The 60328-nt window shown below is 37.8% G+C and overlaps 4 protein-coding genes, 1 long non-coding RNA gene and 1 pseudogene across 5 annotated transcripts; 2 read left to right on the forward strand and 4 right to left on the reverse strand.

Annotated features, from left to right (window-relative positions):
- Positions 1 to 2725: 2725 nt before the first annotated feature.
- On the reverse strand, positions 2726 to 4168 carry LOC121755368. The gene is made up of 2 exons (XR_006040708.1): positions 3812 to 4168; positions 2726 to 3705 (listed from the first exon to the last, which is right to left on the reverse strand). It is a non-coding gene; the product is annotated as an uncharacterized LOC121755368 (long non-coding RNA).
- A 12957-nt stretch (positions 4169 to 17125) lies between these two features.
- LOC121755310 (putative F-box protein At3g16210) lies at positions 17126 to 18982 on the forward strand. Its single transcript, XM_042150620.1, has 2 exons — positions 17126 to 17280; positions 17627 to 18982. The coding sequence occupies exon 2, from the start codon at positions 17684 to 17686 to the stop codon at positions 18866 to 18868; it is 1185 nt and encodes a 394-aa protein (XP_042006554.1). The 5' UTR covers positions 17126 to 17280; positions 17627 to 17683; the 3' UTR covers positions 18869 to 18982.
- An 11381-nt stretch (positions 18983 to 30363) lies between these two features.
- LOC121754747 lies at positions 30364 to 31498 on the forward strand (annotated as a pseudogene).
- A 247-nt stretch (positions 31499 to 31745) lies between these two features.
- On the reverse strand, positions 31746 to 34640 carry LOC121755326 (NADPH-dependent pterin aldehyde reductase-like). The gene is made up of 5 exons (XM_042150645.1): positions 34308 to 34640; positions 34130 to 34199; positions 32891 to 33084; positions 32306 to 32478; positions 31746 to 32089 (listed from the first exon to the last, which is right to left on the reverse strand). Exons 1-5 carry the CDS (start codon positions 34575 to 34577, stop codon positions 32020 to 32022), a joined length of 777 nt encoding a protein of 258 aa, XP_042006579.1. The 5' UTR covers positions 34578 to 34640; the 3' UTR covers positions 31746 to 32019.
- A 753-nt stretch (positions 34641 to 35393) lies between these two features.
- Positions 35394 to 43107, reverse strand: LOC121755287 (zinc finger CCCH domain-containing protein 5-like). The gene is made up of 9 exons (XM_042150585.1): positions 42693 to 43107; positions 42067 to 42216; positions 41848 to 41970; positions 41528 to 41686; positions 39509 to 39601; positions 38986 to 39102; positions 37929 to 38003; positions 37666 to 37853; positions 35394 to 36838 (listed from the first exon to the last, which is right to left on the reverse strand). The coding sequence occupies exons 1-9, from the start codon at positions 43059 to 43061 to the stop codon at positions 36229 to 36231; spliced, it is 1884 nt and encodes a 627-aa protein (XP_042006519.1). The 5' UTR covers positions 43062 to 43107; the 3' UTR covers positions 35394 to 36228.
- Positions 43108 to 46628: 3521 nt separating this feature from the next.
- Positions 46629 to 50164, reverse strand: LOC121755305. The gene is made up of 15 exons (XM_042150616.1): positions 49900 to 50164; positions 49360 to 49479; positions 49211 to 49270; positions 49020 to 49088; positions 48819 to 48920; positions 48652 to 48735; positions 48455 to 48573; positions 48170 to 48388; positions 47964 to 48035; positions 47782 to 47848; positions 47650 to 47703; positions 47462 to 47554; positions 47272 to 47307; positions 47107 to 47145; positions 46629 to 47020 (listed from the first exon to the last, which is right to left on the reverse strand). Exons 1-15 carry the CDS (start codon positions 49915 to 49917, stop codon positions 46919 to 46921), a joined length of 1254 nt encoding a protein of 417 aa, XP_042006550.1. The 5' UTR covers positions 49918 to 50164; the 3' UTR covers positions 46629 to 46918.
- Positions 50165 to 60328: the final 10164 nt, after the last annotated feature.

Below are 60328 nucleotides of genomic sequence, written 5' to 3' on the forward strand. Positions count from 1 at the left end.
AAAGGTACTGAAATATGAAAATATAAAGTACACTAGTTTTGTACCAATTGTTGAATTGATGTCTCTTTTTGAGTTAGAGAAATGATACCTCTTTTCGAGTAGTCATTGAATCATGTTGCTAAGATGGGGAAATCAAAATTTCCAAGAACTTAGAATACTTAGTTATGCGTTCCTTCTAGAACACAATATGAGCTCGAACTTAGAAGTACAGTATGAACATTTCTCGCTTTCCCGAGCGACGAAAAGAAAAGGACTCGATAAGAAAGAACTTAGCTCTACAATAATAAGTAAATAGAAATGGCGTGTTACGAGGATGAGCATTCTGACGAACCGAGAGTACCAAGGAGTCATAATTCCCACATATGGTCATCTGACATGATCGTAAGGTCAAAGTAGCTTGTGACCAAAGTTTCCCATAACTCGTTTACCATCCTTTATAAAGGGTTAAACAACGGAGTATCACCATCTTAGTTAACCAGGAAGATTCACCAGCAACGCTTACTTGGATTCTCATGAATTTCATTTTCTCGCATCCTCCCCCTGATCAGAATACTTTTGTTGAATTAAGACCTTAAATGACTTCTTTTGCAAGGTAATGTGCCATTATTTTCCCTCTTCTATGTCAAGGTTGTGAATCACTTTCAGTTTTGAGCTTGCTCCCTCATGTTTTCTGATAACCTCCAGTGACTACGGTCCTTCTTTACTCATTCTGTATAAAAGCAATACTCTTGCCACTAAACTCCTATACTAGGAGCTGCTTTATTTATAGCCTTCAGAATGAACATGTTTCCCTAAACTATTGTCTCTTCTATGATAATATATTCTTCAAAGATCATTAGTAGACCTTTAGTGTTTTTAAATGTTCTTGCTGGCACTCATTAATTTATAAAGGATAGTCATCTCTTCTTAATTCCACTATAATTATTCCATCATGCTGTGAAATCTCCAGCAACTCCAGGTCTAAAGCAATTTGCTCTCTCCTTGAACTAGTTTGTTCTGATTGTCTTCTCTACTGGTTAATTTCCGTGATTTGGTTATAAACTTTGTGAATTCGTTAACGTGACATAGTATCACGATGTTGTTGACCAAAAGAGGTAGTTCCCTGTTATTCTTCTTTCTCTCAAATCCACTTGAGCCCAATCATTTTCAGTCTTACTATATTGTAGCAGCCATCTGGTGAGACCTTAAACCTTTTAATCTGACCCTTTGTGTTTTCAGACATACTTATTGACAAGCTCTTTGTTTTACATAAGTACTCTCATCTTCTGAATTCAAATATGACTGTTGTCTCTTGATTTGAGCTTTTCTGCAAGCTCCATGTTAAAGCTGGCACATTGCTTCTCCCTTGACTAGTTTCCTCTTGTTGCCATCTATATTAGTTAGTTACCCTGAATTGCTTATAAACTCTAAAAATTTTGTTGATATGATCTTCTATCACAGTGTTGTCGAGTAAATTGCAATTGTTTGTTTTTCCTATTATTTTCAAATCCATTTGTAACCAACCATCTCAGGTCTTCCTGTTATCATCTGGGGATACTTGACACTTTTCTACTTCACTGTTCATTTTGATTATATTATTGGCAACCTATTGTTGACATTTACATTATATTCATCATACCCTCACTTTCGCAATTTATTCCATCTGCCAAGCTCTTCCCACAATAAAATTCCCAAGCTCTACGGGTATAGCTCAAGCCCTTTGAAATTGTATTTTTTTTTCTTCTGGAAGTGAGCATAATGAGTCCAATTGAGCGTGGTCTTCGCATTTCATAAAAACCTTTGTTGCAAGCAACTGGTGAGAGTTTGTGGTGAACCAAATACTCACCTAATAGAAATAATTATAATCGTTTTATTTTCATGGCTACCTTGGAGCCTACACAAAGCAAGAATGATTTGAATATTTCTCTTGGAATCTCAAATTCAGTTCCTATCAAAGTTAAAACGGTTAGATCAACTCTATATGTCCTCGCGTGAGACCCTCATGGGAGGCAAGACATTGACCACTGCAGAAAACGCAAAAAAAAAAAAAAAAAACAAAAAAAAAAAAACAAAATCCTACGCCGACGAACGTCGAACCGAATTGAAATTTAACATCGGAGATGTCTTTTTGAAAGTATCCCCTTCCAAAGGAATAACCAGATTTGGACTCAATGGTAAGCTGAAACCACGATTTATTGGACCCTATGAAATTCTGGAAGAAGTGGGCCTAGTAGCATATCGCATGGCATTACCTTCCCAACTTTGGAAACGTACACAACGTCTTCCACGTCTCCCAACTTCGAAGGTATGTTTTCGACCCAAAACATGTGATTCGCCACGAAGAAATCGTTCTAGAACCTGACCTGAGTTACGAAGAAAAGTCGGTAGAAATACTAGATCGAAAGGTGCAGCAGGTTCGGAACAAGTCGATTACTACAGTGAAGGTTTTGTGGAAAAACCACAGACAGGAAGAAGCAACATGAGAGCTCGAAGCGAAAATGAAGGAGAAATATCCCGAGCTTTTTGTTTAAATACTTCCTAAATTTCGGGACGAAATTTCTTTTAAGGGGGGTAGAATGTAACAACCCGAACTTTCGTACCTTATTATTATTATTAGCCTAAGATAAATAATAAGTGATCGTTGTAGTATTCGAAATCTGCCATTCTCATCTATAATAATTGATCTTGGAATTATAAATAATCGTTGCTTCAATCTCGAACGGATATTTCAAGTAAAAAAAAAAAATAACACCAAATAAAAGTTATAATGTACGACATATCTCCGAAGTCCGCTAAAGTACTATTATACAAATTTATCAAATCCTTATCTATTACAATTGGAGAAAAGTTCACGCAACCCGTTCAACGGCCGTGCTCGCACTCCAAGAAAGTCCGGTACATCATCAGGGAAGACTATGGATGTTATTTGTTTTTCTACACCAAAGCCACGAACTTGAACCGATTATACCTGCACCAAATGAACAAGTGAACAAATACTCAAATAATTAATTTAATAAACAAATAAAAAAATATATATATAATTAAAAAAAAAAAAAGAGAGAGAGCAGATCCTTGAGGATCGATTTTTTTCAGTGAGCATTAAATGCTGCATTTAATTAGAGATAGGAATGTTAGCAAAAACTTGATGCCCACGCCACTTTCACAGCAGATATCACAATCTTTATCCTATGACAAAAGATAATATTTAGAAGAGGAATGTCAAGCCACTTGCTTTCCCTCACACCGAAATACCGTCACTTTTACCTACTTCACCTCCCCTACCAAAATTTACTATCTCCAAAAGGCAGCAAGAATTCTTCCACCATAGCAAGGAAAAGGGCGTCCACAACACAAAGCAAAGCCCAAAAACAACAAGTCATTTTCTTCTTCACCCCACATAGGTGAGTACCATCAACACCCCACTTTCTTTCCACCTATTACCACATATTTCATATAGGCAAAACATGTCTATGCCAAAATACAAACTTAATATCCAGAGTCTACATAACACCAATTTAGCATTTGATATATAGACAATTTAGAGCCTCAATAATAGTTGTTATAGCATTCCAAGAACATAAAAAAATGAAGATTATCAAAGAATAATAGGAACTTAGCTTAAAAGGACAGAGGAGTCTGCCGGATTCCGACAGCAAGCTCGGCACTCCGTCGCCGACAATCGACAACCAACGCTCCCAAAGTCAGTGATTTCATTGCTTTAAAAATCTGAAAAATTGAACTAACAAAGTTTAATATCAAAAAAAATGAATTCTTTGAGGTTTAAACAAAAGAAAAGAGATGAGAGAGACGAACAAATTTCTGACCACCCTACCTATCGGGAATCGACGTCGGCGGCTGGGGAAGGTCTCGGCTGTGGCGGCGGCCGGCGGTGCGAGGTACGGAGGAGGCCGAAGCTGCCGCCTGTGCATGCACAGTGGCGGCAGCGGCGGCAGCAGACCCTGGAGAGAAAGAAGGGGAGAGGGAGAGGAGGAGTCGGCGACGGCGGTGGATCCGCGGCGCCGGTGGCGGCAGATCGGCAGTGGGGACGGCGACGTGAGGCTGGAGAGAGAGAGAGAGAGAAGAGGGAGAGAGAAGGGAGGAGGAAGGAGAACCACTGCCGGAGGTGGCGGTGGTGCGACGGCGGCGCCGGAGGGAGGCTGGCGGCGGCGACGTGTGAGAGGAAAGGAAGAGGCGGTGCATTTTGTGAAATGAGGGAGAAGATGATGACTTAGTGATATGTAGGGTTAGTTTTTTTTTCCATTGGGCTAGAGTTTTTAGGAATTGGGCTGCATGTTATTGGGCTAAGAAGATGAGGGAATTAGAAAATAATAATTCGAGCCCAATTCCTTCAAATTAATTTGAGGCTTCAATGCATAGTGTTTTGTGAGGCCCATTTCGAAATTTAATTATTTTTGGGCCTAAGAATAAAATGGTTAAGTAAGCTAAAATAAATTGTTATGATCCAAGTTGCTATAGTTTTTGTAGAATAATTAGTAAGGTATAGAACACTAATTTTAGTTTGGACCGATAATTAAATAAATCTTTGAGTTGATAATTAAATTAATTGTAGGGAATTATTTAATTAATTCTCGGAATAAATCGATGTACAAATAATTTACCCCATGTTTCGTAATAAATGTAATTGCGAGGGGAAATACTTGCGATAATTTAATTGTGCACTTTTATAATTTTTGGATTTTAATTCGATATCGTGGAGGAAAATACGAGGAGCCAACGGAGGAATTATGGGCGTAAGCGGCCGACCGGCATCGCCCCGCGACGCCCCGGGCGACCGCTAAGGAAAGGGAAAGAAAAAGGGAGACAACGTTCTCAAGCCACAGAAATAATTAAGTTTAATAAAGAAGTACTATTAATTAAATTTCCCAATTTAATTAATAGGCAAGTTTCTAAAATTTTCTAACGGTGAACAAATGATAAAAGAAATAAAGTAGGGGGCATGCATTCCTATAAGTATGTGAATTTCTCGAGTCTTATTAGTACGTTGTTTGTTTTCAAAAGGCTATCTCCGTGAGTTAAGGGTGGAGTCAGGAAAATTCAAATTAAGGGAACTAAACGATCAAGGTGAACTTTCTTATCCTACATACTAATGTGGATAAAAATGCAAATTATTTTGAGGTGATGTGTTATGAAAACTCGAACCTATGTTCGTTGCTGTTTCAAGTGATGTTGTCTTGCCATAAATGTTTTGTGTATGATGCCTATCTGTTGGCTACGGCCAAGTGAATTATGAATGATGATATAAGACGAATTCGGGTCCCAGTGAGGGTGGTGTCCCCGCTCGGACTAGTGTACACAAGCTCCCTCTGACATGTTGGTCAGAGCAGGTGACCGAGGAAGGTGGCCACCTTCCCGGCACAAGCTACCTCTGTCATGTTGGGCAGAGCAGGTGACCGAGGAAGGTGGCCACCTTCCCGGCACATGAATGCAAGGTGACCGTGGGAGAACACCATCTCCACGGCACAATGTGATCAGATATGGCAAAGAATGCAAAGAACTTAGACTGCGCAGTCGAATAAAGATTTTTAGTAAGCTCAGGTCTTTTAAATAAAACCCCTGGGTGTTACTGTGATGATGGCTTGACAATATTTTCAAAAGTATATTTGTATTCTCGGCAATGTGTTCACTGAGTACTTTTTGTACTCAGCCCTGCATATATTTCTAAATGTGCAGGTTGAGCAGCGAAGTGGTGGAGGAAGTGCTATTGAGACGAGACATTTAATTCAGTCAGATTTTGACTCTCGGAGGTTCATGTCTTCATACATGAAACCGCGTTCATTTGCTTCCGTTGTGCATCTTAAAAGACTCAAGTCTATTTTGTTCAAAACTCTGATTTTATTTCGAGCTATTCCCATTTGTTTCGAGCTATGGTCGGTTTGTGTTGTTTTCCCCTTTCTTCCCCGCTTCTTTAATCCTCCCCTAGTCGCGATCAACCGTGTTTTCTATCCTTAGAAAATGCGGTCGTGACAGGTGAGACCCTTGAGCATGTCCTTGCGGAAGAGCATGGATGTGGGTGTTGTGCTCTTAAGAAATGATAGAGAGTAAAAAATTAATAAATATGAGTCTGAACCCACATCCATGCTCTTTGGCAAGAGCATGGATGTGGGTGTTGTGCTCTTAAGAAATGATAGAGAGTAAAAAATTAATAAATATGAGTCTGAACCCACATCCATGCTCTTTGGCAAGAGCATGGATGAGGATGCTCTTATTATATATAACGCCTCTATTTGTACCACCCTAATTAAATTTAGTTTCTTTTATATACTATTTATTTTTAAATAAGAAAAAAATTTAATTACTTTTGTTTAGGTAAAAATTAATTACTTAAGCTCATCATAATTGTATTACGTGAAAGTCATATACTATAAAATTTTGTTATATTACATAAACGCAAATTAGAATTTTTACTTGTGTATTTTATTTCTTTTTTCCTTTTAATTTCCTTTATTATTCTTTTTATCGTCATTCTACTTTTATAATTCTGGTTCAATTATTTCATTTTCTTATTTAATTTTTTATTTTCAAAATATCTCATTCTCCTGTGTTTTTTTCCCTTGAATTACTACCATCGCTTTCCAATAACTACCATCTTTTCCACTTAACGCAATTGACAATGGCAACTTTTTTGTTATTGTTCACTAGTCATTTGCCCTCTAGTCTACCACTCAATATACGTTAATGAATCTTTATTTGCTCTTAGTATTAAAAAATAAAAAGAAAAAAAAACAAGTGAATGATATGAAGAACAACGACAAAAAGGTCATTTTGTCATACACTATTATTTCATCCAAACTTATGTAAGAGTTGTTATTAATTACTACCTTTCTTAAGTTGCTAACCAAATTGGAAAATCATATTTTTCTAATAAATAAATAGCCCATTACTATATAATTTAATATCACTTTCATCCCTTGATCGCGACATCAGCAAGTATCCATAATTTTAACATACTCAAAATAATTCATTACAATGATTTTTTCACTGTATGTCACAAATTATTGTTAAGTCAATCATATCTCATATTCCTATTTCATACTAACGATAAAAAACAATTAAAATTCTAGATCTTCACAAGCACAAGTAAAACATTGTAGTGCATGCTCAGATGCCAATACATCGAATTTCAGAGCATTCACGGCCCAACGGACTAACACTAGGACTTCTCAAAGATACCTTATGCCACGTCACTAGGACTTCCCACCCACTGCAACATCACTATGACATTCCACTACAAAATAGTGGACAAGCACTAGGACATCCCAGCGGACAAGTACAATAATAAAAATTCACAAATAAACAGTTACAAAATTAAAATTTCGACACGAATACGGGCAGAGAAAGTGCAATAATAATTTTATTAAATAAAAAAATTAAAATAATACAATGCAACAAAAAAAAAACAACAATTTAAACAAAGTTTAGTATGCCTTAAATCTTTATAGTTTGTCGCTAGCCAAACAGGGTCTCGCTATGATATGTTTATGTTTTAGGCATTCATTTTCGACGATCGTTGTGCATGATATGAAATGCAAATGAAATGAAATGCAACGAGCCGAATATATAGAGTTAAAATTTTTAAAAAAATAAAAATAAAAAAATGCTCTCGTCCGTCGGGTGCCCGCAATAGCGGACGAGCGGCAAACCCGACGGACAAGGGGTCGTCCGCCCAGCTCATCCGCGACGCGGTCGCCGGTCGCAATAGTGGACGAGCACGACGGACGAGCGGCTCGGCGGTCGCTCGTCCGCCGGCTCGTCCACTATTGTGGATGCTCTAAGCAAATTGGTTTCGAAGCAGTTTTACAGGAGTGGGACCCACCAATAACCATTTGTTTTTATTTGCCTCATAATTTGACTTACAATTAAAATTCCTTATTGTGTTTAATTTTAATGGTGTTTCTCAATTGTATATGTTCATTCCTCACTCTTAATTGCTATATTTCCATTTTCTTCAATTGCAATATAAATAGATGTATTTTGATACGATCAGAGTTTTTTTAAGCAATATAGAACTGATAATTTTCAGCACGATATAAAATATACGTATAAAATTAATAAATTTGAGTCAAATCTTATTATACTTTATATTCGTGTTTAGTTAATTCATTGACAACGTGATAATTTCGGGTTGTATTGAGTTAAAATTCATAATATCCATTTGTAATTAATATAGGAGTATCATTTAAATATACATATAAAATTAATAAATTTGAGTCAAATCTTATTATACTTTATATTCGTGTTTAGTTAATTCATTGACAACGTGATAATTTCGGGTTGTATTGAGTTAAAATTCATAATATCCATTTGTATATTGAATATCATTTTAATCAAGTTTATTTTTCTTGTTTTTAATATAGATTAGGTTATCATTTTCCACTTTTTACCGGTCGTCTTCATTCTATTATTTGTTTTTACCTCTAATTGTAAATGGCTAGTCAAAATCAATATAGCTCAATAATCAAAAACCAGCAACTTATTCTCTGAGATTTAATACTACCACTTAATCGTAGCCTTAGTAAGGAAAGAAGCATAGATTTAGTACCAAACATATATGAACTTTGACTTGATTATACAAACTTAATTTCAACTATTAAAATATCAAAATACATGAACTAAAATATGCTTTTTAGTGTCGGTGTTTGGACACGTAAAAATGAAGAAATTGATGTAGTGGGATAACAAAAAGGATTTGTATGCAGAGTGTAAATTGGAGTTGGTAACATCAGAGTGTCCATTGTAAGGCGGACACGCCCAATAGCTCCGCCCCAATTTTTTTCCATAGCCCCAATTTTATTGTCCATAGCTTCAAAATTTTGTGTCCGCCACTATAGTGGATACCTCTAATAGCCTCCAAATTCTATAATCAACTTTCATTTTATAATGTTTCAAGTAATTATGAACAAATTTATCGGGCTATACGTAATTAGAAGAACACGACTATACGAAGTAGAATTAAAATTAAAATTAAAATTAAAATTAAAATTAAAATTAAAATTAAAATTAAAATTAAAATTAAAATTATAAAGTAATTTGTGGATAATCCCACGAGAGTAATCATCCATTAGACGCTGGTGCGCACCGACGTGGTCTCGTGGGATTATCCGCCGATGAGTAATGGCATGCGGGATCGCATTTTCCGCCTCCTCCGCCAAACGGGCCGCTTCCTCCTGGGCGGCCTGGTGTTGCACCTGTTGAATCAGAGCATTTCAGCTGTCTCTCCACAAATTGTTCATTTCCGACCTCAAATTGTAGTGAGAGAAATTTTTATAGATGTAGAGTTGGAATGGTGTGAAAATAATGAATTGAGTGTGGTGTATTTATAGGTGAATTGAAATGAAAAAAAATTAAAATCTGCTATAGCCGCGGCAGTCGGTGCTGCCACTATAGGCGCCGCGCCTATAGCCGCGTCCGCCCCCATTTCGCCGCGTCCTCGCCCCGGAGTCGGCTGAAGCCCATTCGCCCCCTACCGCTCCCATTTCGGTGTTCGCCCGCGCCTCTCCACTATAGCCCGCCCGCCCTCCGCCCCAACCCGCGGCTATAGCCGCGGGCACCCCATAGTGGACACCCTCATTCAATGATTAAATGGGCCCACTGATCTGTCATATAAATTGTTCATTTCCGACGTGGTCTCGTGGGATTGTCCGCCGATGAGTAATGGCATGCGGGATCGCATTTTCCGCCTCCTCCGCCAAACGGGCCGCTTCCTCCTGGGCGGCCTGGTGTTGCACCTGTTGAATCAGAGCATTCCAGCTGTCTCTCCACAAATTGTTCATTTCCGACTGAAGAGAGGATTTTTTTCACGTGTGTCGTGTGCACGTGTTCCTCCTTTCAACAAGATTTATAATTTTCCCACTAATGCAACAAATATTACGAAGTATAAGCGGCAAGAGCGGGGTCGAACCACTGAGACTAGGGACCTACTCGAGATTGTTTCTACGACACATTCAGAAAAGTGATCGGCTGCTGCCACGCAACGAGAGGGTTCAGTTTTAACTCCTAGACCTGAGAAATTAAACCTAATCTATTCTATCTACTAGATCCAGAGAACTGAATGTGCTTTAAATGTAATTGCAATCATGATTTGAAACAGAAAATTAACTCTAGTTCATTCACCAAATATCCTGGGTCAAGCAAATAAGTTTCCTGGGTCAAGCAAATAAGTTTCCTGGGTCAAGCAAATAAGTTTCCTAAAACAGCCAGACAACAGATCGTAAGAAAAGCAGCAGAACAGATTTCCCTTAATAGCTACTGACAAGAAAGCTGCAACTAACAAACTAAAGTAGATCTGATTCTAACTACCAACAAACTTCATCTTCTTCATGTAACTAAGCTAAAAACAGAGTGAAAACAGAGCATTGAACACCATGAAAACAGAGCAATCTCAGATCTAAAATTAAACATGGAATTAAAGCTTAAACTAACAGATCTAAGCTACTGGGTCTAGCAGAAAGCGGAATAAACACAGATCAACCTTGCATGCATCACCTAAACTAACAAATCTCAGAAATTGAGCACGTGAATAACTAGATCTCAACCTCTAAACTACTGGAAATCATGTAAACATCATGGATCTAAACATCTAAGCCACCAATTGCGAAAAGCATCCAAGAAACATAAGTAAAGAGCATCATCAACAATAAAATAAACACCAAAGCTTCATAAAACCAGAAATAGGTCGAGATCCAAAGGCGGAGTCGTCAATTCCTCCGATGAAACTCGAGATCCAACTACATCATCTCAAAAACGGTAAAGAAAGCAAGGATCCAACGCCGGAGTCGTCAATTCCATCGTCGAAACCATTGGACTAAGCTATGAAATCAGCAACCAAACTAAACTAAGCTAAGAGAGCAGTGGCGTTAAGCGCCTTTGAGAGTTTCCTACCTAAACTACGAGAACGGTAGCGTTAAGCGCTACCGAGAGCTCCCTACCTAAACTACCATAGCGTTAAGCGCTCCTTTTCTTCATTCATGTTGGTCCCTTTATATAGGGAGGCTTCAAGCTCGAATCCCTAGGGTATGCTCTTCATGATTTGACGTTTGTACCCTTAAAAAAGGATCTTTTAAATCTGCTCTGCTCCATTTTCCTCGCCCCGGGTAATTTGTGTGCGTTCCTGGGTCCGGCAGATTTTTCACACACCTGCTCTCCTGATAATTCTCCTTGACCTAGCGGATGTTTGATGCTTTATACTCCTTTTCTGCTCATTTTGCATCTGCTCGGTCAATTTGCAGCTTCTACTTGACCCAGCAAATATCTGCACACTTAAGCTCAAATTTGCGCATTATCTCCCCCAAAAAGCATGTAACATTACCAAAAAATAATGCATGAAACGAGCCTTATCAAACTGCTCACACTTAAACCATGCTTGTCCTCAAGCATGAAAGACAAGAAAAAGAAATAAGGCAAGTTTCAATGCATGTTCCCCTTTTAACCGACCCTAAGAAAAGAAAACCAAATTAAGACTCCTGGACCTAGGAAAACTTGGACACAGAAAACAGACACGAACACTCATACGGAAAACAACATGACAAAGAAAAACACAAAAACACATAAACGCATAAGCTGGTATTTTTCCTAGCAGCCATCCCCACAAGTTTAAGGTCAATCCAAGCATTTACAGCCTCAGATTCTTCCCCCTCCCTTCTTCTATCTAGTCAAGCTGTCAGTTCGTCAAGATAGCCTTAAATTTTACCTTCTGTTGGATTCACTTGATCACTCATTCCTCACCAGGGATGTTAAGATCGATTCACTCTTAAGTCAATGACACCACTGATGCTTCGGGTTATGAGAGTTTCTCCTTTCTACAGTCCCCTTTTCCTTTTAAATCCTGGGTCAGGTTACTATTGCTTCCTGCCCTTAGATTTCTTTTTTTTTCTTCTATTCCCCCTTTTATATATATATATTTTTCCCCGTGGACTTCGTCCAGCTTATACCTCCGAATTTTTAGTTTATTTCTCCCCTGGACTTCGTCCAGCTTATACCTCCATTTCCTGGACCTCGTCCAGCTTATACCTCCTTTTCCTGGACTTCGTCCAGCTTATACCTCCAGAAACCCTTTTTTTTTCTCCGTCAGACTCTTCTCCCTAAGCATTCAGTGGCGGTCCCCCTTTTTTTTGTTAGCTCAAAGTGTTTAGGCTTATAACTCACTCTTATAGAGGGGCTTCACAGTAAGCTTAAAATTTAGGCATTTTCTATCGTTCTTACTTCATCCAACTGACTTTGATTTATTAAGAGAAAAGGATTCACAATTTAGCATGTATTTTCTCTTCAATTACTCTCCCTAAGGGGCTTTTTGCTATTTATTTTACCAGTTAAGCAAACACAGAACCTAAAAAAAAAACATCTGCAAACTCCTAGACCTAACAGAATATGTACAAGACACTAACTGCACTAACTGCTTCCCCCTCCCACTTCATTTATGCTTGTCCCCAAGCAATCCTTATGAAGTGGAAAGCAGGCCAATTAGTGGCGACAAAACAAAACAAAAAAAAACAGAAAAACAACAAGACACGCACTTCTCACACTTAGACCAAGAATTGAGCTAAGTGTAAGAAGGCAAAAACACAACGAACAAAAGCAAAACAATCTTCTCACACTTAGGCCAAGCAATGGGCTAAGTGTAAGAAGATACGCAAGAAAAATACAAGAAACACAACATACTAGGCATACAAACTTCTCACACTTAGGCCAAACCAAGGCCTAAGTGGGAGAAGGCACAGAAACAACAACCTAGCATGCTCACTAAAGAAAACTAAAAACTAAAACAAAAATAAAATAGAAAAAAAATTACTTGGTTACTGGGGGTGGTGGATCAATTCAGACCCTGGCTCCTTTGAGAGTCAGCCTTCCTGGGGGTGCTGGGGTGCTTGCCCTCTTGGTCCTCTTGCTGGTCATGGGGGTTAGTCCTCTCTTGCTGGTACATCAACATTGATAGTTCTGGAGTTTGTAGAGCAGGTTTGGCCACCCCCTGCTGAGCAGAATCATCTGTTTCCCCTGTTTCTGACTTGCCATTCTGCTGGGTCAGGCAGTCGTCTTCCTTATTTTCTGAATTGGGAGCTTCATCCTTGGAATTCCTTGGAGGTCCCTTGTACTCTCTTCCTGACCTACGAAACTAAAACTTGAAATTCTTAAGCAAACTGGTCAAGTGGATGTAAGATCCAAATTTTTTTCATTTATAAACTTCTTTCCCAGATTTACTTAGAATTTCAAAAATATTTTTGGGATTAAATTTTTTTCTTTGTTTGGATTTTAATAAGGAATTTCAGAAAAAACATATTCACACTATGTACAAGTTTTGCTCAAGTATTCTTGGGAGTATACTGGTTCAGTCCAAAAATTTTCAAATTCCTTCCTATCTACCTGACCCAGCAGATTCCCAAAGAGTACTTAGCTAACTGACCTAGGCAATAATAAGGTGCATGCATAGTGGAATTTCTTCCACTATGCGTAACTCCGAATTATCCCTAAAAGTTATTTTTTTTTATTTTTAAAATTTTTTTTCTTTAAAACATAAAATCTTTTTGTAATTTTCTGATTTTTTAAAATGTTTTTGAATTTTTTTTTAGAAAACTATTTACAAAAATTAAAACTCAACTAAAAGTATTTACAAAATGAGCTTCTAAATTATCCAAGGATTATATATGCAACCAATAATCATAAAATTGAAAGAATAAGAAAACTCCCTGCCCCCACTGGCATTCTTTCAGCCACATGTATTAGGAGAGCTTTCCTTCTCCACTTCAGCCCTTGATTTTTTTTCAACCTTGGAGACCGCCTTGGATAAGAAGTCATGCCTAGACAAAAGAAAACGATCAAAAATAGAAAATTAAAGAAAGCCGAAAGCTATTTACAGTGTCATAGAAACAAAATCAAGTAGATAACTCCATAGTCCCCGGCAACGGCGCCATTTGAAGAGAGGATTTTTTTCACGTGTGTCGTGTGCACGTGTTCCTCCTTTCAACAAGATTTATAATTTTCCCACTAATGCAACAAATATTACGAAGTATAAGCGGCAAGAGCGGGGTCGAACCACTGAGACTAGGGACCTACTCGAGATTGTTTCTACGACACATTCAGAAAAGTGATCGGCTGCTGCCACGCAACGAGAGGGTTCAGTTTTAACTCCTAGACCTGAGAAATTAAACCTAATCTATTCTATCTACTAGATCCAGAGAACTGAATGTGCTTTAAATGTAATTGCAATCATGATTTGAAACAGAAAATTAACTCTAGTTCATTCACCAAATATCCTGGGTCAAGCAAATAAGTTTCCTGGGTCAAGCAAATAAGTTTCCTGGGTCAAGCAAATAAGTTTCCTAAAACAGCCAGACAACAGATCGTAAGAAAAGCAGCAGAACAGATTTCCCTTAATAGCTACTGACAAGAAAGCTGCAACTAACAAACTAAAGTAGATCTGATTCTAACTACCAACAAACTTCATCTTCTTCATGTAACTAAGCTAAAAACAGAGTGAAAACAGAGCATTGAACACCATGAAAACAGAGCAATCTCAGATCTAAAATTAAACATGGAATTAAAGCTTAAACTAACAGATCTAAGCTACTGGGTCTAGCAGAAAGCGGAATAAACACAGATCAACCTTGCATGCATCACCTAAACTAACAAATCTCAGAAATTGAGCACGTGAATAACTAGATCTCAACCTCTAAACTACTGGAAATCATGTAAACATCATGGATCTAAACATCTAAGCCACCAATTGCGAAAAGCATCCAAGAAACATAAGTAAAGAGCATCATCAACAATAAAATAAACACCAAAGCTTCATAAAACCAGAAATAGGTCGAGATCCAAAGGCGGAGTCGTCAATTCCTCCGATGAAACTCGAGATCCAACTACATCATCTCAAAAACGGTAAAGAAAGCAAGGATCCAACGCCGGAGTCGTCAATTCCATCGTCGAAACCATTGGACTAAGCTATGAAATCAGCAACCAAACTAAACTAAGCTAAGAGAGCAGTGGCGTTAAGCGCCTTTGAGAGTTTCCTACCTAAACTACGAGAACGGTAGCGTTAAGCGCTACCGAGAGCTCCCTACCTAAACTACCATAGCGTTAAGCGCTCCTTTTCTTCATTCATGTTGGTCCCTTTATATAGGGAGGCTTCAAGCTCGAATCCCTAGGGTATGCTCTTCATGATTTGACGTTTGTACCCTTAAAAAAGGATCTTTTAAATCTGCTCTGCTCCATTTTCCTCGCCCCGGGTAATTTGTGTGCGTTCCTGGGTCCGGCAGATTTTTCACACACCTGCTCTCCTGATAATTCTCCTTGACCTAGCGGATGTTTGATGCTTTATACTCCTTTTCTGCTCATTTTGCATCTGCTCGGTCAATTTGCAGCTTCTACTTGACCCAGCAAATATCTGCACACTTAAGCTCAAATTTGCGCATTATCTCCCCCAAAAAGCATGTAACATTACCAAAAAATAATCCATGAAACGAGCCTTATCACCGACCTCAAATTGTAGTGAGAGAAATTTTTATAGATGTAGAGTTGGAATGGTGTGAAAATAATGAATTGAGTGTGGTATATTTATAGGTGAATTGAAATGAAAAAAAAATAAAATCTGCTATAGCCGCGGCAGTCGGTGCCGCCACTATAGGCGCCGCGCCTATAGCCGCGTCCGCCCCCATTTCACCGCGTCCTCGCCCCGGAGTCGGCTGAAGCCCACCGCCCCCTACCGCTCCCATTTCGGTGTCCGCCCGGGCCTCTCCACTATAGCCCGCCCGCCCTCCGCCCCAACCCGCGGCTATAGCCGCGGGCACCCCATAGTGGACACCCTCATTCAATGATTAAATGGGCCCACTGATCTGTCATATAAATTCCAGTCTGTTGTTTGGAAAGAGATTAACTCAATGTAGGATTGGAACTGGTTGAGTGGGCCAGTTATGTATGCCGTGGGCCCACCAATGGCCTAACACAAAGGGCGACATTTACCCCTTTTTTTTGGAATAGGGAATGAATTTTGGGGAAAAAAATAAAATTAGTTATTTTCTTCACTCCAAAAAAGAAAGGAAATATATTGTGTTTATTATACTATTCTCTCCAAAATAAAAGTTTACCTTTACTTCATATAGGTTTTTAAAACATATCAAAAAATATATTTATAAAAAAATTACTAAAATTAATAAGAATTTTGATAATTTATATACTATCAATTTGATACTATTATAGTGAATGAATTAGTTTAATGTATACCTACTTATCAAATACCCCATCTGTCCATAAAAAGCTGATCTCAATGTAGATAACACAAGTTTTAATGCATAATTGATAAAGTAAGACAGAGATACAGAAAAGATGGTAAAAGTAGTGTTAGTAAATGGTGAAGTCCACGTTATAAATTGATTTATAAGGTTAATATTAGTTTAAAACTTTCTATTTTAGACTAATGTCTAATTTTAATGAAATGGAACATGAGACGATGGACATCTTAGATTTTAAAAATATGATATTACGTTGCATTGCGACCAAAGGAATGATAAGATTGAGTTCATCATTTTTTTATTTGACATAGAGGGCAATGAGGTATAATACTTAATTTCGAAATTATACAAAGAATGAAACAACGTTCATTGTTTCAAATTTTAGGTGTTTTTACACCCATAAAAAAAGAGACTATACTATGATTCGAGGTAATACTTGTGCATAATCGAACAAATCTTATTACTACTCCTTTAAATAGAAACATCACTACATAAATTCTCAGTGTTGAAAAATATACGTAGGGGTGGCAAATCGTGTGTGTTGGGTCGTGGTCGACCTGTTAACAACACGACCCAATAAGGACAAACACGAACACGGCCCGTTAAGAAAATCCCAATCCCGAACCCGAACATGACCTGTTACCTTCAAACCCGAACACGATACGAACCCATTAATGACACGAACCACCTCGGGTCAACAAGACACGATAACAACAAGTACATGACACCGAGGCCCAAAAGAAAATCTGTATATTATATACGCAACACTTGACTATTTATCGCACTCTTCAAATACGAAAATCTGCATATCGCAATGCTCTCACAATTTCAATTGCTAAATTAAACTTTTCAACACAAAACCCATTTAATGTGAAATAGTTAAATTAATCTCTTGAGCACAAAACCTATTCAATATGTACATAAACCTAAACGAACAAAGCCCATTCAATATCTACATAGCCTAAATAGAGAGAGACGCCTTACTTTCTCTCTCTCAATCGGCGCTCCACTCCCTCTCTCTCAATCGGCGCCTCGTCCTATCTCTCTCAATCGGCGGATTCCGGTGAGCTCCGGCAGTTCTATTTTTTATTTGATTTAATATGATTCAAGTATTCTAATTTCGTTTCTCAGTTGGTATTTGTAGAGATTTTGAATCTTATTTTGAAAGCCATCATCTTTCCATCAATAATTTCACACAAATCTATTTTTGATAGATTTATGAAAAAGTGCTGATTAGGGCAAACGAATCGTTTAACCTTTTATTTTGACTATGGAAAGTTAAAGATTTCATTTTTTTTATCCAATGCTTGTTTTGTATAATGGTTTACAGTATTAAAGATTTGATTTTTTTTGTTGTTAGTATATTCTAATTTGTGTAGATTTGATTGACTCAATTGCATCCCTTTCAGAATAGGATTAATCGAGCTTTTCTTCATCTGCTAATCTCGTATTGTTTTCGGGTATTAATGAAGATTTTGGAAGGGGATTCTGAGTGTGGCATAATGAATAAAAGTGCCAAAAAGAATCGTTTATCTGTAAGAAAAGAAACGAAACTGAGAGATAATTTGTTTGCAAATCTACCGGAAGAGATTACGTTAGAGATCTTACGAAGACTCACCATTAGGAGCGTTATGACATGCAAGTGTGTTTTTAAATCATGGCCCCATCTAATTGAGGGGGGTGGCTTTGGGATGTCGTATACTCCGAAACCAGACCTTTTTTTCGTGTATGGAGACATGGAAATGCGTTACGTTGTCTGCGATGAGGCCTTAAAGCCACTTTTCCGATTCGGTTCGCCTTCTCATAATCAATTTTCTACTGCTCACTATCGTGTTATGGTTGCTTCAGCTAATGGTTTGCTTTCAGTCTGGGATCAACGGGATAACATTCTATTTATATGCAATCCAATGACTCGTGAGCATGTCGAGCTCCCTCCTCTATCTAAGTACAAAAAAAATTATTCCTTTTCGGGATTTGGAGTGAGCAAAACACGTGGCCAATATAAGATTGTATATGTTGATATAGATAGCTGTTGGGTATACACTCTAGGAACAGGGTCGTGGAGAAGCATTGAAGCATTTAATCCAGGCATTTTTTCGCTGGATTTTGATACTGCTGCATTTTTTAATGGAAATCTTCACTGGTTGACATATGATTCGAAAGAAAATCGCTTTATTTGTTGCTTTGATTTGGAAACTGAGCTCTTTACCCGTTTTTACCTTCCTCGTGAGTTCAATAGCGATACATATCTCTACAAGCGGATATATATTTTTGAGGGTCGGCTATGCTTATGTGGTATTTTAGATTTGCGTCATATCGTTATTTGGATGATGAACAACTATGGAGATGATAATTCTTGGATAAAGGAATATAGCTTTGATATGCCCGCAGATTATTCAAAAATGCGCGGGCTCAAAGTCTTGGTGAATGGTGAGTTGTTGATAGCAATACCAGGTTTTTATATGTGCACAACTCATGATCGACTTTTTTTTATCGACCCCAAAAACACTGAAGCTCCGGTGGCATATAAGACATATGGTCATTTGGAACAAAATTATTCATCCAATATTGCTGCTTATACCCCAAGCTTAATTTCGCTCACCACCATGGGGTGTCATAATGTTCAGCCGTTAAATTTTTTGTACTATTAGTTAAACATATAAATAGTTTGTACTTGTGTATTTCTAGCTTAGTTATGTGATTCTTATTTGCATAATCGTAAACTTCTTTGCTATCTATAAAATTTGTCAACGTTTGTTATTTAACAAATTTCCACATATTGTTAGAATGGTTGTGATTGTAGCTAACAAAAGTTGCATTGTGTAATTTGTTAATTTTTAATTCTTCTTTAACCTGTACTCCATATATCTCACTAGAGTTGTGGTCAATAATCATCATGTGTGCAATAATCAGATAATTTCTTGGTTGCTTTGATATTGAAACTGAGCTCTTTACCAGTTTTTCAATTCTTTGTGATTACAATGGCGAAAGCCATGGCAACAATCAACTATATATTTTGGAGGGTCGGCTATATTTATGCAATATTTTAGATAGGCAGCTTGTTATTTGGAAGATGGACAACTACGGGGATGAGAATTTCTGGATAAAGGAATATGACTTCAACTTGCCCGAAGGATTTCCACATGTGTACGTGCTCGAGGTTTTGGCGAATGATGACTTGTTGTTTGAATACCTTGAATACAGAGATCTCTACGGAAGAGAACCATATCACATAGATTGCAGAGAACAAAATTTTTGTGAATAATTACGTGTGTCTTCTCTTCTTCTCCATTTTATATTAAGTTAATTATTTCTGGGTCAGACCAGCTGACCAGGGATTTGTGGAGGATTGGACTGGGCCACAATTCAAGCTTTCACTAATTAAATTAAAATTAATTTAATTCAAGCTCAAACTTATATATTATTATCATCCACTATAGATATAATATTGACTGCCCGTCCGAACCAAAATTACGAGTATTTGGGGACTTCCTATTTAATTTAATCATTTCCCGTGTTAAAGATATAAATATCTATTAATTAATACCAAGTCTGCTATCTGACTTTTATTAATTAATTTCTTTTTCTAAGAGTGAACGCTAGTTCAGAAACATTATTTATTATTTATGGAATAAATTTCAACTGGCCAGTTTTCTAAATAATAAAACATTTTTCTAAACACCTCTTGAGGATATTATCATACTGGCCTCTCCCAGTACACGATTCATTGCAATAACAATACTAGCATCACTTAGACACTAATGATCATTACTCAATCTATCAGGATTCTTGGGCAAAAAAATACCCTCACCATTTGATCATTTCGGTGCTATACCACACCGACGTCATTCATTTCCTTAGGTAAAGAAACTTTCGGACTGACGTCGCAACCTTTCACGATCGGTGGTCAAAGCCTATCTAGGTTGTGAAACAATTTATCTTCTGCAAGAACCGAAAAGTTACCTACTGTGAACACCGCTCACAACTTGTCTACTGTGTAGAAGACTTAGACTCATTTTGTTTAAACTATGTATTTAAATGGAAAACACATTTCAACATCTCATAAATACATAAGCAACCCATAAGCAAAAGACATTGTAACAAAATATTCCTTCTCAGAGAATGGTAAAAATGGATAAAAGAGTTATAGCATATACAAGCATTCGAAAGATGCTTTCAGTATACTTAACTCCAACAATTGATCTAGTAATTTTAATGAAATTTGTTATTTTAATTGTATATAATAACTCAATTAGAAATAAGAAATTATTGTAGGATAGGAGTTGATACAAGATCCTGATGCGAGTTACTTGTATAAATATGCGAGTTACTTACAAACTCGGTTGCACAATTATTACACCTAACTAATATTGCATCTAAGTTTTCGACTAACATTTAATATTGACTAAAATATAGTCATTTCCACATAACACGCTTTAAGAATTCGCATGACTTGCAAAAGCAACTCATGACTAAAACATTCTTTATCTGCAACAGTTAAAAGTCGGGTTAAGCGATGATTTTTGTGGCCTTAGATCATCTCCAAATAGCGGCGAGCGCACCGACTCGCCGATTTTTGGCGCTCGCCTAACTATTGCAGCCGGCGAGCGCCAAATCGGCGAGAAAAACGGCGAGCGCACGTCGATTCCTGAGTGCTCGCCGGTGCGCTGGATGCTATTGCAGGCTCCCGATCGGCGAGCGAAAATTTGTTTTTTTCGAAACACTATATATACGCGATTTGCACGTCATTTTCATTCGCACCACTTATTTTAACGAGTACTCTCTCTATCTTAATTTCTGTACAAGATCAATAATGAGAAATGGAGCACAACAACGAGCCTACTCCGGAGACGAGCAGGTCTTAAACTCCCACGGTACCCGTGGGAGGTGGATGAGCTCCGATGCCCGGGTACTACTACCCTTGGCAGCAGATGATGCCCGGTATGGTATCCGAGGGTGGTACGCCGGGATGGCAGGGGATGCCGGGGGGTCTGGCGATGCAGGGCAGGCAGGGGGTATCCGGGGGTGGCACCCGGGATGCAGATGACGCAGGGGTACCCTGGGATGCAGGGGACGCCGGAGGGGGGGACAACGTCTATTGCCCCAGTTTTGATTTTGGTACTGCTTCTTCGCACACCGGAGACGCAGTTCACTGGGTTTGAGACCTTCTCCGTAGAGGAGTTGAGACTAGATCTCGGGGATGCGGACACTCCCGTTCAAACGGGGGGAGTAGGGCGGGGTCGGGGCGGGCCCAAGAAGAAGAAGGGGAAGAGGGTGGTCGGCGAGTCATCGCAGCCGGCTGGTGACGACAGCCAGCCACGGAGGAAGTGGACGGACGCGGAGAACGTCGCGCTGTCCAAGGCGTGGGTGAGTGTCTGCGATGACCCCCTCGCCTCGAACAATCAGAGGATCCTCAACTTGTGGGCTAAAATAGCAGCAGCCTACAAGGCATTTTACCTGGCGGGGAGGTCACGCAGCGTGGAGGAGTGCCGGAAGGGGTGGGACAGAATCCGGTCTGGGGTCTCCCGATTTTCGGGCTTGTACACCAACGCCCTCCGAATGAAGTCCAGTGGCCAAACTGACGAGGACTGCAGGAGGATGGCGGAGAAAGAGTTCCCCTTGCCCGGACTTTACAAGGAGTTTACCTACTGGAACTGCTATCAAGTGGTAATGGACTCCGAGAAGTTTCGGGCAGGTGTCGATGCTGGCTGGCCGAAGAAGCAGCGCCTGAACTATTCCGGTGATTACGCCGACGACAGCAGCAGCGATTCCCACGACCTCCCCTAAGATGCTCAGGAGACCCCGTCCCCTCCCGCGTTTACTCGCCGCACTCGCCCGGTTGGTCAAAGGCGGGCGCAACGGGCTCGCCAGAGATCCCAGGAGGTCCAGTCGGCAGCTCGACAGCCGACCTCGTCTTCTTGGCGCGTCAACAAGCGCGGGCTCAGATGATCAAGGTCATAGATCAATGGAAGAATGCAACTGACCCCGAGGAGAAGAGTTTTTTTTACGCAGTGCTCGTGAGTATGCGCGCCGATTTGAATGCCGCCGCGGCACAGGTGGGGGGCTCAGACGTGGGCTCAGATGCCGCAGATTTGGGGGTCCCGGATAGCGGCAGCGACGGCGACGACGGCGAGGAGTGAGGCGGAGGCGGGGGGCTCGTGCGTGGAGTAGTAGTTTTTTTAAAATTAATGTAATTTTTTTTGTTAATGTATTTTTTTAATTAATGTACTTTTAAAAATTTTAATATTATTATTAAATTTTCCCGTATCTGTGTCGTAAATTTAATTTCGTATTTTGTGTGATTGTTAATTATTTATTTTTATAATTTCGTTTATTGTGACTATGCTATGGCTGAGCTATTGCTTGTCCAGTTGCTTGTCCTGATGATGTGGCAGGGGGAGTTTGTGGCTGGGCTATGGCTGAGCTATTGCTTGTCCAGTTCTTATTGTGGATGCTCTTATTGACAATTATGATTCAGCCGCCAGACTAAAGGTATCACCTAACGCATTATATACTACATTTCATAATACATCATTAAAAAATTGATAAATGGGTCTTATTTTATGGAAAAAAAGTTATTTCCAATATAACCTATCCACTTAAGTAAAGAAATTTAAACTACACTAAATATCAAAAACGTATTATTTCAAATCAATTTTAGTTAATTATGCTCAATTCTAATAAAAAAAAGTAATGGTGGATCACATTTTATATAAAAAAAAATTTCAAATAATCTTTCTTGCACTTTCTCGTTTCTACACATCTTTCAGTTTCACTAATTCTCAACATATTTTAATTACTAATCTTGTTTCTTTTCAAAAGTTATCTCCTTATAATTTTTTAGCTGCTATATCAATAATATATATATGTAAATTAATTTTTATGTATTGTATAGTAAAAAACATCAATTAGCAACATTACTCCATATATTAGTATTTTTGTATCATGAAATAAGTACAAATACATAACAGGAATATTAAAATCAAAATCAAAATATCGTAAAAAGAAAAAAAAATATTGGAAAAACTTCAAGTAACAAGAAAGAAAATAGTAGTACTAAAAAGAAAGAAAATATTTAATATTCAAAATTTTAAGGGTTCATAATTTATTTATTACAGATATAGCTTCTACATTTAATATGCTTGTATCAAATGATCATGTTTGAGTTCTAGAAAAAACTCAATATTAAGATAATAAAATTGATTGAAATGTGATCCACCATTACTTTTTTTTTATTAGAATTGAGCATAATTAACTGAAATTGATTCGAATAAATACATTTTTGATATTTAGTGAAGTTTAAATTTCTTTACTCAAGTGGAGAGGTTATATTGGAAATAACTTTTTTTCCATAAAATAAGATCCACTTGTCAATTTTTTAATAGTGTATTATGAAATATAATATACAATGCATGAGGTGATCCCTTCCGATGTTCGGTATTCCCTTCATTATTGCCTTACTTCGTTAGATAAATTTATAGTGACACAACATAACACTATTCCACGTGTCCCCCACTATATACGTATCCTCAGTTTTCCATTTTAGCATGTCTTATTAATTATTCCACTTTATTTGGTAGTGTATCTCATATTTCATTAATATGTTGTTACTCACATTTTATTATAATACTCATATATAAAAGTAGGATACACATCCCATTAACATTTTCAACTCACTTTTTTTACGATTCTTATAATCCGTGTATGGTCAAAGTGAGACACGTAATGTGGGACGGAGGGAGTATAGGATAAGTCAAAACAAAATTTATGGTAACTAAATTAATTATAAAAGTGGAGGTGAGATCGATAATAATAAGATGTACTACTCCCTTCTTTTCATAAAAAATATGGACATTTACGACTAACACAATTGATAATTTAGGAAAGATAGAAAACAAAAGTAATTATAGGGCCCACCTTATTAGATAGAAAGAAATACTAAAAATAGAAAGTACGCAAAATGGAAAAAGTCCATATTTTTATGGGAAGGTCCAAAATTTAAAAATTTTATATTTTTATAAAACTGAGGGAGTAATATAATTTTGACATTGTAAAAACATATCAAGAGATACTGTCATGAAGCAAAATTTTGGAAAAAATCAATTAATTAAGATGTAAGAATAGACAACAAATAAATCTAATAAGTGATGGCCCATAAATAGTAATAACAATTTTCTTATGTAAAAACATTGAAACAGAAAACAAAAAGGGTACTCCCGTTGTCCCACAAAAGACGTCGCACTTGTGGAATGACATAATTTTAGGAAATTTTGTTTTGTCTGTTTTTTTAACCTTAGATTATAATTCTAATAATTTTGTTTTGTCTGTTAAGTGAAGAGAAAATATATTTTTATGTAATAATATGAGAGAAATTTTCAAAAAAAAAAGAATATAATATTTTTCGTGGGACAAACTAAAAAGATTAATGAAATACTATCTTTTATAAAAAGGGGAGAGTAATTAGTTAGTTGAAGATAGTATCAACCTGAGATAGGGAGGGAATATGATGGATCATATTACCTAAAATGATAATAGATTAAACTGTAGTACGTGTTGTGTACAAATTAGTAGATAAGGCGAGAAGTAAGAATATACTAAAGCAAAAGCCCTAAGAGCATCCACAACGGTGAGCAGGACGACGTATGTCCGTCCGTGCCAGCGGCACGGAGACGGCTGCGCTCGCGCCGCTGGCATGGCGCTGCTCGATGCATCGAGCACGTCCGTGCTAGCGAGCAGGTGACGTGGCAGGCGCGGATTGGCCAACGGCTTAGCCGTTGGCAATTTTGATTTTTATTTTTTTTAAAAATCGGTTTTTAATTAAAAAACCGTCTAAAAATAAAAAAATATTTTCCCACTTCCCAAAAAAATTATATCCATTTTCTACCCACTTTTAAATTTTTTTTTTCATATTTTTCCCCCAAAAAATACACATTTTCATCTATAAATACCCCCACTTTCACACCCAAAAATTCGCACCACACTACACAATTCTCATCTACATTCTCTCATCTCCATTCTCTCATCTCCATTCTCAATCTTTCTTCCACTCCTACAACATAACAATGTCCGGCCACGACGATCACCCCTGGCTCCCACGGTTGGAACCCCGATTGGTTCGGTTCACAACCATTTCCTAGTCCAGAAACGGAATATTCGGTCCCTCCTCAAACCCAAAGTTCGGGCGTTCCGGGTGGCTACCGGCCTTACCTAATCGATGACCAAGATGCCCCTGAAGGGCAATACAGGTGGACACCCGAGCCTAGAGCGAGGTCGGCCGACCCCTCCCAAACTCCGACTCCTCCTACTCGCGGTGTCCGCACAACGTACACTCCGGCGGAGATGGAGCAATTGTTCAAGGCGTACTTGTCAATCTCCGAAGATCCGGAGGTTGACACGAACCAATCCGGCGATCACTATTGGTGGCGCATCTGTCGCCGGTACAATGAAAATCGGCCGGCAGGAACAATCGAGCTGTCGGCCGGGAGCGCCGGAGTGAGGTCGACATCATCAGTTCCGCCTTGTTAACCTACCAATCCATGAACTACAAGCCGTTCAAGTACCTCAACATTTGGCAGGAGACGCGGTCGCATCCGAAGTATAGGGGAGGCGTAACATCCTCCTCTAGCGGCTCCTCCAAACGGTCAAGGTCGGTATCCCTATCCGACACCGGCTCCGAAGACGTGGCAAGCCAACTTGCCGGAGCTAACTTGGGTGGCCCCGACACCGGCCCGAGCGGTTCCTTACGCCGACCGCAAGGAAGGAAGAAGGCGGCGGTCAACCGCGTTCGCGCCGCAACTCCATCCGGCGATGCTCCCGAACCCGCTCCCGATCCCGTTCCGTATGCGCCACCTCCACCCCCCACCAACTCGTTGTGGGGGATTTTGGTCCCAACTCAATATGGCCGATAAGTCAACTATGACCCCGTACAACTTCGATCGCATGAGGCCATGATATTGGGCCTCCAAAAACAATTGGGGGTAGTGCCGCCGGATGAATAGTCTTCTACGAGGGTATTTTTAGCCTTTAATTATGTAATTTTTAATTTTTAGGAGTTTAATTTTATAATTTTTATTTTTAGGATTTTAATTATGTAATTTTTATTTTATTTGTAATTTGTAATATTATTTCGGTTTTTTTAATGAATTTTAATATTATGGAAATGTGTTTATTTAAATTGAATAATAGAATGGTGGGACCCTTATGCTCGTCCTTGCGGAAGAGCACGGCTGTGGGTGTTGTGCTCTTGCCTAAGAGTAGGCAGAAAAAGTGAGGTCGGGCCAACAACCGTGCTCGTTGGCAAGAGCACGGTTGTGGATGCTCTAATCCGCAGACATCAGTACAACTAGACGTGGGCCCATGTTCACATATTCAACTACTTTCACGTGCACGGCAGATTAGGACTTTCAAATAACTAACTGGATTTGATTAAAAATATTACTCGCTCAGATGTTACATTTTTCTTTTTAGTTTGTCATACAAAATATGTCACGTTTTGTTTTGGGAAAGAGTTTATTCTCGTATTAATATAAACTAGTGTTATCACCCGTACCATGCACGGGACATAAAATTTTTAAACATTAAAGTTAAATTCTAAGGTAAGTAGATTAAAAAAAGATCATAAAAAAATATAATGATGTTTATAATTAAGAATATGTGTTAATTACACTAAGTATTCATAATACTATAAACAATAACAAAAAGAAAAATGTACTTCTCTAAAACCCTTCTAAATGAAATATTTCATATTCGACAAATGATGCTACACAATTTTAATTTAATATGAGTGGAGCAAAATAAAATAAAATAAACGATAAATAGAAGATGTGCGACTAAAGATCAAATAGTACGTGTTAGTTAGAATAAGATATGCAAGTAAAGGAAAATGTGCGACTACTAATTAAAGAGAAAGAAATTATATAATTAGAAAAAATAAATAGCTCAATAGTTTTAATCAAAAAATATATTATACCTAGTTATTTAAATAAAAAAATTAAGCTAATCCATGTTTCTCTCCCTTGATTTTTTTAATTGCCTCTTCTATCCTTCTTTCCATTCTCCGTGGCCGCCCGAGGCGTTGCGGGCGACGCCGGCCAGCCGCTCACGTCCATAAAATTATGTGAGTTAATTCGAGCACACATCATTTTATCCAAGCTAACCCAAATACTAATTAAAAAAAGTGGTCCAAAAGAAAAAAGAAAAAAAAAGGAAAAAAATAGAAGTAAATGAGAAGGCTATTAAAATGTCATTCTGTTATCTTCTCTCGATTAATTTAACACCCCAATTTATTAAAAGGAAAAAAAATCATCATAATTTCCATTGTTCCACCATAGTATGTTGAATTATTATCAGTATAATATCTTTTTTTCTATTTCTTCTCTGTTGGAGAACCCAATTTGAAATCTCTCAAAAATTGAAATCTAACATCTATATTGAAATCTAACAGGTATATGCATGATTTATAGACCTATTACCACCTTTCAAGTTAAATTAAATGTACTACAAAAAAATTCAACATTTTAAAGTACAACAAATTAATAGAATTCATGGTTTAGGAAGATATATAGAATTAATAGAATTTTTTAGAATAATATACAATTATAAATTTGTATATTTGCAATGTGTCTTATTAGAGCACCCCCAATGGCAGCATGGGAGATCGGACCCATCCCGTCGGGACAATCCGTCGAGACCCCATTGCGGGTGTCCCGTCCCATAGAGATACTTGGTGCGGAAGGTTCTCATCCCATCCCATCCCATCCCATCCCATAGGTTAATTTATTTTTTATTTTTTTTAATTAATAAATTTTTTTAGAATAATATACAATTATAAATTTGTATATTTACAATGTGTCTTATTAGAGCGCACCCAATGGCAGCATGGGAGCTCGGACCCATCCCGTCGGGGCAATTCGGCGAGACCCCATTGCGGGTGTCCCGTCCCATAGAGATACTTGGTGTGGAAGGTTCTCATCCCATCCCATCCCATAGGTTAATTTATTTTTTTATTTTTATAATCAAATTCATACCAAAATTATTTATAAATATCTCATTAATAATATTATTTTTTAATCATTAGTCTCACATGACATCATATTATAATTTTTCCACATCACGATATTTATTTTTAAATTATAAACTTAATATTACGCTTATGTTGTCATTTAAATGCATTATTTCTTGATATCAATTTAGATATTGTTGGAATATGTACATTTAACTTATATATACTATTAACAATTCAAACTAAAGAAATATATTATTAATAAAAATACTACACCATTATTAATTTTAATTTTATTAATTATTTAATTATTAATACTTAAAAAGAAAAATAAATTGTGAGTATCCATCTAACTGCTCTAAAGTTGGCATTAATTAACATATTAAAGTTCAAAGGTGAAGTGATATTATAAGTCATGTTTGGTGAGCGGTTTACTACCAAAAATAATTTTAGAGCTAATTAGAAATAATAAATAAATTAAAGATATGAAGTTCAAACTTTTTAAATATTTTCTTTTCCATATTATTAGTACCATCAAACCCGATTACATAGTTCATGATTTAAAACATGTTTTTTAGAATTAAGAAGACATGAGCAAACAAATACAAAAATCATATTTTTCACAAATAATAAATTCACTTTTATCAATACTAATTTCAATAATGCATGATAATATTCATAAACATAATATTTTGAGAATCATAAAAAAAGAAATAGAACTCAGTCATAAATAACAATATCTTAGCTAGTGGAATAAATCAAAATCAAGTCTATTATAACTATGTATACTACTTATAGTAATTTAAATATAAATATATTTCTATATATATATATATATATATATATATATATATATTTCTAAATATAGGATTGTGATCAAGATAGAACCATTCTTAAACGTAGAACAAATGCCAAACAGAGGTCGTTAGATCTTTTAATCCAATGGTGTTGATTTGCACAGCAACTTCCCATTACAACCAAAACTATTATTAATGGGTGAATGCAGAGAAATGAAAAAATAAAGCATGCATGGACTCTTCTTCGTTTCATTTATTCTTCCATCAACATGTGAGTTTTTTCACATGTTGAGTCCGGAATGTCGTGAAAACATAGTCTAATATGTATGATTTTAATCTTGACCGTCATTTTTTCCTCATCCAATGAATAAAATATGTAGAGTTCTAGGTTCTACACTTAAGAATGGTTCTATCTTTAACACAACCCATATATATATGTATATATATATATATATATAGGAAAATGATCAATACAAAACTTGATCTCTATACAAAATCCAGACCAAATCCTGACCATGAGATTTGACAATCCAATGGTCAATAATTAAACAAAAACACGGAGGGTCATTGTAAAGCAGTTTTATGTCATATTATAAACTTTAGGTTTGAGGTCATGTTAAGATCATTTCATGTCATCCTTACTATAATGACGTAAAAATAAGCTTACAATGACCTAAAAATGACTTTTGTATGCTTGGTTCTGCATTTTTGTATTAAAAATGGTTTTGCATGGATCAAAACCCTATATATATATATATATATATATATATATATATATATATATATATATATATATATATATATATCTTGAATGTAAATATGTATTTATAAAGTAATTTCAACACATTAAATTAAATTAAATTAATTTATTTAAATAATTTTAAAAATATCTACTATTATATACAATAACAATCCAAATGTAATTTTAAAAATGTGTTCAATTTAAAATTCTACTATATTATTAAAAGCTCATATTATTAATTACACAAAAAAGCTCAAACTAAACCCTAATAGACTAAACCCATGCCTCCACATCTACTCTCCCACCTTGAATATATATTTATAAATAATTTCAACACATTAAATTAAAGCAATTCATTTCACCATCTACCTTTTACTATAGATACAACCCATATACATATATAGTGTGAACACAAATTCTGCAATTAATAACATGCCCACAAAATGACTAAAAGGGTAAAAAATTAGGCTTCATAGTTTCCCGCCAAAAAGGGCATTTTTGACTTTTCAATAAACTGTCACTTTATATTAGTATAGATATACTATTTTCTATTTCCACCCAACACACAAAATAATATCTTCTAAAATCGCGTGTCAATCTCCACGTATGTCAATCTCGGACCGCTCATTTGTCAAACTTCAGCTGAAAAGATCTGAACTGTCTCTGGTTTTTTCTTCCAAGAGGTATTTGAGTGGAGTGATGATGCAGATGTTGAGGATATTAACTACATTCCTATTGCTGGGGAGGAAGTGAATGAGTGTCCAACTGTCTTGGATTTTCTCCCTGATAATGTAGTCATTTTGTCGCTCAACAACTGCCTTATCTGTTGTCGAACCACCTTCCCTAACTCCCACCCCATGATCTATGTCTGCAACCCTTTGAACAAGCAATGGACTAGTTTAATGTCTGCCCAAATTCTGCAGCATAGCATTAGCTTTTGACCCTTTCCAAGACTCCATGGATTTCACGCTCATTGCATTGAGGATTGAGGTGGTAGAGACACACAGAGGAGAAGTTGCTGATGAAGAAGGTTATGAAACAGAGTATTGTTTCTCCTTCCACATATACTCATCTAAAAATCGTTCGTGGAGGGAATCAAAGGAGTCTTGCAAGTGCAGCCACACGGTCACTAAAACAAGGGAGTTCTCGTGGATGGGGATATGTATTGGCTGATTGATCATGCCTATGGAGTGATCATCACAACGAGCTGTCTTGTTTGGTTTCTGCCCCTATTCCACCACGAGAGTTCCTTTACACCCCAGAAATGTGTATAGGAGAATCCCAAGGGAAGTTGAACTATGTTATGATCTCAGAATATTGGCTGCAGCTGTGGGTTCTTGAGGATCACTTTGCATCAAAGTGGGATTTGAAGTTTTGTGTTTCTTTACATGAGTTGGGGAGGGAGAACTTAACTGTGTTGTTCAATTTGGAGGAGAAAATACAAACCCAATCTTCCAGAATGGTTAATGGATGGAAGGATCCTTCGGAGGTGGATCCTTTGGCTTTCAAAGATGGAGTAATGCTTGTACGTGTTGCAACGTCTTTCTACTTATACGAGTTTGGTAAGGGGAAGATGAAGAAGCTATGCGATGTTTCGACTCTAGGCCCAAAAGCCATGTTCTCTCCAATCGTCGTGCCATATACCATGAGTTTGGCTCCCCAGTTGAGTAAGCATTATGTTGTAATGCTTTACTTGGTTTTTGAAGCTTGTGCAGAGCTATTTAAGAAGGCTAGTTGTTAATGTTATTCTATGCAAAAGCATTTTGTAGTAGAAATATTTTGTAGATGGATTATTTAGTGATTTTGTCGGTTGAATGCTTATGTTCATGGAAAGATTTTAATGGTCTTACGACCGTTTAAAAGCTGTTATGGTAATGTCACGTCAAAAAATTATATTTCCCTTCCAAATAATGTCAAATCAGCTTATGATAGTCTACGTTAGAATTGACACAGAATATTAAATAAATAACGGATAAATACCTGCTAAATTTGTAAGTAATTTTTTAATGGGTACTTTAAATTGGGACTAAACAATTACAATCCAAATCTTACATTGCACAATATGACTGTCAAAAACACAGAATTGTTTGACGACTATAATTTTATCTCTCTCCTGTCCCAAAGAAACTAAAGTGCACTCAGGTAGAAAGAAATTTTCTCAGGGCACTACTCTAGCTTACACAAATTATCTATTAGTACTTTATTTGTAGACTACTACAAAACAGGATATAGTAACCAAACAATAACAGCCATGTCCATGAATCACACGGTGAGAGGTGCGCCATTGTCAGACACCGTAAGGTGCAGAATCAGAGTAGCTGCCCTAGGTGCCCTGCCAAATCAAACACCAAACAACTTTAATATACAACACATCTCATATCCATTACAACTTGCAACCCTACTTCAGCCCCAACAAACCAATGGGGCATTTAATCAAGCCAAATTTCATATCAAATCACCATTCATAAACTTTCACCACTATCTTGTTATCAATATCACCTATGATTAGAATTGATTAACCGAGAGAGAGAGAGAGAAGAGAGAGTACCATGACTCAGGAGTTGGGTATACAGAAGCTGAAGTGCCAAAACATGATTGAAGCATATCGGTGTTAATCACACCAGGATTGAGTGCAACAACAGCAATTCCAGGAGGCAGCTCCTTTGCAACTGACCTTGTCAAACCCTCCACTGCCCACTTTGAGGCACAATAAGGAGCCACCTAGTATTTTTCATAATGTGTCACCCCATAAGTAACGTTGTCCAAACTAGGGGATGTTAGGCACTTAGGGGTTGAGATTCTGAACTTAAATATTGGTCATCTTACATTTATCTATCTGATACAGATCAACTTTTGAATTATTGACTTAATTAAGCAATGCTCACCATACATATCTTTTAAAATGCCTACCTGATCATTTGGTTTTTTAAATGATGTCCATTGGCATGGAATGGGATATAAAAAGGATTGAGCAACACATTAAAGCATACCAAAGTACCAATTATCCTTTGATTACTAATGTAGTTAGTCACTATGAGTTAACAACTGAGATAAAATAATGTAGTAGGTATACATGTTTAAATCCTCGTAATATTATATTCTGGTGAAAAACACATGTGGTAGCCTATATTACCTGTGCAGCAGCAGATCTTCCCCATCCAGATGACATGTTGACAATTATCCCATGCTTGTTCTCAATCATAATTGGAATGAAGTTGCGTAACACATTTGTGGTACCCTTGATGTTCGTATCAATGACATTGTCAAATTCATCCTCCGGAACCTCCCATATTTTATTGTTCCTATTTATCGCCCCAGCATTGTTCACTTGAAAAAATATTCATGCATTAATCCACATAATCTAGAAATACAGGAACCAAATAAAGAACTGCATGGGTTCACTTATACAAGACCAGCACTTGTGAAGAACTAAAACAACGTTGCCTTCGTTTACTTCTCACAAGAAGCAATATAGATGTATTAGGAGTACATAGACCTCAGCCATATACCTACGGGAATTTTTCCATAAAGAAACCACATGAATAACAGTATCAAGTACAGCACAAACAAATATTCTAGTCCAACTACTGTATTTCTCTGGAAACACCACTCACACAAATGACAAAAGAAAAGCAAACGAGAAAAAGAAAAGAAACCGTTCAGAGGAAACTTAAAAGCATAAATAGGTTAAGCTCTTGATGCATCTATTTTGTTGTTCACCGCTGGCGGGTACTAGAATCATTTTCATTTACCAGGGCATGACTGAACAATTAAGACAAAATGTTTTTCCTTGAAGCTATCACCATGCCTTAACTCAAGTACCAAGATTTAGAAGCCTTTACAAACAAAACTAGATTTCTTTTTACTATGTTCTAATGAAGATTATACTAAAAAGTGCTGCTAGATAGTATGTGACTATAGTCTGATATACTGTATCTAAAAGGCTTTGCAGGCATGTTCCAGCCACTAAACTGATCTATCACAGTCGAAAATTTCATTTAAGCCATCTCCAATTCGTCCTAACTGAACTCGTGTTATCTTCGAGTATGCCTACAACTTGCATATATAAATACATTCCATGAACTATTTGTATTTTGCACAATAAAGACACATTTTATAACAAAAACACGGCATTTCAATACCATTCTGCAAAATGCAATGACAATACTCAAGTCTACATTGCAACAAAGAACAGAACAATATCATGATACACAACAAAACAAAGAATCTCATAGAGAGATAACCATATTTCCACATAGGAACTACTTAAAGCATCTTCTCCAAAACCACTGCTCTTTGAGCCACAAAACAACTAATCCAAAGCAACAAAAACGAAGAATAATAATAATAAACCAGTAATGCCTAATCGTACCAATTATATCAGGAATAGCCTTCTTCTCCACTACGGCACGCGCCAACTCCTCAACACTACGATTAGACCTCTAATTAACAGCAATTACAGGAAAACAAGGAGAAGAGAAAAGTAAACGGTCACAGCAGATAAGAAAGTTAGTGAAATGAGAAGCGTGTGTGATTAATAAAGTAACTACCACGTCCACATTCATGAAAATGTGGCTGTTAGCGTTGGTGCTGCTGTCAGAGGCGGCGACGAGCTCGGATTGGAGAGCAGAGAGATTTTCAGGGGAGCGGGAGCAGCCGATTATGGTATGACCGCGCTTGGCCAATTCAAGTGCTAGGGCTTTACCAAGGCCGCGGCTGACTCCGGTGATTAGGACTGTCTTGAGATTAGTGGAAGCGGCGCCAGCAACAATGTTCATGGCGCTCGTACCTGCCGGCGTCGGAGGTCTGCCCATCGCCATCGCCTCTTCACTGTTTGCCCACTCAGGGAAACAAATTTAAACTTCACTCCACATATTAAAATCGAACTTTATTCAAATCAATTTCACTTAAATATGCTCAATTTTCATAAAATATAAACTAAAAAATTTAGTAATTATTATAAATATATTAAGTTTGTATAAAAGCAGAATTTGGTAAAATTCAGTAATTTACAAATTGTTGCCCCAAATTAAAATATGTAATGTACTATTGATTTAACTCAACGAATTGAATAAATTGAACAATAGCTCAATCAGCATATGACTTGATGTTGCATATTCGTTGGTTGTACTTGTACTAACAATTTGTGTTAAGAAATGTCAAGTTAGATGTCAATTTTTTTTCCCAAGTTATTGAAGTCGAACCTTTAATTTCTCAAGTTAAAACATCATAATATACTGGATTAGCCATCTTGGTCTCTAGTGTTTTTACCTTTTTTTATTATTCGTTAAGTTATTTTATCATGTGGTAAATTCTATGTTTGGATATAAGATTACAATAGCACAATTCTCCACAATTCTACTCTCTTTGATTTGAACGAAGAATAAGTGTTCACTCATTTCCAACAACTCTCACTGCACATCGCGCGAGAGGTTTGCTAGCAGAGGTGTAAAATACAATCTAAAATATGAGTATGTTTATAAATTATAATTTAAATCATTCATAGTATTCATTTTCGAAATAAATATCAAGAGATACAGTACAAGAGAAAGCAATTTTAAATTATTATTGTTATCATTCTTTCGATGCATATGAATGAAATGAATCACTATTGCAGCAAGTAACAAGAATTGGTGTTAAATATAATGACAGTTTTATGATCTGAGATCAATTCCGCATCGGATTAAAGACGGCATTTTTAATCCACGTACAATGCAAAGTCTCATTCCATGATTCCAATGTGACCCGATGGCCGATACCAATGCAAAAATTTGGTATCGAAATAAAAAAAAGCATGAAACCAATTTATTGTGCCTGAAATTTATAGTCTATTTATTAAATTAAAATTAGAACTAATCTTCATCATTGAGCTAACACAACTTACACAGCCTATGTCCTACTAACCTGATATACACATTCTGGTATCCAATATTGAGTTGCAACAGATATGCAGATGACTCACAATTCATAATTCAGATCGCACCAGCATTCTGTTTTTACTCTTGCTTCAACTCCATCTCTCATCCTTAATTATATAAGTATTCACCATCTCTTTCTTTCGTGATCTATGATGCCACTGTTTTCAGCTCAACTCAGTGATCACGAACCCAGAGCTCTTTGCCTTGGTTAGCTTCATCGAAGTTGGTTATCAAATTCTTTGTGCTACGCAGAATCTCCTTCATCGGGCTCCCAACGGCCTCTTTCATCATCACTTTCATTTGTAGCATGAGATCTAATCGCTTCAAGGTAGTCAATGCTTCCTCTCCTCTCCAATTTCTCTTCATGGGCAGAGATCTGTCTCTCAGACTCACCCCTTTCCGATCTCTATCTGCGGTGGTATTTTGAGCTACTACAGTCCGAAGTTCTGTAACTTAGACGAGAATCTCTGAGGCTTTCATTGCCATTCTCATCTTCTACATTCCCTCTATCCGAATTATCCCAATTGCTGGAGTTCTTTAGTTTATGAGTGCGTTATCTTTTCTTTCTATCTTCAAATTCATCAGAACCATGAGACCACGGAGATTCCTCCCCATATAAATGTTGACTCTGTCTTTCCCCATCAGAACACTCGCCAGTTAAGTCACTGCTGTGGATAGTGGTGTCTCTACAATTTCGTTGTTCAGCAGGAGATGTAGATACTTTGTTCTGCTGCCTTGGATCCTTACCCTTAGCTGTGCCACTTTGGTTCAGAGGTCCATGACTGTCCTCAATCCATCCATCCCCCATGGAACCAGCACCACGACACTGTTTCTCCCTGCGCCTTTTGCTTCTTGAACGTTCATGGTGGTTCGAGTCCAGGTCATTCTCATGCATATGTTCATCAGGATCGGTTTCCTGTCTGTTCATTCTATTGCTTGTGCCACCTCGAGATTCCAATTTCCTTTTCCTGCAAGCTGGAGATAGATTTGAGCTACGGTTTGAAATATCAGCATGCTGTTCATAATCAAGTTTTTCTGAATGCTTTCTATCAGAACTCTTATGGCGCCTCCAAGGTTCACTTCTCCGTATATCATCATCAGAATAATTCCTTGAATTGCTCGAGAACTCAGATGTCCTTGACCGAGACCGGACAGAGCCGTGGCTGAGATGAAAATTGCATAAGCAAAAGAAAATCATAAAACTTCATCCAGTTGGATAATCAAATAACGCAAGGGAAGAAATATGGGTCATCAGATACATTGCGACAAAAATGGAGCAGTAAAATAGCAATACAAAGCAATCTGTCTCAGGAGATTAGGGGAAACTTAATACACTCTTAAGAGACCTAGTTATGTATTCATTTTTGTTTCATAAACTATAAACCCCTCTTTGAAAGGTAGTCCAAATTTGGGAAATGCCTCTAACTGCAACACTGGAAACAGCACAGCGAAGGAAGTTAGGAATTTGTGATGCGAATCAAAAATGGAAATCATGAAGGTGATAGTACTAAGATCATTTTAGTACAGGTTAAGTTGCATCATGTTTTGTACAAAACATTATAAAATGATTCTTGATATTTAATTGCTTATATTCATATGACAAATATCATGCAAAGAAATGTATAGCCCAGAATATCATGCAAAAAATTTCAGCCTATCATGCATCAAAAGTCTGTAGAGAAGAGACTAGTGATGGAAGCTTATAGTTTTCCATTATATAATTAAGTTTTTATAAAATTAATGACATTAATGTGGATGGTTGTTTGCCAATGATGACAATGGGAAAAATGCTGATCGCATCTCCCTAGAAGCTCTAAAGACAAAACAATCTGTTCTGCTTTGATTTTCAGCGGGTGCAGGGTAACTTTAACAAAAGGGAACAAGCCTGTCCTATCACAAAATTCTTCAACGTTAAGAATTTCCAGGCATTATATCTTTGTCTCTTCACAAATTGTTCCGTGTATTTAGGTACCAATCACTTAAGGAATACCTGATCAATCTTGTGCTTCCATGCTCAGTCTTTTTGTGAGAACCTGATTCATCAGGATAACCAAACAAAGCTGCCATCTCTTTTACCCAATATCTTGGAGGAGGTTTATCCCAATCAGCCCAGCCATAGTCTCCACCAGGATTCCTAAAGCAATGGATAAAGTTGCAGGCGGTTCCACGAGAACAGTTCTGGAATGAAATGAGAATATCATACATGATTCCAGGCTAACAAAATATTGGTCTTAAACAATGATATAACATTACCTTAAGTTTAGATTTCATAAACTCTCCACAGATAGCACCTCTCCACCTAGTTAACCCCACAAACTCGCATTGAAGCTGTCATACCGAAAAGAGGATGATCATCAAAACATGCCAATCCAACAGACTACACTGTGAGGCATAGCACACATAAAACTCATGTGCAATACAGCAGCGGAAATAATGAGCCACAAACTAACATAGTTTAAAGGGCTTAAGAGGTCAGTCATGTAAAACAGTAAGCAAAATAGAGAACATGATTTATTTTCTGGTCATCCTATATAATGTAGATTTTCTGTTGCAAATTAGAATCATAAGATTGCTGCTTCAACAAAACAGGGGAATAATTACTGCACAACAAGGCAATAATATAAGAATGATACATTCCAAATCCACGTAAATTATCTTTTCATGTCTAAAATATTTCATGACAGCATAAACCGAGATTAGCAGTGATGGGGTACCTCATATATCACATTATCACATAAATTTCCTGATCATATTTTAAAGAAGAAGATATTATGGCACCAGATCAAGAGGGTACCATATGTAATGAAGAAATCACAAACAAATACAACGACGAGTCAATAAGAACAGACTATGATAATACGTAAATGTGTAATCCCCACTTCTCATAATAACTACTAATCATTTTTGTCTTTTTAGTTCAATCTTCTTTTTCTTTTATCCGATTTACTTCACTGATAGACACATTGTTCTTTAACAAAGTGGTGTGGAACTGTGGATGTCTTTCACATTAGCAATAGCCAATAAACACTTGAAAGGTGTAGAACTCTATACCGAATATTTGATTTAGGTTTATGTTTTATGATTTTCTTTCTTGTGGGGATAGGATACCCAGCTCTATTTACAACAGACTTAGCATTCTGCCCCAGAACCAAAGAATTCTATTCATATGCTTCAACAGCAGATAGAAATTACATAATGCAGTCAAACTATTGTCATGGAGTCTCCTTAACATGATATCAGCTAAGGAAAGCAGTCACATGGCCTATAATATCTGTATATTATAATACAATTAAGAACTAAAAAGATTTACCTGTTTTCCTGCAAAGTAACGACCATTTACTGATTGATAAGACAGCACGGCAGAATCCAAAGAATTATAGTGAACATACACGTTTCCTCGCAAATGAGATGAACCATTTCTGCACACCTGAGACATAGGTATTTAATAACAAACTGGAGATAAGATGTGAGCAAGAAGAATCATTGCAAACATTACTCGGTTGCAAGTACGATCCCCTACAAAATAGCATGGGAAATTAACTTCCAAGTTTCAAAAGACTAATGGTGGCTACTGATCCAAAACAAAGTAAGGATAAATGTGCCATGTAACAGTGACTTTTTTATTATCTCAGCAGGAACCAGTTTATAGCACCACCTAAAATATGACATGGAATAAATTAGCTCAACAAAATAAGTGAGCATCATTGTAATGGTTACACCTCTCCTTTGCAAAGTTCCAAAATAACGAAAAATACATTATAGCCGCAGGTAACACAAAATACACAAACTTAGGTACCTAATTTTTATGTGAACTGTGAAGAACTAATAAATACCTTGAAATTGATAATTTCCCCGAATTTCAAGAACTCTGTATGTACATCCTCGTAGAACTCTTCATAAGCACGTTCAACCTCTTCGTCTGTGTGCTGGCGTAAACAAAGAAATAGGAATCGATTGATCATAGAGAAAAACTGAAAAAGGTTAATGATTGGGAGTGGCACTGAACAAGCACATAACCATGCTCAGAAAATAGAATAATAGGGATTGAGCTTGAGGGTCTCCCTTTTACAAAGTTCAAAAAATCACTTCTTAAAGTACTATATTATCCATCAATAGATTCTCATGCAGTCAATAGAAACCACAACAGTTTAGTTGCTGTCAGACAAATGTATACTTGTCAAAACTAAAGACCCATGGCACAACAACAATGAAAAGTTTCTCATCCTACAGAGTATGTGACAGTTTGATTAACGAGCCTATAAAACCTGAGCCCTTTAACAGCCACAGACATATCATATCCATTTCTTACAAGTTCATGCAACACTAGCATTATATAGTATATGCAAAAGCAAAACGTTTAAAAGCAGCACAAGATGTTAATCCAACTCCCTTGAACATCTAACAAAAAATAGTATAGCAGCAGGATCGCATGGCAGATGATCTAGATGAATTGAGAGATCCCAGATAAAACAACAGAAAATAGTACTTTCAAGAACCATCATAATAAATCCCAATCCAGAACTAGGATATCATTAAAATAACACCCCACGCAAAATGTATAAATCACATAAAATTTAGTCATAATATGGGGGCACTGTACCCATTTGCCAAATATTTAACACAACGAATGCATAGGGGTGCGTGACTATGAAACTTGGTACCATGTGTATGGAATATCATCCTCACACCTAAAAAAGGTGTAGGTAAGAGTTGGGAACCCAGACACGGTACTCCATACACATGTTCGCGTGCCACAATGCATGCTACATGTTGAAAATTTGGTGAATGGTGCAATGCCCCATAGGCATGGTTGACTTTTCCACAGAACCAATAAAGGGAAAGAGCATCTACAATAGACATTTAGTCAAAATTAATCATGACATGACATAGTCCTTAACTCCACATACAAACTTATTAAATGTATAATCATGTATATTTACAATCCTTAAACATTTGAATATTGAAAACTCTTCAAGATGCATACAGGAAGAAATTGTCATTAGTGAGCAATGACCGAGTAGGTACATTATGCCTTATTTTGCATAGAAGTCTTGAGTTGTTGTTCAGGTAAACACCTAGCCAAGACTTCAATGTCAGGGTAACATTCACTACATAGCACACATACAATAAGTACTGACTCACAAAACATGCTATTTATAAACTTACAGTGACAGGCAGGATGACATAACTCTTGTATGATGCATATATATGGGATCCAGGAGTTTTCACAAATACCAAACCTTAAGAGGAAACACCTATTGGCAGAAGATCCCCAACATCCAGGACTCGTAAGCTCCTATCTACTAGTTAAGGAACTCAAAAGATAGTCATCGAAAATCCATAACTCATGGAATCAAAACAATAAGATTATGACTACTTGCTGAAGTTATCAGGAGCAAATAAATGCATCTTTAACCTTCCAGCCAATTAGCCATAACTAGTGTGATTTCACATCAGCACAATAATATAAGAAAAGAATGCTTAAAATGGGATGCCTGGAACATGTTACTATAATAAATAAGAAACTGCCAAAAACATATTGGTGTGCATGAGAGCCAATCATCGCTGAGCACATTAAACACAGACGTGCACACACATCCAGACTTGTTAAACTAAGACTCAACCAAGCAGCACCATGGACTTTCCTCTTATAGAAAGGCATTCTGATTACAAAAATACAACATTTACTTTTTTTAGATTTGGAAATAATATGCCGTGAAATGTCAAAATAAAGGTTTCAGTTAAAGTGCCGTGAAACAGATGCACATAACCATGAATCCATGATTGTGTGCAAATGTTACTGATGTTATAGATTAGGATACTAGAGTTGCATGAAGACCCAATTAACAGACCTCGAGACCCTCATCCTGCTCCCAAGCTAGGCCTGGGCCATTGTACATATTCTTGATGAGCAAAGTGCAGGATTTATCAGGGTAGAAGTGAATTCTGCTACAACGTGAACCAAACCTACACGCCCCTGTTTTGAGGTGGAAAGGACAATGAGATTTATCCTGTAAAACAATTAACCAAGAGATGAGATGTAGCTTTCCAGAAAGGCAAATAGCAAGTAAAACAACTCTTATTTTCTGAAGGCAGGGGTAACAGAACCAGCATGTCCTAAATATTCATAGAGGTAAACCTGCTCTAAGAGAGATACAATTGCTAACTATACCTGTTCTGTTCCAAAGTTAGGAGTCTCTTGAGCAACAGTATCTAGAAGCTGTTGAGCTGTTTTATTGTCAGAAAAAGCTTCTGAGTGGGGAGGAAGAGGGTTTGATGTGGGCCTGTTAGGATCCTACACATTATAGAATTTCAAAACTCAGCTAATTTAAGCCAACGAATGACTATAACGTATATCATTTAGACAGCCAAATGTAAAAACAAGTGAAACCTCTTTCATAACATGTACGTCAGCATCTTTCTTTTTCACCCGGACTTTTTTCTTCTTGACAATGATCTCATTGCCCTGCCAAATAATTTCAGGAGGACCTTCTTCCACATACTCCCAACCATCATCATCCACTTCAATCTCATGTCCAACCTGTAAGAGTGGCCTATATCAGTTTCAATGCAGGTTAAGTTTTTAAACACGGAGATAAAAATATATTGGCAGCAATAACTAACAGTTAGTACAAAACTCATGTGATGTAAGATTGAAAAAGAAACAGGGTGGGTCCAGGTTGATTAAACTGTCTAACATAATAGTAGGAATAGAAACTCCAAACGAAGTTGAGACCATACATGATTCCACAATTCCCTACAGCATCATATGATATAGTAAAATCTCCACAACACTTGATCCCTGGCATTAGCCTTTTGCCGTTCTGATTTTTCTCATTTAACATATCAAACATAGTCTGTAGTAACAAAGGAACTGCAGTATAGTTTGGAACATAATGACAATAAGACCTAAACTATACGGGTTATTCAAAGTTAAATTATGGAGTAGTATATTCAATTAACATATGCTACAAATCACACTGATATATACTCCACAGATACTTGGTAGAACATGACCTGATTTTGTTTTGATAGACGCTCTTCTTCCTCAGCTCTCCGCCTCCTCTCCTCCTCTTCCTTTTCTTCGAGAGCTTTCTTTCTCTCCCATGCTTCCAGAATCTTCCTCTCCGTCTCCTCGAAGTGCTTCCTTTCCTCTTCGGCTCTCAATCTCTCCTGCTCTTCTTCGGCCTGAATCCGCCGCTGCTCCTCGGGATCATTGAGGCGAACCTCCTCCTCTCGGCGCGCGATCTCCGCCAATTCTTTTCTCTTGTTCTTCCTCTTCTCCTTCTTCGCTGCCTTCCGCCGCTCCTTCCGCTTTCCAGCTGCGTATTCCGCCGCCTCTGTACCAGTAACATCTTCTTCTACTGTGATTTTCTGCTGAGACATTTTTATCTCATCGATCGGTAGAAATTGCAGGCCTGCTGAGTTCCTGAGGGGTTTTTTTTTTATTCTAGAATATAACTTAGATTCTGTGTCTGTACATGACTTTTTTTTGTTCCGGGTTTGGGAGAGACGCATGACCTCATGCGTCTCCTTTTAATGAAACGCACGACGGAGATGATTCTTTTATAGAGAAGGATGAGGGACATGCATCGTTAAATTTTTATTTTTTCTTTATTTTTTTTGAAAGACGCATAAGCGTCATGCGTCACAGGCAAAGACGCATAAGCGTCATGCGTCTTTCGTTTTTTTATTTATTTTATTTTACTATTAAAAATACATAAAATAAAAAAAATAAAAGACGCATGATGCTTATGCGTCTTTGCCTGTGACGCATGACGCTTATGCGTCTTTCAAAAAAAATATAGAAAAAAAATAAAAATTTAACGACGCATGTCCCTCGTGCGTCTCTATAAAAGACGCATCTCCGTCGTGCGTTTCATTAAAAGGAGACGCATGAGGGTCATGCGTCTCTCCCAAAGGCGGAATAAAAAAAAGTTCAGTACACTCGAGGAATGTTATCTGTGATCTAAAACAAAAAATGAACAAACCCATTCCTAAGCCCTGACTATGTATTTAATTTGGGATTTGCATAAGAGCATCTCCAGTGGGCGGACATCCCACTAGGACATCCACTAGGACATCCCAAAAACACCTCCTGCCACGTCACTAGGACTTCCCATCCCACTGCCATGTCACTAGGACATCCCCTCCTATGTCCGCCCTTCCCACTAGGACATCCCGCAATAAAAAAAATCACAATAATTTAATTACGTAAAAACGGAAATATAATTTTGACACGGAATACGGGAAAGCAAAATACGGGCAAAAATACATATTCATAAAACATAAAAAAAACATAGTTAGAAAAAAAAGCAAAATACATAGTCATTCAAAAAAAGAAAAATACATAATCCAATGGGCCCGGCTCACTCCGCGCTGTCCTCGTCGCCCGTGCCGCCCCCGTCACCCGTGCCGTCACCGTCGCCCGTGCCGCCCCCGTCGTCCCCTCCGCTAAGCTCGGCGCCATCATCTCCAATGGGGGGGCATCCCCAAATCGCGCCGACATCCATCGATGACATCCTTCAGCATCCTCTTGTACAGCGGATCGGTCGTGCTATGCCACCTATGCATGGTCCGGACCAAGCTTGTCGTTAACTGCGCGCGGGCGAGGCGGTCGATATCTTCTTGGGGAGCAGGGGCCTCCGATTCAACCTCGAACGACCCGCTACCGCTGCTGGTTCCCCTAGCCCTCCGTTGCGCAGCCTTTTGCCCAACCGGGCGACGACGACGGCGAGAGTCTGATTGCGGTAGCGGGGACACTTCATCGGCTTCCGGGAGCTCGTGCGAACCAGCACTGCTGCTGTATTCACCGGAAGCGTTGATCTTCGTCCGCTTCGCCCAGCCCGATTCGACTCCCCCACAAAACTTTGGGGAATCCTTCACCACGAGAAAGGCCTCCCACTGGTCGAATTGTTTGAATTTCAAGGCTCTGTCAGGGTACTGAGCAAAGGCACGGTTCCGGACATCCTCCTCGGACATACCGCTGCTTGCCTGGCGGAGGTTGTTTTGGTAGAGGCCAGCAAATCGACTAAGCTTAGGCCTCAACCGTTCCCACTGTTTCCGGCACTGTTCGGGAAGGCGACGCTTCGCACTAGCCGGTTTGTGTGTGTGGTAGGCTTCAGCGATCCGATGCCATAGTCTGTCAATATGCTGGTTGGCACCGACATAGGGATCATCGACAATTGCAATCCAAGCCTTCGGAAGCGCGACGTTTTTCCACTGGCTCCAGATCGTCCTCTTTCCCGTCTCCTCATCCTCCTCCTCTGCCACCGTTCGTGAGGAAGACCCTGGGGCTTTCCCCTTGCCCTTGCCACGTCTCTTCCCCCTGCCCCCGCTCATATCATCGGGCGTCTGCCTGACTGGAGATATCCCCAACTCCTCAAAAGAGAAAGTGTCTATGCCGGTGAACTGAGTATCCGGAACATAAGTGGAAGGGGTATCAGTAGACTGCATATCCACAACCGGCCGATAGACATCGTCCGCTAGTGGTTCAGGGCCCCTGCCACCCCCTCCCACATGCATCATCCCCGGCATCATCCCCGCCATCATCCCCGGCATCATCCCCGGCATCATCCCACCCATCTGTCCCATCATATTTGGGGTCATGCCCCCCATCCCCATCCCCGGCATCATCATATTTGGGGTCATGCCCCCCATCCCGGCTGCCCTGGGCATCATACCACCCATACCGCCCATCTGTCCCATCCAATTGTACATATAAGGGGACATCATCCCACCCATCCCACCCATCTGTCCCATTCCCGGTACTGTTGTCGCATTTCCGCTGGCGTTTCCCTCCAGGTCGATGGGAAACGCCGGAGTTTGCGACTCGCTCGTGGCCGGGGAGTTCCTATCGTTCTCCATTAAAAGTAGAAATGAAATTTGTAGTAAAAGAAGAGAGAAACTTGTTAACAACAAGTGGTGCAAATGAAATGAAGTTCAACGAGCCGTATATATAAGGTTTAAAAAAAATAAAAAAATTTCGGACGTCCGAGCGGGACGTCCGACCCTTGCCACAGTGGCGGACGTCCGCCCGCCCGTCGCAGGGACGTCCGAGGACACCCGACGTCCTCACGGGACGTCCGTATCCGACCCCAAACGCCACAATGGCGGACGTCCGGGTCGCCCGTCGCGACGTCCGACCGGATGTCCGACCGGACGTCCGCCACTGGAGATGCTCTAAGCTGCATTTCAAGTAGGGTCTATTGGTTAAACCCGAAATTGCCGGTTCGGCCGTAGTTTAGAGTTGTTCTTTTTTAAAACAGTAATTTTATTTATTAATAAAATACTTGTCAATAGAAAACAATTAAATTTATTCGTTGCAATAACACTTTTAATTATAAAAAAATATTTTTATTCATAAAAAACCCTCACAGAACAAGTATTTTTTAGTCATTAAATGTTAATGTTAATTTGGGATGAGAGATGGGCTAGGTTCAGGGTTGGCCCAGGCTGCACGCACCATGCATGGAAGTCTTTTATCTAATAATTGCCACAAAGTTACACACTTCACAATTTTTGGTGAAGTAACATAATTGCAATTATAATTTAGAGTGCATAGCTAAAATCGTAGCATTCATGATCGTGAATTTGGTATTGACCTAAATATACCCATTAGACGGGTTTGATGGCGACTCAAATAAGATTGTGGTGACGTGCACGCTTATAGATTTATTATTGATAGAATAGCAAAGTTGTTTTGATACTCAATCATCGACTACATACTCCGATAAGTAAGTAGTTTTGTTATTCTCTTCTTAAGTAAAATAATTGTTTAAATGTTACTCTGATAAATTACTTATTTTTAGTTTTTCCAATTTTGATAAAGGATGTCGCTTTAGAGGCCTTGAAACGGTGCAATTTCATGTTTGGAACTTTTTCTAAGTATATCTATTCAAATGCTGATTATAAACTGATAATAATGCAGCAATATACCAGATAGTATAAGACTAGCAAAAAGAAAGCAACAAGATTTCATATTTCCAATTCGCTCATAAAGGAATGAAACAAGATCGGCCTCAAAACGTTAGAAGATATACAATTAAGTAAAAATTAGAAAAAAAAAGCCTCTATTTGAACTGTAGATTTTTGAAAATATAAAACCACCTGCAAAGACTGAGATGAATAGGCTATAATCTTGGAGCTCTTCAGTGAGATGTATATCTATATTGTTTAATCCCAGAAAAAGAATCTGCTATTTGCTGGTGTTGTTGTGTATCTGTACATGTATAGATGGGTGGTTAATCCTGTTTGAAAGGATCCACCCAACATTCGTCCTCCATCACCGCCTTGTTCCATCTCCTCGTAAACGCCCTCATTTCAGCATACGACCGTTTGCGTATCTGCACATAAACGAATCATTATCGATCCTCTTTAATTAAAAAATAAAGGCTGGTTTCAGCTTATGTGTATAAAGGAGAAGACTTACCCCTGATCTGTTGTTAAGCTTGTCCGACCTCGACCGCGTCTGCCCAAAAAATGCTTCAGTCACAAGATGTACTAAACAAATCCATTTTCTTTGGTAGGATCAACTAATTCATAGTTAACTAAAGTACATAGTTAAATGATTGATACTAGGGACAAAGGATCATACCAATTGTGGCGCGTTTGAATCTGATAACGAGCTAGCCTGCATTCACATTTGTCACACATAGTCAATAGAAATTCACACAAACACCGATAATCTCTTTGTATGGAGACCAGGGAAATGAACATTATTAGTTCATCTTCATCATCTAAAAGAAAACAGAACAAGGGTGTATAGTTTGTGTAAAATCGAAAACCTTGTTGTTGTCTGGAAGGCCACCGAGGGTGGGGAGACCCCAGTGAATGACGTACTCCTCGTCAACCACCCCAACTTTAACCGTGCGATCACCCTATTTAATAAGATGGATGTGTTACACTTGTTCATTCATCTAAGCAGAAACTATAAACAGAAGGAGAGTGATTGATAATGAATCGAATAACTTGCCTGTGCACAATAGCCAAGCTGTTTATCTAGGCCCCAAGCATGTATCAAATCATTCTGCACAAACCATTACAGATTTTAAACACGCATTCTTCAAGAATGATACAATAGAGGACATCAAAGGTTGTCGTGTACCTGAATCATATACCAAGCACAGCGCCATGCTGCTCTCGAGAAAACAGGAGCCATCATTTCCACCCAACTGCAACACATTTACACCTTATAAAAAAACACTCTCTCCAATTCATGATAATGTAATTGATTTGATATTACTTTTCCCTATCTTCCATCTATAAAATAAGAGTGATTATCCTCACCCAACACAGGGAGGAGCAGTACTGTTTTCATCACACCTTCCCGATCCACCGCTGCTTAGCCTATAATATCTCCTGTTTAGTTTGCCAAATACACTAGTAAGGATTCAAGCCATGTACACAACTACTACAGTGATAACGTTTCATATCATATAGGCAATAATAGGCAGATGAGCAGATACTTTTGTAGATGGTAGAAGTTTTGTAACCTGTGCACCCTTGATCTCCGGTTGCGTACAGTTATGTGATGATGGACATCAGACTTATGGGAGTCGAGAGCAGGCTGCGATATTTCCAAGCCTTCCTCCTTGATAATAGCTAGGTATCTCTCAGGATGGAAATATTCAACTCCAAGGTCCTCGTCCCACAGGAAGATATAATCATATTCAGCTACAATATCCGGATGCAGAAAACGCTTGGCAAACCACCTGTGCAACCACCAAAATCAGACTATGCAAACAAAAACCTAACATGTTCATATTAAACATGCATACCATTTTGTTTGGTTTGTGGCAGAGACGTGAATGACTGCGTCGCTCCATTCCATGTCACCCCACTCATCCACAACATCATCGTAGTGAAAAAGCATCACATCAAAGTCTTGTGCCACAAACTGCAGGTCACAAGACATGACATGAGAGATACAAGAAAAGACTCCAACGAGCGAGCAAAGGACAAATCAGAGAAATACCTTGTCCACAATTTCCTTCACGAAACTCTTCTGCTTAAGCCCGACTGCCATGGCCAGCAAACCTGCTCTGTGTCTGGAGTTGCTCTATGGTTCAAAAACACACTACACTTAGTAAATGACACTTCAAAAATGCACAAAGATAAACATTGGAGTGGAGTGAATCATACATTATCTGAAACGGGGCCAGACAAAGGGTACATTTCCAAGTTTGAAGTTGAGGAAACAATTCCTTTTGGCAAAGCTTCCGAGCCAACAGGCCTGCATTTGTCCTATAAGGAGAATCGGCATCTTTCAGTAAGAAGCAGGCTTTGTGAGACAAAGGAATATATACTAATACAAAGAAGCATGTAGATATGATAAGGACCAACATTGCACTTATCAAGCTTTGTATTATCGGCCTCCGCCTTATCCACTCTGATGCTAAGTATTGGCGATACCTACAACCATCGTATTTGGAAACTGTGAGGACTATACGTCACATTTCCTACCAACTAGTAAAATTTGATTGAACTCATTCAATTATTCAGTGTTTAAAATAGTGGAATACTAAGAAATTTACCTCACACTTGACATTCCCTTTATATTGCTCGGAAATATTTAATCCAATCCCAGGTGATAACTGCATTGATCAAAAGAGGGCTTAAAAACATAACCAAATTTGAGGCTCAACCACAGTTAAATACAGATGTAAACCACAAAGACATATACCATTAAAGAATGGTTCCCGAGCCACACACTGCCAACGAAGAAAGCACTGGAGATCAAAGACATGGTAATCAAGAGACTCCATATATATGATCTAGTCTTAGATTCTGGCACCACAAATACCTGAATATGAAAAAAAATAACATTATTATCAAATAACAATCATTGACCTCTAAGATGACTTTTCAAAGACCTCAAAGCCTAGTCAAGATCACTGAAAAAATGGCTGCTTAAACTAGAACCACATAAAGAAAAATCACACAAGTCTCCTCCCTCTTCAAAATCAAGAAAAGAAAATATCCCTAATTGAAAGAATTCATCAAGATTATAGTAATCAAGAACGAACTTTTAAAAACACGTCCATAATCTTATCAGAAATAGCAGCTATCCAGGTCTAAAAATTCATCCTTTTACAAAAAAAATTGGAGTCTTTAGATTTTCAAATTAAGCAGAATCTGCAGCTCTCATATACCAATCAAAGGCAAAGTGATCACTGGAAAAGAGAAGAAGAAACTTCAGAGATAGAGAGAGGGAGATAATCACAGGATTGTGGGACTTCATGGTGCATGAAAAAGCTCAGAATGAGGAAAAAAAATTCCCAAGGAAGAAGAAAGATGGCCTTTTTAGCTTAGCCCTTTCAACTAATCATCAAGCAACGATCAGTCTTCTCTTGTGTAACCATAAACAGCACGTATGAAACGTATATCTTATAGATATACACGTATACGCGCATATATGTAGCGTATCTTTATCGAAAACAGCAAGCAGAGCGACGCCAGGTTGAATGTGTGTGATGTTTTGAGGTTTAATTTAGAGTAATTATTTTGGTTATTAAATGGTCGTGGAGGATCGTGAATCGGATTGTAAATTGTCATTTGCGGGAAAATGTTAACTCGGTTGTGGGGTTTCGACACGTGGGATGCGGTGGGGCCCTTTGGTGGGTCGTGGATAGGCGTGGATTAAATCATTTTAGACTTTTCTAGGATTAGAAATGGGAAATGGGATTCAATTATTATTGGTTGGCACGCACGCGCACGATAGTGATGTCAAGAATATACGTTGTGATTAATGTATAAATGTAAAGATTAGTTAATGTTTACGGATTAATATTTGTCATTAACGGCATGTTTGTAGGATAGAACAAAGTAATTTGATTCCTTTGTCGATAGATTAAGACGTTTGTTTGATTAAGGAAAATAATTGAGAATCGTATTAGTATGGAAATTAATACAGCTTTCTAACATTATTGTTCCTTTTTAAGGAAATTATTTTAATTTTAAAATTCTACATATTTAATACTACCACTATTACTTTTACTATTTTATACGGATAGAATGCTAATGTTATTGTTGTTATTATTATAATGTTATAAATAATCATTTCCAAATTTATATTGTTTATTAGTATAATATATATTATATTATCAATTATTTTAAATTGAATTTAAGTATACTTTTTAAAATTATAAATAATAATATTACTATTATCGTTTAACAATTTATTAAGTAAAATTTAATATAAATTTAAAAACATGGATGTTCTTATTAATAATATTATTATTATTAAATAATTCAATGAAAATGTGAATTAATTAATTACATTTAATTGATTAATATAATTTCCGAATACGACTAATTTTTCTTGATATTTTTTAATATACGATAAGTAATTCACAACAGCATTACAAACATGCCATGATTATAAACATAACTTCATTTTTCAAATATTGCAAAATTAGTTTGATCGTTGAGTGTGACTACAGTAATAATCTAGATTTTGATGGGAAAAACTGAAATCGATGTGGATCTTATAATTTATGTTAAAATTCATAATTCTTGTCCCACATCGACTTGGTAACGATCATAACTCACCTATATAAGTATGGATAACCCTCCCCCTTATGAGGCCTTTTAAGGGGTGAGTGGCTCATTTCTAATATGATATCAGAGCGGGCCCAAGTCGATGATGGGTTATATCTCTTTATCTCTTCCCTTGCCTACCCACGTGATGGAAGTTCGATTTGTCATTTCGGCCCACACGTGAGGGGGCGTGTTAAAATTCATAATTCTTGTCCCACATCGACTTGGTAACGATCCTAGCTCACCTATATAAGTATGGATAACCCGATCTTAGCTCACCTATATAAGTATGGATAACCATCCCCCTTATGAGCCCTTTTAAGGGGTGAGTGGCCCATATCTAATAATTTACTAGGTGATTTCGTGAAAATAATGTCATATTCGGGCTTTACCCGTCAAATTGTGTAGGTATACGTCAAAATTGCATTGCTATAATGTTATTGAACGATATTTTAAAATTTTGATTGCTCTTGCAACTTAACCCAAAAACTAGACCATAAAATACAATCCTCTTGGGGCCGTTTGTTTCTGAGAAAAATAATGTTGTTGTTAATTATGATAATTCGAAATATAATGTCATGGAATATTATTTCTACCAGATTACTTAAATGTGTAGAAATATTAAGGAAAATTACACTATGGTTTTAAATTTGTATTAATTAATTAAATTCAATTTATAACTAACCAATATAATAACTGAATTATCTCATTGGCATATAACCGAAGAACTTTTAATTAATACAATTATTGTAATAATATTAATCATATAACCCATGATTCTAAAATTACATTAATTAAGATAACAAAATAATTAATAGAAAACATAACAATTGTCATATAGTAGTATTAGAATTATTATATGATTCATAATTTTAATAACTTGATTAAGTTTTTTATGATAAATTAGTAAATTGATAAGTAAGATAATAAATAATACTAATAAACATGATTACTATTTTACGTCCAATGTATTTAAATTTTTTTATCTTTTTAGTTCCCAATTCATTACAAAATTTACTTTCTTTCTCATCTATTAATTGTCACCGATTAACTCAGCTCGAGTTAAACAAAAGTACTATATCTTCGTCATATATTTTAATACACAATTGATAAAATAAAAGAGATTGAGGGAAAAAGTGGTGGAAGTGGTGTTAATAGATTATGGAGTCCATATTTTGAATAATGTGTGGGATTAGTATTTGTTTAAAACTTTCCATATTTAGAATTATGTGATTTAGATAAAAAAAATAGAATCAAACAGGAGAAAGAATAAAATATGAGAGATAAAATAGAATAAGAATATTTAAACATTTTATTTTTTATAGTATAAAAGAAAATAACTCAGCTAAGTTGAGACGGATGAAGTAACTCATCTTTATCTACAATAAAATTTCTTGATTAAAAAAGATGCATATTATAATCAAGAAAATGTAGTAATTAAAGAGAAGATAAAAGACTAGTCAAAATTTGAAACTATATCTCACTATAATTATTTATCGCTATTAAAAAAAAATCTTGGATTCGCTAATGCACATACACCACTCACATAAGTAGCAGCACATACACAATACACACACCATTATATATACACATAAAAAATATAGGGTAGTCAAAAAATGCAAACTCTAAATATTGTACAAACTTCAAACTAAGATCTGGAATGTTAGAAAATATCTACAGATGACAAAATATCAGCAACAAAAAATGTTAACACAGTTTCTACATAATGCCAACGCAGCATCAACCGTTGACACTGTGTTGACATATTTTCTTACTATTATTTTGTCATCTGTTAACATTTTCTAACGATCCAGATCATAGTTTGGAGTTTGTACAATATTTGGAGTTTACATTTATCACCTCCCAAAAAACATAATACACACACTAAAGACAAAGAGACACAACTAGTACATAATAGTATATACACATTACTTACACATACACAACACACCCAGAATACACACTGATATTTAAGAACAAAAGTGCTATTTACTCTAAGTAAATAGCTAATAATTGAAGGACAAAAGTAATATTTACTCTAAAATTATTAGCGTGCAAAATTCGTCTTTTTATCTCGTTTTATAAAGATAATTTTTTTAGAAAAAAGTACATCGATCGTCGTATGGAAATTCAGTAATGGTGCAATATTGTTGATTTAGTCATGCTCATATGCTTACAAACATGCATATGCATGCCTCAAAAGGTCAACTTTTTACAGCTGCAGATAGTATATTACTCCTACTATTTTTATTTATTAATTATATAAGTCGCTTTTGTGTGCGGTGGTTGTATTATACAAAATTGACATAAAAGTTTTAATTTTTAGATATTATTCTTGCGAAAAATAATTGAATTTGTATATACGTCCGTAACATGAAAGTGACCAATATTCCAACTCTTACGAATAATCCATTATAAATCCACTTGACTTCAACGTGAAGCGTCCTAATATTACTATAAAGCACCGCACTATTTATTATATATCATGTGGTTATTAGTAGTATTATAATTTGCAATATTTTAATTTTATTATTTTAAGATATCCACATGATTAATGCATTACTTGCTCGAATTATTGTTATGCTTATGCAGCTATGCAGGATACTACTTGTAATATTCCATGATTTTCTTCAATTATTAGTTCGTATTTAAGTTAGAAAGTAACCTTGTAATTTTGGCGCCACGTATACAGAAGATAATTAGCATTCATTCCCTTCATTCATAATCATATACTACTGCATGTGAATTGTCGACAAATACATAAAATTATAGTGGTAAATAAATGTCGGGAATATTATTAATATAAGAAAATAATGGAGTAATAAAATAATTGCTAGGTCAAATACAGAACATTCTGTTACGTATAAATTACTTAATCATATGCGAATACACATTGTACCGTTGTTCCTGGTTTAGACTTTGACTAATCTGAAGGCAAACCTACGTCCACGTAATTTCATTCTATAGCTACTTGCATTGCATGTTCTATCCACCCATAATCATGATTTTATTTACTTAACAAAAAAAGGCTGTCTAGTCTACATACTTGTCATGTTTTCTATATTATTAAAGTATATTCTTTTCAAGGGTACCAACAATTCAAAACTAGTGGTTACGGTCTTACAGATCAAAACTAGGGAGGGGTGATTACGAATGAGGTCGATAACCTGGTAATTGAAATTTTCGATCTCTGTTAGTGATTACGAATATCTTCGAACTATCAATCTGTTACAACTGAATAACCGATAAAATATTAAATAGTAGTAGTAATAAATAAATACTGTTAGTTTTTACTTTCAAAGTGTTATATTATATTGTCTACCTTTTTTTATGGTAAAATGAACATAAACTTAAAGGCCGCGTCACGGAGGATTCGAACCCGAGACCTTTGGGTTCGGGCATTATTAACATATATTGTCTACCTTCTAACATAGGGCTTGGTGGTTGTAGCTATAATCACGTTGTATAAGCCTTAAAATCATGCCACAGTCATAGAGAATAAGTGGTGACGTATCTTCTTTCTATAAATCACGGCAAGTGTGTTATGAAAGTATGCAAAAGTTCGATGATGACAACCATGCGAAAAGAAAGAACACTAGAGTTTTACGTGGTTCGATCGTAAGATCTACGTCCACGGCCAAAGGCAATATGATTCAGTATATTGAGAAATATGCAGAGATTTACAATCACTCAAGAACTCTCTCCAAGAACTCAACACCTCTACTCTAATTCTAAACCAAGAACTAATCAAGTGATAGTTTGGAGACTCTTTTCTTGAATATCGAAGTAGCTGATTAACTATTTCAGATGCAGCCTTCGTCTGCTTTATATCAGTCCCTTTATCCTTAAACGGCTCTCTTGAGATGTTAGTTATCAAATCAGTTATAACTGTTCCAACGGCTACTTCCCGTTTCTTGGTTTGCATCAACATGCCGAAGTGCTGCATGATGCCGAAGTGCTGCATGATGCCGAAGTCAATGAAATGCTGAGCTCAATGAAATGCCGAGCTCAATAAACCGCCGAGCTCAATAAAACACCGAGCTCACCGAGCTCAATAAAACACCGAGCTCACCGAGCTCAATAAAACGCCGTGCTCAATAATATGCCGAGCTCAACCTCTAACAAATCTGCAGCTGTTGAGAATGACATTGATTTTTAGCTTGCTGCATCCAACGGTGATTGTGAGATTATACTCCAACAAACTCCACCTTAATCTCAGAATCAACAATGAATCATAATCCTCTGACAAAACCTCAAACTCATCACTCCACAAGTCCCACCAGCCCCAAGCAGTATTTAAACTTCATGGCTGGCAACGGCTTTGTCAACATATCAGCCGCATTATGCTCAGTAGATATTTTCACCATCTTGACTTCACCTCTCTGTATTTCATCCCTTATGAAGTGCATCCGCACATCTATGTGCTTACTTCTTTCGTGAAACACCTGGTGTTTGGCAAGGCATAAGGCGCTGCTGCTGTCACAGTTTATCTCCACTGTGTCTTGCTTCTCCCCAAAATCTTCTAGGATTCCCTTCAGCCATATTGCTTCTTTCACAGCCTCTGTCATTGCCATGTACTCAGCTTCCGTAGTAGATAAAGCAACCACATGTTGTAATCCAGATTTCCAGCTTATAGCAGTGCCATTTAGGGTGAACACATATCCAGTTTGAGATCTCCTATTATCTCTATTTGATGCATAATCAGAATCGCAAAACCCCACCAGTGCTCCACCTTGATCCTTACAATCTGCCTTGTACAACAGACCATAATCTGAAGCACCCTTCAAGTATCTGAGCAACCACTTCAATGCTATCCAATGCTCTCTCCCATGGTCTGACATAAATCGGCTAGTAACACTTATAGCCTGAGCCAAATCTGGTCTTGTGCATAGCATTGTGTACATTATGCTTCCTATGATGTTTGCATAAGGTATCTTGCTCAGCTCTCTCCTCTCTGAGTCATTCTTTGGTTTCTGATCCATGCTCAACTTAAAGTGAGCAGCCAATGGTGTAGAGACAGGTTTGAAGTCATCAGCCTGAAATTTCTTCAAAACTCTCTGGATGTAATTCCTCTGCAACAACCTGAGCTCTCTCTTTGGCCTATCCCTCAGTATATCCATGCCAAGGATTCTCCTTGCATTTCCAAGATCCTTCATTTCAAACTTGGATTCCAGTTCAGCCTTGATTCTCTCAATCACTCCCAGATCTGCTCCTGCCACAAGCATATCATCAACATACAAAAGTAGAAAAGCAATTGGTACACCATTCCTTTCTCTGATGTAAACACAGCTATCATACTGCGATTTTCTGAAACCAATACTCATCATATGCTCATCAAACTTGAGATACCACTGCCTACTACTTTGCTTCAACCCATACAAACTTCTCTTGAGCAAACACACTTTGTCTTCATTCCCAGCCTCCATGAACCCCTCGGGTTGATGCATATATATTGTTTCTTCAAGTTCACCATGCAAGAAGGCTGTCTTGACATCGAGTTGGTGTAACTCCCAATCATACTTTGCAACAAGAGCAAGCAATATCCTGATGGAACTGTGTTTTACAACCGGAGAGAACACATCATTATAATCAATCCCCTCTTCTTGAGTGAATCCTCTAGCAACAAGCCGTGCCTTAAACCTGACACTTTCAACTTCACCAACTTCAATCTTCATCTTGAAGATCCATTTGCAGCTAATAAGCTTTTGGGTCCCTGGATTCTTCACCAAAATCCAAGTATGGTTTTTGAGTAGTGACTGGATCTCTTCTCTCATAGCTGCAAGCCATTTCTCCTTTTCCTTACTCGACATAGCTTCAGCATAGGTGGATGGCTCTAAGCACTCCAATACCTCAGCAACACAGAGAGCAAAAAAACTCATCTCATAATCACTGAACCTGGCTGGCTTTCTGATCTCTCTTCTGTTTCTGTCCCTGGCTATAATATGTGATCTCTGATCATCATCAATCTGATCTTGTTGCTGGGGTTGCTGTGGACTTGAAGCTTTATGGGAGCTTGAAGCTCCACCCCCATTCTGATCATCTGGATCACTAGGTGGTGGCTGGCCATGCTGAACTTCTTGATCAATAGATATTCTTTCACCCATCTGATCCTCAGTCTTCAAGAATGGCATATGATGCTCATGGAAGACCACATCTCGGCTCACAATTATCTTCTTGTTCCCCTCTTCAGTGCACCACAACCTGTACCCTTTTACTCCATGTTGGTAACCAACCATCACACATTTCTGAGCCCTTGCATCAAGCTTTCCCTGCTTGCAGTGGGCATATGCTCTACAACCGAACACCTTGAACTGATTGTACTCTCTATCTCCACCATACCATCTGACATCTGGGATTTCATTTCCTATAGCTGATGATGGAGAATTGTTAATTAGCACTGCAGCAGTACACACTGCCTCCCCCCAGAACATCTTTGGCAAGCCTGATGACAAAAGCATGCATCTGACTCTATCGAGGAGTGTTCGGTTCATTCTTTCAGCAACTCCGTTTTGTTGCGGATTGGCCGGGACTGTCCTATGCCTTTGTATCCCATTTGATTTGCAGAAAGACTCAAAATCTTCAGATAAGAACTCCAGCCCGTTATCAGTCCTCAAGCACTTGAGAGTGGTGGATTTCTTCAGCTTCATCTCTGTGCACCATTCTCTGAATTTTTCAAATGCTTGTGACTTCTGCTTTAGGATGTATATCCAGACTTTTCTGCTATAATCATCTATTATCGACATGAAATACCTGCCTCCTCCCATAGAAGCAGGCTGAGCTGGACCCCATAAATCACAATGCGCATAGTCAAGAGGTAATTTGGAGGTGTGTTTACCAGCCTTGTATGGTAGCTTCTTGCTCTTTCCCAGAGCACAGTGTTCACATTCCTTGAACCTCTGATCACTTCCAGCCGGAATGACCCCTTTCTTGATCAGTTCTCTCATCCCACTTTCTCCAAGATGGCCGAGCCTCTTGTGCCACAGACTCATATCAGAGTCCTCTGCAAGATTCACTGAAGCAACAACAGTTTCTGCTACTAGATAGTATAAACTGTTTCTTCTCTCAGCAATCAGCAAGATTTTTCCATTAAGTGAGACATTCATATAGCCTTTCTCAGAAGAAAACCTGAAACCTCTAGATTCAAGCATGCCAAGTGAAATCAAATTCCTCTTAATCTCAGGAATGTACCTGACTTGAGTAAGCAGTTTTGTTGATCCATCATGAGCTCTCAATCTGATATCTCCAATGCCTTTGATGTAGCACATCTGATCATTCCCCAACATTACTGACCCGGTTGCCTCAGAAAGGTTTTCAAACCAAGCTTTGTTGGAACAAATATGGAAGCTGCACCCGGAGTCCATTATCCAAGAACTCTCTATCCCACCACTCACCACATTCATGATCTGGGGTGGATCTGTGTCTTCTGCAAGATCAGCCTGATTTTGGGTAGCCTTCTCTTCGTTTTGCTTCCTTTTCCACGAGTAGCAATCCCTTTTGAGATGCCCAGGTTTCTTGCAGTAATGACAGCTTCGCTTCTCCTCATTCTGCTTCTGATACTTAGGCTTTTGATTCTGATTGAGTTTCTTTTTCTTGCCTTTGAAAGCCTTTACATTCAAGGCTTGACTGCCACTTCCTTCGTTTGTCGTCGAAGAGTTCTTTTCCAGCTCCTTTGATCGAAGAGCACACTGAACTTCTTCATATGTGATGCCAGATTCTGCATTCCGGCCAAACAGCATTGCATCTTTAAGATGCTGGAATGTTTTGGGAAGAGCGTTCAAGAGCAAGATGGCCTTGTCTTCATTCTTCATGGGGCCATCTACATTCTCCAAATCATCCAGATTCTTGCTGAAATCATCAATCTGCTCTGCGAAGGGTCGGTCTTCAAGAATCTTGTATGAAAAGAGGCGCTGCTTCATGTATAGGCGATTAGCAAGCGACTTGGTCATGTACAGCGCTTCGAGCTTCGTCCATACCCCATGCGCTGTGGTTTCCTTCGCAACCTCGCGCAACACCTTGTCCGTGAGATTGAGAATAATGGCGCTATGGGCTTTCTTGGCAATCTCAGCCTTCTTCCTCACGCTCTTCTCATCGAGATCTTCTTTTTCTTTCCCCTTCGGATCAATTGGCTCGATTGCTTCATCGAGCCCTTGCTGGATCAACAGAGCCTTCATCTTGATCTGCCACAGACCAAAGTCATTCTTCCCCGAGAATTTCTCCGCTTCGAACCTCGTCGTCGCCATCGATATCAACTCCGATTGCGTTTCCCACAGACGGCGCCACTTGTTATGAAAGTATGCAAAAGTTCGATGATGACAACCATGCGAAAAGAAAGAACACTAGAGTTTTACGTGGTTCGATCGTAAGATCTACGTCCACGGCCAAAGGCAATATGATTCAGTATATTGAGAAATATGCAGAGATTTACAATCACTCAAGAACTCTCTCCAAGAACTCAACACCTCTAATCTAATTCTAAACCAAGAACTAATCAAGTGATAGTTTGGAGACTCTTTTCTTGAATATCGAAGTAGCTGATTAACTATTTCAGATGCAGCCTTCGTCTGCTTTATATCAGTCCCTTTATCCTTAAACGGCTCTCTTGAGATGTTAGTTATCAAATCAGTTATAACTGTTCCAACGGCTACTTCCCGTTTCTTGGTTTGCATCAACATGCCGAAGTGCTGCATGATGCCGAAGTGCTGCATGATGCCGAAGTGCTGCATGATGCCGAAGTCAATGAAATGCTGAGCTCAATGAAATGCCGAGCTCAATAAACCGCCGAGCTCAATAAAACACCGAGCTCACCGAGCTCAATAAAACACCGAGCTCACCGAGCTCAATAAAACGCCGTGCTCAATAATATGCCGAGCTCAACCTCTAACAAATCTGCAGCTGTTGAGAATGACATTGATTTTTAGCTTGCTGCATCCAACGGTGATTGTGAGATTATACTCCAACAAAGTGAATGAGTGTTACGAGGTTGGGTGGGACGATATTTTACTTTCCGAAATCAAAAGGACTATGTAACACGTGAGTCAAAGTAAGTTAATCGATTAACTGATTAACCGACCAGTTATATGTCCCCACTATGGTTCTTCATCCGGGGGCTTTCC

The sequence above is a fragment of the Salvia splendens genome, chromosome 11 (genome assembly GCF_004379255.2).
Source record: "Salvia splendens isolate huo1 chromosome 11, SspV2, whole genome shotgun sequence".
Classification (NCBI taxonomy): Eukaryota; Viridiplantae; Streptophyta; class Magnoliopsida; order Lamiales; family Lamiaceae; genus Salvia; species Salvia splendens.

Excerpts from the sequence above, each read along its gene's own strand:
- LOC121755305 (XM_042150616.1), bottom strand. Across the intron at positions 48,036-48,169 it reads CGGAGATCAAGGGTGCACAG|GAGATATTATAGGCTAAGCA; the intron begins GTTACAAAACTT and ends CAAACTAAACAG. Across the intron at positions 47,146-47,271 it reads ATTCAAACGCGCCACAATTG|ACGCGGTCGAGGTCGGACAA; the intron begins GTATGATCCTTT and ends TTTTTTGGGCAG.
- LOC121755326 (XM_042150645.1), bottom strand. The coding sequence starts at position 34,577 with ATGGCGATGGGCAGACCTCCGACGCCGGCAGGTACGAGCGCCATGAAC. Across the intron at positions 34,200-34,307 it reads TTTTCATGAATGTGGACGTG|AGGTCTAATCGTAGTGTTGA; the intron begins GTAGTTACTTTA and ends GCTGTTAATTAG. Across the intron at positions 32,090-32,305 it reads TACCCAACTCCTGAGTCATG|GGCACCTAGGGCAGCTACTC; the intron begins GTACTCTCTCTT and ends TTGATTTGGCAG.
- LOC121755287 (XM_042150585.1), bottom strand. The coding sequence starts at position 43,061 with ATGTCTCAGCAGAAAATCACAGTAGAAGAAGATGTTACTGGTACAGAG. Across the intron at positions 41,971-42,066 it reads ACGTACATGTTATGAAAGAG|GATCCTAACAGGCCCACATC; the intron begins GTTTCACTTGTT and ends TATAATGTGTAG. Across the intron at positions 36,839-37,665 it reads GGAAGCACAAGATTGATCAG|CCACGGCTCTGTCCGGTCTC; the intron begins GTATTCCTTAAG and ends TTTTCATCTCAG.
- LOC121755310 (XM_042150620.1), top strand. The coding sequence starts at position 17,684 with ATGAAGATTTTGGAAGGGGATTCTGAGTGTGGCATAATGAATAAAAGT.